The sequence below is a fragment of the Mytilus galloprovincialis genome, chromosome 7 (assembly GCF_965363235.1).
Source record: "Mytilus galloprovincialis chromosome 7, xbMytGall1.hap1.1, whole genome shotgun sequence".
NCBI classification, from domain to species: domain Eukaryota; kingdom Metazoa; phylum Mollusca; class Bivalvia; order Mytilida; family Mytilidae; genus Mytilus; species Mytilus galloprovincialis.
This window is the reverse complement of record NC_134844.1, coordinates 45,195,987-45,268,075: the sequence shown is the minus strand read 5'-3', so window position 1 is coordinate 45,268,075 and position 72,089 is coordinate 45,195,987. Positions and strand designations below refer to the sequence as shown.

At 32.3% G+C, this 72,089-nt stretch overlaps 1 protein-coding gene across 3 annotated transcripts; it reads right to left on the bottom strand.

Annotated features, from left to right (window-relative positions):
- Nucleotides 1–16,227: 16,227 nt before the first annotated feature.
- On the bottom strand, nt 16,228–45,530 carry LOC143083099 (transcription intermediary factor 1-alpha-like). Of its 3 annotated transcripts, none has more exons than XM_076259317.1 (8): nt 45,192–45,530; nt 39,516–41,108; nt 34,698–34,833; nt 30,102–30,419; nt 23,022–23,187; nt 21,759–21,833; nt 20,877–21,029; nt 16,228–19,347 (listed from the first exon to the last, which is right to left on the bottom strand). In XM_076259317.1, the coding sequence occupies exons 1-8, from the start codon at nt 45,403–45,405 to the stop codon at nt 19,144–19,146; spliced, it is 2,859 nt and encodes a 952-aa protein (XP_076115432.1). In that variant the 5' UTR covers nt 45,406–45,530; the 3' UTR covers nt 16,228–19,143. The 3 variants fall into 3 exon arrangements, with proteins under 3 accessions (XP_076115432.1, XP_076115435.1, XP_076115434.1); XM_076259320.1 differs by having other exon boundaries at nt 39,672–41,108; XM_076259319.1 differs by having other exon boundaries at nt 23,022–23,154; nt 45,192–45,529.
- Between the last annotated feature and the right edge of the window lie 26,559 nt (nt 45,531–72,089).

Below are 72,089 nucleotides of genomic sequence, written 5' to 3'. Positions count from 1 at the left end.
TTATACGACCGCAGAGGTCGATCCCTGAACAGTTGAGGCAGGTATGGACAAAACATTTAAGCGTGATACAGCTCTGAATTTGGATTGTGATCAAATTTTTGACATTATATGGGTTTTTTACACAAAACAAATGTCAAGATTTTACAAATCAATTAAAGATTTCTTCTTCAAACTTATTTAAATCTAAAATTAAATAGTTGACACAGCATAGGTTTCTGACACAGAATGAATGTGGTCTAATGAACTTAAATTTTTTTTGCCTTTGAGTAATTCACTATGCTGTTGAATATTAATCCTGTCAAAAAAATGTTTGAAGAAATTTTCTTTTTATTTATGAAATCTGAAATGAGAACAAGTATGGACACAACTTTTAAGCTAAAACTATTTTAGATAAGATAAGGAAAAAAAAACTTCATCAGCAACATTTTATATTGGCAAATTTCCAATGAAGTTATTTACATAAAGTTATTGGCAAATAAAAATAGAAAATGACATCATAGTCATGTCTGGCAAATGTCCAACATACATTATCTAAAAACATTTTAGATAAGATAAGGAAAAAAAGCTTCATCAGCAACATTTTATATTGGCAAATTTCCAATGAAGTTATTTACATAAAGTTATTGGCAAATAAAAATAGAAAATGACATCATAGTCATGTCTGGCAAATTTCCAACATATATTATCAACTACTATTCTATACAAAGAAAGATAACTCCAATTGAAAATTAATTGCTATTGCACAATATTGTGCAATTAGATATTTCTTGCTATTGTGCAATACTGTGCAATTGAAAATTTCTTGCTATTGCACAATACTTGATATGGAATCCTGATTTGGACCAACTTGAAAACTGGGCCCATAATAAAAAATCAAAGTACATGTTTAGATAAAGCATATCAAATAAGCCCAATAATTTAATTTTTGTTAAAATCAAACTTAGTTTAATTTTGGACCCTTTGGACCTTAATGTAGACCAATTTGAAAACTGGACCAAAAATTAAGAATCTACATACACAGTTAGATTTGGCATATCAAAGAACCCATTTATTCAATTTTTGATGAAATCAAACAAAGTTTAGTTTTGGACCCCCATTTGGACCAACTTGAAAACTAGGCCAATAATCAAAAATCGAAGTACATTTTTAAATTCAGCATATCAAAGAACCCCAAGGATTCAATTTTTGTTAAAATCAAACTAAGTTTAATTTTGAACCCTTTGGACCTTAATGTAGACCAATTTGAAAACGGGACCAAAAATTAAGAAACTACATACATAGTTAGATTCGGCATATCAAAGAACCCCAATTATTCAATTTTTGATGAAATCACACAAAGTTCAATTTTGGACCCTTTGGGCCCCTTATTCCTAAACTGTTGGGACCAAAACTCCCAAAATCAAACCCAACCTTTCTTTTATGGTCATAAACCTTGTGTTTAAATTTCATAGATTTCTATTTACTTATACTAAAGTTATGGTGCAAAAACCAAAAATAATGCTTATTTGGGCCCCTTTTTGGCCCCTAATTCATAAACTGTTGTGACCTCAACTCAAAAAATCAATCCCAACCTTCCTTTTGTGGTCATAAACCTTGTGTCAAAATTTCATAGATTTCTATTCACTTAAACTAAAGTTATAGTGCGAAAACCAAGAAAATGCTTATTTGGGCCCTTTTTGGCCCTTAATTCCTAAACTGTTGGGACCAAAACTCCCAAAGTCAATCCCAACCTTCCTTTTGTGGTCATAAACCTTGTGTTAAAATTTCATTGATTTCTATTCACTTTTACTAAAGTTAGAGTGCGAAAACTAAAAGTATTCGGACGACGACGCAAGACGACGCAGGCCAACGTGATAGCAATATACGACCAAAAAATTAAAATGTTTGCGGTCGTATAAAAAGCATATGGCGTGGGAGTACGATCGGAACAGCCAAGGCTATATATTCATATTTTACCACGGGTGTGTACTCAAAGCGTTTGAAGGAGTTTGAAGTTTTTATTGAGCAACCGAACCAGTAATTACAGGTATCGTTATCATACATATATTGATCATCAAATGATTAGTTTTATTTACCGCAGATCCTTATAAACTATTCCATTCACTGACCGAAGCTACCATTATAGTCGTCTAAACTCCCGACTTGTCTCTTTATGTTTGACCTTCATCGAAAAAAGCTCTACTGTTCCGAACAATTACTTTATTTTTGTTCTGACAATGCATAGTATTTGTTATGTGTTTGGACATTCTAGTTTAAATTGCGAAATCTTTTTAAACTTATTGTTGGTGAGGACGTTGATGGGATTTTTATTTTTTAAAGAACTATTCATAAAGATTATTATTAAATAAGACACCAAATTGAATTAATTTGTGTTTAAAATTATTCTGCGATTTTTGATTTTTATTTAACTGCATCTTATCTATGAAGTGTAAGAGAAGGCATATTTCTAAATTCGCAGATTGGAAAATGTTCTGAGTTTGCTTTCAGTAGCTGTGAGCATTTTATGGTGCATCATTATCTAGTTAAAACAAAACATGTGTCTATCGTAACAAATTTGACAATTTATTATCGCAATAACTATAATGAATAGTCTCCGTAACTGAAGAAATGTTTGCAATAATTCATATGTAAAAACTGAAAATGGTAGAGTTCAGGTAGACGGGGTATCAAAGAGAGGCGAATGATACCAAAGGGACATTCAGTCATAAGACAAAAATAAACTCAAAACGCTACGCTATGGCTAAAAAAGAAGAAAAGACAAACAGACAAACAATAACAATGGTACACAATTTTGGATTTCAATTTGGGGTTTCGACGACATTAAAATATGTAAATACTTTGCCAATTTGTTTATAGCATGCTGTTTTCAAAAATTAAAGGCCTTTTCAAGCTGCAGGATCAGGATTTACATGGTCAAATAACACCAATGTTATAATTAACTTTAAACAAGAAGGACTGCTTCATATTTTGATTTTTTACTCAATATTGTCACAGATGGACGACTTCACACTAAAATATATGGCAAACGGGGTTATTTCGACTCCCAATTATCACATTCCCATTTCTGAGCAGTAACATTCCCTCTGCTCCATTATATGTGTGCATATTTAAATCGATACAGTATGCTCGTGCATGTTCACACTATACTGACTTCAGATACAGGAGTGCGCTCTTTACGGAGAAACTGCTCCAACAGAGTTATGAGGAAAGATTAAAAATTACACTCTAAATTTTATGGACACCATCACGAATTGGTTGAAATATACGATGTGTCTGTGTCTAAACTAACTGATGACATTTTATCATCGTCTTAGATTGTGGTTTAACATCTATGTCGTATGTCTTCCAAGTACCGAACGTGACCTATTCCCAAACCAATAGTGAATTTACATTGCTATACGACGTGTCTCTGTATTTTGTACATCCAGCATTCGTGCATTTATTTTTTTGTATCTGTTGAATAATGTATTATGTTGTTTCGTTTGTTCTCCAAATAATTGTAAAATTGTCTTTCAATATATAAACAATCATTACCATATTTCCGAATATGACTGTTAAACATATTATGAATTTGCATTGTTGTGTGGCGTGTCGCACTGATTTATACATCCAACATTCTCGTATTGCATTTTTTATGGTTCTATTCTATTGGATAATGTTAATATGTCTTATCGTTTGTAGTTCAAAAAATTGTAAAAATTGCCTTTCAATACCATCATTGTAATATTCCCGAATATGACTTAAACTGAGAATGAATTTGCATTGCTGTGCTGTGTATCTCGATGGATTTGTATAACCAACATTCGGGTATTTATTTTTGATGTTTCCATTATGGTTTCGTTTGCATAATCTGTTGTCTAATCGTTTGTAGTCCAATATATATAAAATTGCCTTTCAATACCGTCATTGTCATGAAAATTTTGCACTAATATAGCAAAAATAATTCTGTAAAGTTTGAAATTGTGTGCAAGTTACGTAAAAGAGGGACGAAAGATACCAAAGGGACAGTCAAACTCATAAATCTAAAACAAACTGACAACGCCATGGCTAAAAACGAAAAACACAAACAAACAACAGTACACATGACACAACATAGAAAACTAAAGAATACACATCACGAATTCCCAAAAAAACTAGAGGTGATCTCAGGTGCTCCGGAAGGGTAAGCAGATCTTGCTCAACATGTGGCACCCGTCGTGTTGCTTATGTGATAACAAATCCGGTAAATAGTCCAATTCGGTAGGTCACATTCATGAAAGGGAAGGGAATTGTAGTTACGACGTAAGGAACATATCCGATATCATTTGTAAAACGGTTATTCCATAACGGTCAACCAACTCGTGATGGCGTCCGTAAAATTTACGAAGGGATGATTTCAACTTCACCATTTGGAACTCTTGGTTTAATAGCTTCCTTGTGAGCAGCACCCCTCTATCAAGAAAATCATGATAGGAAATGCAAGCACGGGAATATCGTATCAATTGGGAGATATATACCCCGTATGCAGGTGCTGCTGGAATGTTGCTACTTAGAAATAGAAAGTTCACAATTGGAAAGCTGAAATCATCTCTTTTGTCGTAAAGTTTTTTTTTAACCGACCTTCATTGTCAATTTCTAGATGTAAGTCAAGATATGAGGCCGACTTAACTGTATCTGTGGTATCCTTTATCTCTAGCTCGATGGGATAGATGCGTTCCACATAGTCACCAAGTCGGCAAGTAGAGGGGCACAGTTGGTTCCCCATATGTAAGTGTGTCACTGTTTTTCACATCCTGTGGCGTTGTCGTTGATTGAATATGTTTATTTTTGTTCTGTGGATTATTATTTTATTTGTTTGTGCGTTTCTCTGTTATGATTTTTTTTTTTTGTGTGTGTTTGTGCTGTTTTTCTGGCACGTAGTGTTCTAGCGCTATTTTTTATATTGTCATTAAGCAGGTTTGGTAAGCCATTAAACCAGATTAAACCAACAACTTTTTCTTAAAATGTCCTGAACCAAGTCAGAAATATGGCAATTGTTATTAAATAGTTTGTGCTGGCCTTTGTTTTAGTTGCATTTCAGAGTTCCTGTTTGTTCATTTGTTTTCAGTTTTCTTTTCACTCGGTTTTGGTTTGTAACCAGACTTGTTTTCCCTCAATTAATTTATGACTTTTGAAACTGATATACTACTTTTGCCTTTATTGATACCAAATATCCCTATCTTTTCAAAGTAGTTCACTTAAACCTGACTTTATCATATACTATAATGTGTAAACTATTCAAAGTTCCAAAGTCATTGAACCATGATTGAGGTGATGATTCCATATAATCTTCATGAAAATGGGATGTCCTAATACTGTTACAACTATATACCAAATACGATTGTATAACGATAAGTGGTTCATTACAATCTTACCTTATAATAAATTTTGACATGTTAAAAAAGCAAAATTTCCAACATCATTTTGATTTTAGAGGAAAAGGAGACTTGCATGACGGATTGTTTTTAAAAGGTCTACATGCTGAGGGCTTTCCCTTGAAATTGAAGTAGAAGGCTCAATTAAAATTATAGGCGGCTGTAACATGCGTTCGTCGAAGCCGGACACCCACCAAGCTGTAAGCTTGGTGCCTTACGGCAGGGGGTCTGGGGCTCAAGGCCCCCTGAAGCTCTTATGTTATAGTTTATTATTTTTATTACCTTTTCTCTCTAAAGACTGTTACGCGTATTTAAATCATATAATTATTTGTCAAGCATTGACAGAAAATTGATATATCCTCTGATTTTCTCTTTTTTGTAAACTATTCAATAAGTCAGATACATAAATCATTTGGAAATGTTATTTATTTGAGGTCGAGTCGACAATATTCTACTTTCGTTTTTTACCTTGATTCTCTGAACACCACGTGGGTTTTGAAAATTAACTTCAAAAGATACTGTTTTCAAGATTCTGAACAATATGATCTACTACACTTTCTTTAATTTGACTGATATTATTCCATAACATTAGATTGTCATCCTATCTGATTGTCTTCACGTTTTAAAAGCCAAAAAAAAAGCCAACGAGTTAATGACCATTGGAACGTTTCTATTGTTATCGTTCAATGACCACCGGAACGTCTCTCTTGTTATCTTTGAAAAGAAACGATGCATTCTGACTTTAAATAGACAACCAATCAGTACCCTGAATTCATGTGAACTATATTTAGCACAAGGTAAACACTGACTTTTCATCCTTGTTTATCTTGACTGCGACTTTGCGACAATACGTCTCTCGTCTGCCTGTAAACATTTGAAAAAGATATTTTTTTCTTTTTGAATTTATATTTTTTTCAGTGAAGTAGCCGGCACTTGAAGCCACCGTAAACGGCGGACAACATAAGCTATCTATTTCAGTTTTCAAGCTTTGATCTATAATGGTTCACGGTTTCTCGTATGGAGATTTGTCTCATTGGCACTCATACCACATCTTCTTATATCTAATGATTAAGAAAGGAATAAATGTTTCACCATATAGACTAAAATTTCAAGATTGGACAATTGGTACCAAAAACAAATTCAAATAATCAACGTTAATATACAGCTAAATATTAATGTTGACAAATTCATTTATCCTTTAATACTTTATAATAATAATAAAATAAAGAAACAGTTGTAAAAATACTTTTATTGGTTGTCATTATGTACGTACAAATTCATGGTTTCCATTCACACAAATAAAAAGTGGAGTATATTAAGTGGTTAACCTATAGCACTTAATCTGGTTTAGCAACAACAACGAGTGTCCCTTAAATCTATGCCCTGTTCTCACTATCATATATCCATGTTAGGTCAACCATGAAATGTAGGTTAAAACCCTATTTTGGCATATCTTTATAAAAGTTCATATGAGAAGAATATGTGCACCAAGTTTGATTTAATGTGACCACAACATCAAGTTTAACAATCTTTAACCAAAACTTTTACCTATCATAAATAAATCTCACCTGATACAGGACAGAACTGCAAACACACATATCAAAATACATTATGTCCCCTCTACTATCGTAGATAAGGCATTCGAATGTGAACTTTTAGAATGAATGAATGAACTCGTATACATGTATAGAAAATCTTATGAAAATAATATACCAATGGCAAATAAATAATATACTGTACAATAATTGCTTCTTCATTAACCAATCAACTTTCTCCTTGGGTCTTCAACCATTCCTGAAGATATTTCACGAACCAATCACAAACCAACACGTATATACACTTTCTTTCCAGCGCGATGTTAGCGTACTCTTTAGTGCTTTGCAAATTTCAGAGAAAAACGATTATTTCTTATAGACATCATCTCTGAGAGAAGGTTTTTCAAAAGAGAAAAAAACTTCTAAAAAAACAGATCGATGTGGAAATTTTTAAAGAAACAAGATTATCTTTTATAGACATCATCTCTGAGAAGATTTTTTTCGAAATAGAAAAAAAACTTCTAAAAAACGAGATCAATGGATACAATTTAAAGATACAAAATATATACACTTATAGATATCATCTCTGAGAAGATTTTTTCGCAATCAGGGAAAACAATTCAAAAAAAGGAGATTGATTATTTACTATATTTCACCATAGAAATTCACTACAGCTTATATCTCGCAATTAGAGATTATAAGCTAACCTATCTCAATTCAAACTCATAGACGTAAATGATTATATATATATATATATATATAAGAATAAGCACATAAGGAAAACTTATCATCCAATCATGTCGAATAGAAAGAATAGATCGTTCAAAGCTAGGGATAAGAAACGCAAAATTGCTAAAAATAAAGAAAAAAGAAAAATATACAATATAAACCGACAACACAAGAGAAGACAATATAACACATGGAAAAAGTACAGAGAGCTGCAAAATATGTTAATATATTCACAAAAAAAAAGCTATGTAATGCTGAAATTCTAGTTTTAGCGAAAGGACTAAAATTCATTCCTAGTCCAAATCTTCGACACGCTAAGAAAACTCTCATAAATGACTTCAATGAACTAGCCCGTAAAATGACATGCAAATATCATTTTGATAATGGATCTCACCAATACAATCGTCATCCATTTCTTTCCAAAAGTGGTTATAAGCCAAACTGGGCTAATAATGCAATTGAAAATTACTTATTTTCAACTAGAATTGAATTGGAAAAAATACAAATTAAATCATTTAAGGACAACCTGCCTAAAAATGAAAGAAAAGCGTTACAATCACTACGTTCAAACGATCGTATTATTATCAAAAAGGCATATAAAAACTCCTCAACAGTTGTTCTTGATAAAGAGTTATATATTAAAATGGCAAATGACCAATTAAATGACAATGTACACTATGACAGAATTAACGAATCTCATACAACAGAAGTACTAGACAGTATCAACACTATTATTCATCGTCTACACAATGAATCCTACATTGATGAAGTTACATTTAAGTTTCTGAAAAATGACCAGGAAAAAAGATTAGGGAGACTATACCTCCTACCAAAACTTCATAAAATCAATCAATCGGATAGAGAAAAGATTTAAACTGATATCAATCATTTACAGAATGTAAACGTCCCAGGAAGACCAATCGTATCCTTATGTAATAGCCCATTGGAAAAAATTGCACAATATATCGATTATTTTATCAAACCAGTTGTCAATAAATTTTGGACATACACACAAGATACAACTTCCTTCATAAACAAATTGGAAAAAATAAGAGCACCAGCGGACATATTAATGAGCTCATTTGATATTTCAAGCATGTACACCAATCTACATCATACTGAAATTATTAATGCAATCGACAGAGCGTGGCCACTAATAATGCAGTGTAAATTTGACATCCCAGTGCCACCAAAAAAGGCTTTACTGGAATTACTAAGAATTTCCCTTGCAAATAATGAATTTGAATTCAATGGGCAAATTTTCAAACAGAAAGTTGGGGTTCCAATGGGATCCCCAATGTCACCAAGTTTAACAGATATAAGAATATATGAAATCGTTCTGAAATATTGAAACGGTTACCATACTCGTCTGACATTTCTCTTCTTTCTGTCTACAGAGATGATGGATTTTTATTATTCAAAGGAAGCGAACAGTCTCGTAAGGAATTTTACCAAATTGCAAATAGTATTGACCCACTATTAAAATTTACACATGAAATCTCTAATAATCAAATACAATTTTTGGATGTAACAATATTTAAAGGAACCCGATTTGAAACAGAAAAGATATTAAATGTCAAATTATATCGCAAACCTACAGATAATTACCAATATTTAGAAAAAACGTCTGCTCACCCAGCATCTGTATTCAAAGGATTTATAATTGGGGAAATTACAAGGTTTTTTAGATTTTGTTGTAACAGAGATGACCTCGACAAACAGATAGAAATATTCAAACAAAAACTTACACTAAGAGGATACTCGGGAAATGAAATTAATCCACAAATAGATAAAGCATTGAGAAAAAACAGATTGAATACATTATGTTATAAAAAAAGAAATAAACAAAACTGTCCACCACTAGTTCTAGCAACTAAATTTAATCCACTCTTTAAACAAATAGGAAGACGAATAAGAAAACATTGGCAGTTAATAGAAAATGATATAACTGCTAAGAATTTATTTCCCAGACCACCTATGATTGCTTATCGTAAACATAAGAACGTGAAGGAGTATTTGACCTCGGCAAAATTATAATCACTGTAAACAATTAAATAATAATTAGATAAGAAAGGACATAAGAATTAAAAACCAATTGTTCAGAGAACAATTGAAGGTCTTTCCACTAGCTAGTAAAGATCAATTTTGATATTAAAATATGAAAAATCAGTTTAAAATGTTAGTTCTTATGGCTCTATGATGTTACAGTATTAATATGAATTTGAAGCAAATGTCAAAATCTAGAACGTCCACTTACCCTATAACCTTGACCTAAATTTCAAGGTCACAAACAAAGGACCTTAAATCAAAAGACCCTAGGTCGTTAATATGTATGGTTAATGAGTAATATTACTTTACGCATAATTCTAAATAAAGGATGGGTGAAAATTCCCATTAATTGTCTACGTACCCGTTCAACCAAAATATATAAGTAACGACATGTCGCAACTCACAATTTAGTAAAAAATAATTAGTCGATATGTTTCACGGTTGTTGAAAATAAGAGAAAATAAGCTAAAATCAAAATTTAGAATATGACCTTGACCTTTGACCTTGACCTTATTTTCATTTTTTTGGACTGAGGAACTTAAATCCAAAGACCCTAGGCCTATATCACTGATGGTTTACCAGTTAGAAACGTATATCACGTATATCAAATGCATAAGGGGAAATAACTCTCATTTGGAGTCACAGGATAGCTTCGGTCCAAATGAATATCCTAATCCTGAAGAAGTAACGAGCAATTTGGTAAAATAAATTTGTCGTAATCTTTTACGGTTGCGAAGGAGTAGTGGCCACAAGAAAAAACAGTGTTTGGGGAGATAACTCTTACAACGTAAAGTATTTTGTTACGCAGTTGTAAATTTTTAAAGCGTATAAACAATACGACATCATATTCCAAATATCTAAGCGACATCTTTTGAAACATCAATACTACGCAAGAAAAACATTTAGGATGAAGAAAAAAAAATAATAATCAGAACAAATACAATAGGTCTTTCCACGGAAAGGTGGAAAGACCAAATAATAATGATATTGCAGATTCACCAGGTGTTGTGCCCTAAAAATAAGACTACATTTGATATGTTACCAGAGCAAGAACTAATCAAATTGTAATTAAATAGTATTTATAATGATACAAGGCTAGGGTACCTGATGAGGATTTACGGCCTTGGTCAAAAATGACCTAAATGATATCCGAAACACCAGGTGCAGCTTAATCATTTATACATCACTGGACATCGAATACTTCTACTTGATTACCACACATCATTATAATCTTATAACCTCAGCTTATAACAGACATACACCTTTCTAACAGTAATTATTTTACATAAGAAATGTCAAATCATGTGACGATGAAAATAACTACAAAATAAATGTATAATTTACGCAATATATTTGTTTTAAAAAAAGTCTATACCAGAAGCAATATATATATAAGTCACTTATTGACAAAGGTATTAATATGTTTTGCTGGGATAGGTAATGAACACGACTATTAATAAATGGTATGTTCGAAGCCTCTGCTTCATACGTTGTTCAACCTTCGTATTACCTTGATTTTATTAGTCTTGGTAATCTCCTAGTAGACTTATTGATGCATTGTCTCTATTATACTAATAATCTGATTTATTGAACAATGAGAAGTATTGAAATAATATCATAACAAACTACATTACAGATGGAAGTTGGATTTTTACTTTAAAAACCTTCTATAAGTAAGGTTGTTTTCTTAAAATATAACGTCAATTCGCATATTGAATGCAGACGTCGGAGACTAACAGAATACAAGTAATTATTGAATTGAAATCACACATTATTAATGGTCAATTTATAATTTGAGCCATAAATAAATACTTGCAAAGTTATGTATACCTACCGCAAAAACGTATCAGATGTAGATTTATGGATGGGTACAACATTAATGTGAATCTGTGAAACCATTTAGGAAATGTCCTTTGAAATAAAACAATGCAGCGGAAACCTTTGATGCAATACAAATACGTTTAGACAGCGGTTATTCCTGACACAATATTCTGCCGAATTCACATGGATAGAAGCAAACTGACTCTAAGGAAAAAACCTAGTAACAAGAACAACATGTCAAATACAGAGTCCGACCTAGAATTAGGGAACATGAATGACGAGATACCATCAGGACAAAGAATAACTATACCCCAGATAATACCAATCAGTTTCAATATTGGGAACCTAGATGAAGTATTTGAAAACGACACTGACTGTCAAGAAATTAATAACTGTGTAAGGAAAATAAACGAAATGCTATCAAGAAGACACAACACCGCCACATTGACAAGGGACCTCAGACGCTTCAAGGGAGATGAACTGCCAGACTATGCAAGACTACCAAAAGCATCATTCAATCCCCAACTAGGATCTAGTGAAACTGAACTTTATTTTCGAAGCAAAATTCAAGAATTTAATAAAACCATCAGAACCAACTTCCGTGAAACTATGTTTCAAGCAGCCACGGAGCATTTCGAAAAGATGCAAACTAATAGTGAGCAAATATGGAGGGAAGCATGCACAAAGATTAAAAACGGGAAAAACTTTACTAAGCTAAATAACCAAGTACAAGAAATCAAAGAAAAGTGGGCTGAAAAATATAGAGAGGCAGCGCTGAAAGCAATCACTAAAGAAGAATTGAAAAACGATAGAGGAGATGTACAGAAGTTAAAACATGAAATAGACCAGATAAAAAGGAAACCTCAGAGGGAAAAAGAAACTGAACTAGTAAAACTCCGAAGGGAAATGGACGAATTAAAGAACAGTATGAGAGACAATAGAAACAGCAGAAACAATAGAGTATCATTCAGAGGAAGACGTCGCCACTATGAATACTGATTACACTGTACGTAAAAATGCTCAATACTCAAAGTGCTCAATATTAACATTCAGGGAACATTATAACAGGAATTATATATAAGTTATGATAGCGATATATTTACAAAAACTGGATTAATTTACGGACACAGCTAGTGATAACATAATTTGTTTAACTCAGCAGGTAATAAAACTAGTGTTACATTCTATTTTATTTTTATGAAGACTATAAATTTTCAAGATTAAATCCGTCTCGGACAATTTGTTAATTTTTACCAACTAGTACAAATGCTGATGTGAGATTCTATAACAGCTGATAAATTTATATTCACATGTAATATTACTGTTACTAATTCATATTATTGCATTAAACTATATAAAATACTGCTATACTTGTGTCTTTATTAGATATTATTTAAGATGTTTCGAAATTACATTATATGACGAATAATTTCAGTATTTGAGAGGTTGGTCATACACTGTGTGACGTAGTTCAGTTCAACATATGATGCTTTTCATTAACCAATCAACTTTACATTTGGGTCTTCAACAATTCCTGAAGATATTTCACGAACCAATCACAAACCAACACGTATATACACTTTCTTTCCCGCGCGATGTTAGCGTACTCTTTAGTGCTTTGCAAATTTCAGAGAAACACGATTATTTCTTATAGACATCATCTCTGAGAGAAGGTTTTTCAAAAGAGAAAAAAACTTCTAAAAAACCAGATCGATGTGGAAAATTTTAAAGAAACAAGATTATCTTTTATAGACATCATCTCTGAGAAGTTTTTTTCGAAATAGAAAAAAACTTCTAAAAAACGAGATCAATGTATACAATTTAAAGACACAAAATATATACACTTATAGATATTATCTCTGAGAAGATTTTTTCGCAATCAGGGACAAAAATTCAAAAAAAGGAGATTGATTATTTACTATATTTCACCATAGAAATTCACTACAGCTTATATCTCGCAATTAGAGATTATAAGCTAACCTATCTCAATTCAAACTGTCTCATAGAAGTAAATGGTTATATATATATAAGAATAAGCACATAAGGAAAACTTATCATCCAATCATGTCGAAATTCTAGTTTTAGCGAAAGGACTAAAATTCATTCCTAGTCCAAATCTTCGACACGCTAAGAAAACTCTCATAAATGACTTCAATGAACTAGCCCGTAAAATGACATGCAAATATCATTTTGATAATGGATCTCACCAATACAATCGTCATCCATTTCTTTCCAAAAGTGGTTATAAGCCAAACTGGGCTAATTATGCAATTGAAAATTACTTATTTTCAACTAGAATTGAATTGGAAAAAATACAAATTAAATCATTTAAGGACAACCTGCCTAAAAATGAAAGAAAAGCGTTACAATCACTACGTTCAAACGATCGTATAATTATCAAAAAGGCAGATAAAAACTCCTCAACAGTTGTTCTTGATAAAGAGCTATATATTAAAATGGCAAATGACCAATTAAATGACAATGTACACTATGACAGAATTAACGAATCTCATACAACAGAAGTACTAGACAGTATCAACACTATTATTCATCGTCTACACAATGAATCCTACATTGATGAAGTTACATTTAAGTTTCTAATAAATGACCAGGGAAAAAGATTAGGGAGACTATACTTCCTACCAAAACTTCATAAAATCAATCAATCGGATAGAGAAAAGATTAAAACCGATATCAATCATTTACAGAATGTAAACGTCCCAGGAAGACCAATCGTATCCTTATGTAATAGCCCATTGGAAAAAATTGCACAATATATCGATTATTTTATCAAACCAGTTGTCAATAAATTTTGGACATACACACAAGATACAACTTCCTTCATACACAAATTGGAAAAAATAAGAGCACCAGCGGACATATTAATGAGCTCATTTGATATTTCAAGCATGTACACCAATCTACATCATACTGAAATTATTAATGCAATCGACAGAGCGTGGCCACTAATAATGCAGTGTAAATTTGACATCCCAGTGCCACCAAAAAAGGCTTTACTGGAATTACTAAGAATTTCCCTTGCAAGTAATGAATTTGAATTCAATGGGATCCCCAATGTCGCCAAGTTTAACAGATATAAGAATATATGAAATCGTTTCTGAAATATTGAAACGGTTCCCATACTCGTCTGACATTTCTCTTCTTTCTGTCTACAGAGATGATGGATTTTTATTATTCAAAGGAAGAGAACAGTCTCTTAAGGAATTTTACCAAATTGCAAATAGTAATCACCCACTATTAAAATTTACACATGAAATCTCTAATTATATAATAATCAAATACAATTTTTGGATGTAACAATATTTAAAGGAACCCGATTTGAAACAGAAAAGATATTAGATGTCAAATTATATCGCAAACCTACAGATAATTACCAATATTTAGAAAAAACGTCTGCTCACCCAGCATCTGTATTCAAAGGATTTATAATTGGGGAAATTACAAGGTTCATTAGATCGTGTTGTAACAGAGATGACCTCGACAAACAGATAGAAATATTCAAAAAAAACTTACACTAAGAGGATACTCGGAAAATGAAATTAATCCACAAATAGATAAAGCATTGAGAAAAAACAGATTGAATACATTATGTTATAAAAAAAGAAATAAACAAAACTGTCCACCACTAGTTCTAGCAACTAAATTTAATCCACTCTTTAAACAATTGGAAAGACGAATAAGAAAACATTGGCAGTTAATAGAAAATGATATAACTGCTAAGAATTTATTTCCCAGACCACCTTGCTTATCGTAAACATAAGAACGTGAAGGAGTATTTGACCTCGGCAAAATTATAATCACTGTAAACAATTAAATAATAATTAGATAAGAAAGGACATAAGAATAATAATGATATTGCAGATTCACCAGGTGTCGTGCCCTAAAAATAACACTACATTTGATATGTTACCAGAGCAAGAACTAATCAAATTGTAATTAAATAGTATTTATAATGATACAAGGCTAGGGTACCTGATGAGGATTTACGGCCTTGGTCAAAAATGACCTAAATGATATCCGAAACAGCAGGTGCAACTTAATCATTTTTACATCACTGGACATCGAATACTTCTACTTGATAACAACACATCATTATAATCTTATAACCTCAGCTTATAACAGACATACACCTTTCTAACAGTAATTATTTTACATAAGAAAGGTCAAATCAGGTGACGATGAAAATAACTACAAAATAAATGTATAATTTACGCAATATATTTGTTTTAAAAAAAGTCTATACCAGAAGCAATATATATATAAGTCACTTATTGACAAAGGTATTAATATGTTTTGCTGGGATTGGTAATGAACTCGACTCTTAATAAACGGCACTTGAAGCCACCATAAACGGCGGATTTCCGCCGGCTACCGGCTTCAATGGAAAGCCCTGCGGCGATGCTACAACATAAGCTATCTATGTCAGTTTTCAAGCTTTGATCTATAATGGTTCACGGTTTCTTGTATGGAGATTTGTCTCATTGGCACTCATACCACATCTTCTTATATCTAATGATTAAGAAAGGAATAAATGTTTCACCATATAGACTAAAATTTCAAGATTGGACAATTGATACCAAAAACAAATTCAAATAATCAACGTTAATATACAGCTAAATATTAATGTTGACAAATTTATTTATCCTTTAATACTTTATAATAATAATAAAATAAAGAAACAGTTGTAAAAATACTTTTATTGGTTGTCATTATGTATGTACAAATTCATGGTTTCCATTCACACAAATAAAAAGTGGAGTATATTAAGTGGTTAACCTGTAGCACTGAATCTGGTTTAGAAACAACAATGAGTGTCCCTTAAACCTATGCCCTGTTCTCACTATCATATATCCATGTTAGGTCAACCATGAAATGTAGTTTAAAACCCTATTTTGGCATATCTTTATAAAAGTTCATATGAGAAGAATATGTGCACCAAGTTTGATTTAATGTGACCACAACATCAAGTTTAACAATCTTTAACCAAAACTTTTACCTATCATAAATAAATCTAACCTGATACAGGACAGAACTGCAAACACACATATCAAAATACATTATGTCCCCTCTACTATCGTAGATGAGGCATTCAAATGTGAACTTTTAGAATGAATGAATGAACTCGTATACATGTATAGAAAATCTTATGAAAATAATATACCAATGGCAAATAAATAATATATTGTATAATAATTCATTAATCTGTACATTTATAGATTTCTAAAATCATTGGAATATTTTTAAAAGAAGAGCTGCTATCAGTATGTTCTTTTTTAATCACAAATATTTTAGATATATTTATGTTCATAACTTATTGTTTACCTTCTTGTGATTTAAAAATAAAATCATATTAAAAACTCACCTTTTTTTTAATTGGTTTGATGTAATATTATAAAATTTAAGCTTAAGTCTATTGTATATTTTTTAAAATCTTGAATGCAAATTTGACAATGTAATCAATGTCTTTCTCAATTGCTGTTCTGAACATCAGGGAAAGTTCTACTTTAAATACTATTGCAGGAATAATTGCCCAATCCCTTTAAGAAAAATGTAAAAATTACTATAAACTGTAAATTATACTTTAAGTGTAGCATAAATGCCATTGTTGCTTCAGTTTAATTGAATGCCAAAGAAAGTATTTTGATTATATAGTTTGTCATTATGGTAAATATTTGTGTGTTAATGATCATGATGATATGAAATTATCATGTATACCTTAATGCTGTTTAAATCATATAAGTTTGAATTAAGTATGAAAATACATGAAAAAATATGATGTTGCAGTATTGCTGAGTCATAACCTTACAATTATGTTGCTGTTTCAGTCCAGTTTTCAGACTACATATTAAGACTCACTGATTTCTAAAATTGTAATTCTAACATTTTCAAATAATGAAAACAAAAATGTTTACAGCAATAACATATCATGTTTATCAAGTCTGAAGAAAAAATTTCAGCAAAAGACTATTTAAAATGATATGATGTATTTTTTTCGCCACTTTATACAAACAATATATACATTTAATTAGATGGACCTTTTTTCCAATTTTTAAATTTACTCTATCTATGGCAGTATAGATGCCACATATATCATTTCTTTTTAGATATTCGGCTGTAGTTTCAAACACTCATTAAATTATAAATTTTCATCAAAATCCCAAATATCACCCCATTAAGTATACATTGCCTTGAATAATGAACATTTGTTTATTTTTGAGGTTTGATCAGAATTGGCTTCTTCTCTACTTTCCAAATTATTGTGTGTTTCTTAAATGTCTGAATTTAAGGAACTTTGTATTTATAGATAAAAATAATAATACCCAATGAATAAGGAAATAATCAATTAACATTTCATTCCTGTCATCACTGATTACACACAAATTTTTAGAGGGAATAAGTTATCTTTTTAAATGATTAACCTGTCAGAGAAAATTCACAATTTTTCTTTTCAAATTTAAGTATCAATCAACTTTGATAAATCATTAAATCTATGACATACCTTTGTACCCAGGCTCTATAAATACATTCACACACCTTTTGACGTTTTAAACATGGAAATGACCTGTGTACCATTCATTCATAAAATTTGTGGACATTTATAACAGTGGTGTCAGCCACATTTAACGTGTTAAATACACATTGAAAACTTACATTTGTAAAAAAGAAGGAAGACAAAATGTTTTGTGACTTCAGCACAGCATCAAAAGAAAAATAAAGAATTTCAAATTTATACATTCACTTTAATGAATGTTATTCTCAATTTACAATATTAAAGTTAATATAAAATATAAAAATTTCTCTATATCTTATCCTTCGAGTAGGTTCAATACTCCATTTTAATATAAAATACTTTTCAAAAGTCTGTCAGAAATTTAGAAGTAAATAAAAAAAAAAAAACTTAAAAGCAGAAAAAAATGGAAGATCTGTGTCCTTGTTTTGGGGATATATGCCTTAAAAATATTGGCTGGAATGTTGCTCTCCAAATTTTCATACATTTAACAAAGACACCTTATTCTTTCAAAAATTGGAAAAATAACAAGGATTTTAAACAATTAAAAAAAAATGGCTATTTAAAATAGTATGTTATAAAATAATGAAAAGAAAATAAGGGATAAGTCGTCAAATTTTTGTATGGCCCTACATGGATAAAACCTACAAATTCCAAAAATAAAATGTGAAAAAAAGTACCAAACATCCTTTAATATTGAATTTGTTCTTGTTCATTACAATCCACCTTTATTTTTGAATTTATTGCTCACTATACATAACCTATTAACATTGTTTAAATTTCAAGAAAAAATAAAACAAACCATTATACAAGTTATAGAGCAATAAAAATGAAATGAAGTTTTGATCAAGTCCTAATCATTCTACTTGATCTTCTGACAAAGGCTGAAAGCACACATTTACAAAATTTAGGATTGAAGGAGCAATATCATAAAATTCCTGTATCCTAACTTTTTTTACAGAACATAAATAAATACATAAATAGAAGTGAAAATGAAATCATTCTATAACTATGTGTAACAAGACTGCAGTATCAAAAACCACCTTTACACACTTTACAGATCAGAAATACAATAACATACAACAAATCAGTGAACATTCATAGAGAGAGAAGGATCGTGTTCGTATCCTTTTGATTTTTTGGCTTTGGAAGCTTCAGATTCAGGACAAGGACTGGTTTGACGATGGCGGATTTCATCATAAGAGTCCATATAGCATGGTAGATATTTTTGAACCAGTCTTTCAAATTCTTCTTCTACTATCTTACCAGCTATGCCAATCTCTGATGTGGCCTGAAAAGGAAATAAAATATCAAACATTAAAACTTACTTCTTTCTTTTAACTTTATAAAAATAAATATACTTAAATGAATTACCATCACATGGGTCTTGTTGAAAACCAAATATTCAATTTTTTCCTGTGGTTAGTATTTCAGAAATTAGCTAATGGAATACAATACTATGTTGGCCATTTGTGTTTAAAAGAAAAACATTCTAAGACTGAAAAAAAGTCCTTAAATAACTATAAATTGTAGAAAATCTAACATTTCGAAATATTAGCACTAATGAAAGATGAATTACAACAACTCAAAATTATATGCACAATTCTGTAAAATGTAATGATTGTATGAAGTATGAAATTATATAAACACATATATACAAGAACAGTTTGTTTTAGCTCAAGTTGAAATATGAACAGATCACATCCCTAATTATTCATTAATTTAATTCTTATTTAGTCTATGTATAAAAAAAAATCAATATCTTAAGTACCAGAAGAAATCCCACATTCATGTCTCAAATACCAGTTCAATATACAACATGCAGGAAGTATAAGTTTAAAAGCAGATAATTCATCTTTTACTACGTATATGATAAACTGTGTTTTATGGAATTCAATATACTAGATACATTTGAAAATAAAACAAGTCCCAATTTATGTTATAGATTTCAATAAATTGAATGTATTCCCTTAAACCATAGTAAAATATAATATATTTCGATGCAAGGATCTTTTTTATGGTCCCATTGTTTTTTTAAGTAAAAATCTTTACAAATTACTACTTATTTTGCAGAGTTAATGTTGAAAGCTCAATTTTGCTTTTAAAAAGTTTATTCCAAAATAACTTTTAAAAAATATATATAATTTTTCATGACTTTTTAATAATTCATTGAAAAATTTAAATTATCTGCTTTAACAATCAAATATTTAAAACATGTATAATATTATTTTAAACTGTTATTTGAGAGGGAAGACAAAACTTATAAGCCACATTAAAACAATTAAAGACCCACATGTGTGTTTTCCATTATGCTGAAACTCACCTACAAGAAATATAGTTGTATTACAACAATGCTTTTAAGATATGTGATGTATTGATCAATTAATTCATTTCAATTTACGAAGCTTTGTACAATTACATTTACAACTTTTTGAGATATTTTGATAAGAAATATGGATTTTTCTCGTTTTTAATCTACTGGACTAATAGTCAATCTTAACCTGTTCCATGTGCAGATAGATTTAGACGTTAAATTTAACAATATATATTATGGTCAAATGATGGTAGTGGTCTATAAAAATGTTTTGACATCTTGTTGTGTCATGTCAATAAATATAACTAGAGGACTTATTACTAGCTTGCAATTACACCATGTACACTAGAGTATATTTAGATGGTAAAATTACTTAAATTAATTTTCAAATTTAATCATGATATTCACAAAAGGAAAAGATGCCAATCGAGTTGCTATGAATAAGTTGACATGAAAATAAACATGTTTAGATCAGGACAAGAGAAGTAACTCCGTCATGAACTTACAGCATTGTATGTAGCACAATTCTGGAACACAAGTTTAACATCTGCAATGAACTCTTCTACACTATCATAATGATTAAAATTCTGTCTTTGGACCTTGACTTTGATCTTTGAAAAATCTATAGGATTGGTGATTATCTTGTAATAGTTAGGAACCTGTAAAAAAAGTATATGATATTAAATATAAAACAGAATATGGTTACATACATATGGAATATTATATCAATTTTCTGTTTGTACACACTAAAAATGGCTAAACAAAAATAATATGTTCACAAGAGACTCAATGACACAGAAATTAACTACTACAGCTTTCAGCAATGAGTAAAACCCATACCACAATGTATATCGTATATGGAAATTTCATCACATTTGTATTGTGATTGTATGTATACCACAGCCACTCTGTGATTATGTTATATGTATTTCTATTTGTATCCATCTGATGAGTAAGCCTATTTCAACTGATTTTTATAGTTTGTTCTTTTAAAGTTGTACTGTTACACCACTGTCTCAGGTAAAGAGGAGCGTTGGGATCCCGCTAACAGTTTTAACCCTCCAACATTCAGTACGTATGTGCCTGTCCCAAGTCACGAGCCTGTAATTCAGTGGTTGTTGTTTGTTGATGTGTTACATATTTGTTTTTTATTCATTTTTTGTACATAAATTAGGCTGTTGGTTTTCTCATTGAATTGTTTTACTATCGTCATTTCAGGGCCTTTTCTAGCAGTATATGCATTTCTCATTGTTAAAGGCTGTACCGTGACCTGTAGTTGTTAATTTCTGTGTCATTTGTTCTCTTGTGAAGAGTTGTCTCATTGGCCTTCTTTTTTACATGTGGTATATACTGTAGATCGCTTCCTACTTTGTTTTAGGTTTACTTACTGCTTTACTAACAGGTTCATGGAATACTGTACTCTTCTCGTGGATAAATAACTCTAGCAGAATTCTCTCACATGTCTGTAATATCAAATTGTCTTTGTTAGGAATACTTGAATATGGAAAGACAATACATGTATGAGAATACTCCTGCTATTTTTTTTACATATCTGCCATTCAAAATCATCTCAGCTGTAATTGAATTCTCATTAATACATGGCATGAAAAGCATTGATATAACCATATGTTTATAAAACACAATCAGTTGTGTAAAAACAAAAAGTGTCCATGGATAACTTACAACCAAACATATCCCTAAAATATTATTAAATTTCTGCATGCTACACCCCTTTAGTCCACTTAGGCCATAAAAAGAATAGGTTTGTTTGCCCAAACGCTACCTACCCAGAAAAAAGCTGCCTACTCAAATTCTTTTATTGTCCTGATTTGAAGAAGTTTTTTTTTAATCAGATAGGCATGAAGACTAATAAACACCAGATACTTCAATTTCTCTTTTTGAAAAAAAAATGCCTACCTACCTACCCACTGTCTCAACCTTTGGGTAGGGTTTGGGCAAACCAAAATATTTTTAATTGTGGCCTAATATGTTAAACCTTTCTACTCTCAGGTTATTAGTTTAACTCAGGATTTCAAGTCCTCAGTATCAACTAGGATGACACAAAAAGGCTTTACTGCAGCTAGTGCTTTTTCAAATATTTTAACAAGAGCTTCTTTATTAAGTAAAACCATTGAAAAGATTTGCTAAAGACAATAAGGACTGGATTTTTCTTTTTCATGTGTTTATTGATTGTGCTTCACATCCAGTGGCAAACATTTCATGCATGTTTCATCAATTCATGTGTTGAAAGATTTTTTTTCTTAAAAACATGAACTTATCCTAGATAATGCATTTTCTAGATCATTACTACACAGTTCATTTTCTAGATCATAATAACTACACAGTTCATTTTCTAGATCATTACTTCACAGTTCATTGATTCTTTAGGCACTACAATCCATACTATGTTTTCTCCCTATTGTACGTAAATCAGGCCCTTAGTTTTTTGTTTCAAATGTTTTACTTTTAGTCATTTCAGTGCCTTTTGAGATATTACACTACAATCATGATATGTACAGATTTGCTCATTGATGAAGGTCATACAGTGACTTATAGTTATTTTGTTTTTGTTCGATAGTAGTATCATTGGCAGTTACACTACATCTTGTTAATTTAATTTATGTCTTAACATGCTTAAATAAATAACAAACCTTCCTCTCATGTTCCGACAATCCTGTAGGAGCTTTTCTTTTTGTTCCAGGAATATATGAGAATTCTTTATTTTCTTTCTCTTTCAGAACAACTTGTTCGTCCGTCTTACACAGAGTACACTGCCATTCTCCACTAGAATACAAATCGTGGTTCATTTTTATCTTGCTAAAAATTATTAATGATGCATTATTGACAACTAAGGAAAGCGCAAGCAAACATTCTCAAATGCAGGCAACCAATGATTAGTGTTGAACATGTTAAATGATCATATAATACCACACGGCCTAGCCAAGATCAGATGTGCATTTTGTGTTTCACATGAAGTCAAAAATGAGTATCACCTCAGGGAAAAACTCTTTTGATATTTTGGTTCGAAAATGGTTTAAATTATGAAAAATTGCTATCGTTAGGCTAACACTGGAAGCATTTATATAATTACATGCAGTTTTTGGAAGAAATATTTAATATTTTTATTAAATAAATGGTGTTTAAAAACTGTATAGTTTTCTTTAATGGTTGGCTTCAAGACATGGTCACCAGTGTCAGATTTTTGGTCAATGACAAAGACAACAAAATATGTTTAGAATTATTGAATATCAAACATTTTAATTGAAAAAAAAATGACAAGAACATGTTTAACTCACAGTTATTTCAAACAACAGTAGCTTTCTTTGATCATTAATCTTATCTGATAAAACTGTATCTAAAATTATCTATAAATAACAAAACTTCCAAAAAAAACCTTTCTTTTGGTGTATAGAACATTAAAATAACTTGATGCATATTCTTACAATAAACAATCAAACTTAGCAATACAATTTATATGTTTTGTCTACGGACAAGACATTGTATTCATATTTAATGAAATTCATTATTAAAACCTAATTTTGATATAGCTGAAAGTGTTCTCTTGAAAAAAAAAACATACATTTTATCAGGTTTATCTATCAAATGATGCTTAACTTCGAGGAAAATGGAAACAAATACATTTTGATAATGTCTACGGACAAGACATTTTATTGATATTCAATTAAATGCTTTCAAAGATGATTGTTAAAGTTAAGATTAAAAGTTACTAATTAAATTTTAAGCTGTGTTTTTTAAATTTTGGAAAATATAAAAATGTACCCATAATTCTTTACATATCTCAATAATTTATTGATTAAGCCAAACTGAAGACACATTCTTCTAACTGAAATCCATATATCTGACTGCTTAAAACAATCAAACTATTATTAAAACTCAATTTTGACATAGTTGAATGTGTTCTCTTAAAAAAATAACATGCATTTTACCTATCAAATTAGGTTGAAATCAAGGAAATTGGATACAAATATAGTGTGGTAATGTCTACGGACAAGACAATTTCAGTTAAAATCAAAGCGCTGTAAGCGCTGAAGGCAGTTAACCAAAAACCAAGGCAACCGTAATTATGAAAATTGTGGCAATGTTGCCTCAACAGTAAATTCATGTTTATCTAATGATTTATTTATTAAGGCAAATAATTTATATGTTATCAAGGTTTCAAAAGCAATGCATATATCAATGTATATTTTTTATGGTGAGTCTGCAGTGGTACAAGTTCCCAATGATTGCAGTTGTTCTACTTGGTAGTTAACCTTGATTTTTATTTGACTGCTAGAAGTTCAATTTGACGTAGTATGAACATGTAATAGTATGAATGGACTGGTTTCCCTGGAAAGAAAACTGAGTTTGTGTTCTATAATACAAAAGTTATGAGACACGAATCAGACAAATGTTCACTACAACAGGGATCAAAGATGAGGTCTGACTGACTTGCCCATAGTAAATGTAAAATTAAAATGATTTGTTATTTTGTCCCATACATATGAATATATATAATTTAGGGGTGGGGATCTCAACGGTTTTCAAGTTCTCAAACAGGTAGGGGTAGGCAGAGGATTTAGGGGGCAGGGGGCCTGGCCCCCCCCTTTTTGGGAAAAAATTTGGTTGCTTATATAGGGAATCACTGAAGCGTGACTGGAGCGGGCCCCTCTTAGGTCAGTCAGTGGGCCCAACTTATGAAAATTTCTGGATCCGCCACTGGGGGTAGGGTGACCCTAGGGACTTCCCCTACATTTCATTTTATTTATTATATTGTCCCATACATGAATATATATGGTTTAGGGGTGGGGATCTCATTGGTTTCCAAGTTCTCAAACAGGAAGGGTAGGCTGACCCAAGGGACTCCCCCTATATTTCATTTACTTAGTTATATTGATCCATACATGAATATATATTGTTTTGGTGTGGGGATCTCGACCATTTCCAAGTTCTCAAACAGGAGGGTTGGGATGACCACAGGGACTTCCCTTATATTTCATTTGATTTGTTATATTGTCCCATACATGAGTATATATGGTTTAGGGGTAAGGATCTTGACCATTTCCAAGTTCTCAAACAGGAGGGTGAACAGTGACCTCAGGGACTCCCCCTATCTTTCATCTGATTTGTTATATTGTCCCATACATGAATATATATGGTTTAGGGATGGGGATCTCGACCATTTTTAAATTCTAAAACAGGAGGGGTGGGGTGACCCCTAGCGACTCTTCCTATATTTCTTTTGATTTTTCATATTGTCACAAACATGAATATATATGGTTAAGGGGTGTGGATCTCGACCGTTTCCAAGTTCTCAAACAGGAGGGGGTGGGGTAACTCCAGTGACTCCCCCTATATTTCATTTTTTATTTATTATATTGTCCTATACTTGAATATATGCAGGGGCGGATTCAGACGGGGGAGAGTTGCGGGCTTGCACCCCCCTTAAATTTGAAAAGCATGGGTTGTTCTCAGCTTAATAAAGAAAATTCCGATAATTTTACCTCAATTTTTTTTAGCCTCGCTCTGCTCGGCGAAAATTTAAGTTTGCGCCCCTCCTAACCTAAAATCCCGGATCTGCCCCTCATATGGTTTAGGGGTGGGGAGCTCGACCGTTTCCAAGTTATCAAACAGGAGGGGGTAGAGTGGTCCAAAGAATGCCACCTATATATCATATGATTTACTTACATTAAGGTATATATAATATAGTTGCATTATTTGTGAAAATAAAGAATGAAACTTTCAGCTACTTTAATCGACCCTTCAAAATTGAGAAAAAACTAATAACCCCTCGAAATTGCAGTAATATGTTTACACTTTAAAAGCATCTCACATGCATTATCATCATTTATCATTTATAAAGAAAATTTAGACTGTGACCATGAACATGTATATCGTTAGATATACTGTTCCCAGCTGTCACGTTGTATTGGATTTTTAAATTAAAATTTATCAAAAAGTAATTTTTAGTTTCTGAATAAAATATTTTTCTGCTTTTTCTTTCTTTAACATATATCTTTTGGTTTACAATACTAGTGTTTATATTCATTTACCATGCATAGATGTATTTTTTCACCTGCTTGGATTTATTTTGTAAATGATCGTCAAACCCGGAATTACCCTTATCCGCTTCCGGAATCGGATCCGATTTTGTAAAATTTTGTCTTCACGGCCGCCATTGTTATGTGTTTACAATGTTGTTTTTGTCAATCAGATACGATTTTACGGGATTTTACTCGAATTTATACAATATTTGTCGGCGATTTTCTGTATAAAGCTATCGGTTGAACAAATTGAACATCGCCGTCATGAATAATAATGATAAAAATAAGTTTTTAGCTCGTTTAATTGGAGACTTTGGTGAACATGGTGAAAAGGTTTGCAAAGTAATTTCTTATTTTCTTTCAAATGTAAGGCGACTACGTCGGGCGTAGCTAGAAACCAACTATCCTAGTCGAAATTCCGCTTGCAAAAGTGGAAGGTCGCGGACCACCGCTAATTTGAACACCTGCCTCCAAATTGAAAAGCTACGAAAATTTCTTTTTCTAATTTGAAATTGCCGCCAACAGCATGAACAGTTGAATTATATAATAGACTACTGACGTAGTTGTACTACGTATTGATGACAAACAATATTCCTACGACTTTGGTCATTTGGGAAATCTAAACTGCTTGTCTTAAGAGATTTTCGGCGATTAAATATTTCATACAATTGTTCTTTGACATCTTAGCTAAAAGCTCAAGTCATAATGAACTACACAAGGATTTTTAATAAGCACTACTTCCTATGTGTAACTTTAAAACTTTTGGATAAATCGACGATCATTTAAGGTTTTTCTGGTCATTTTTTTTGTAATCCAGAATAAAAAGTATTAAAAAAGTGTTCAATTAGTTATATATAACATAGTAACAAGCTAGATAATAACAATGGCAAGTATTTCAGGATTTATTGGATAGAACACAAATCTAGGGTGCTCGCATAATGCAGCTTAACTGCATAAAAAAAATCTGTTAGAATTAATTGTGACTATATTCATGTTGAAAATACTGAGTTTTAATTTGAATAGATAACTTTCATCACCTATAAATAAGATTTAAGTTCCATAGCAGACAAATAATTGAATTTAATACTTGTTATGTACAAGTGTCTTGTCCGTAGACACTTCCTCATCTGCTGTTAATACTGAAATGCAAAAGATAAAGTTAGAGAGAGAGAAATACTTTTTCTTCATTTGATTTAGTTAATCTTTTAAGGTATGCATCAACTTGAATAAACAATATTGAAGTAAAATAAGGTATGCTTTTTATGACTGATAATCTGACACTTTTTAAAATCCACTCCTGTAAAGTAATTTTACAAAAATTGAGAACACTTAAATTACCATTTATTTATTAAAAATAAGATATTTCTAAGTTTAAACAACACATAGGACTAATTAAGACCCATAAAGCCAAGCAATATTGATAAAAAGACATGTCTACGGACAAGACATGTGTCTACGGACAAGACATTCTGACATATTTTTGAATTTTTTCCTCTATTAATAGATGGTAGAAAAAATTGTTAGTAGTGTTTTCATATCTACAAAAGAACAGGAACTTAGCAATGCAACATTAATGTAATTATGCTTCCAGTTTACTAGGGAATGCATGTCTACGGACAAGACATTTTTTCACTTTATTTGTATATCCAACTTTGATAGCATTTATCTCCAGCTAGGGTACTGCAATTTTGATAAATGAGGTAGTTTTTGATAATGTATATACTAGAAGAGAAAACAAAACACATAATAGCATAAATTTGATTTATTTTTCTCTTTTATGACTACACTGAGCAAGCTAAAAACGAAAGTACAAAATTTCATAACAAGCGCATAGTATTCAACTTTTTATCATAACTTTGTAACCACTGAAGATTTTTTGTTGCAACAACCAGTAAAAGAAAGAAGAATAAATTGTCTATAACAGTGAACCAATAATGTAGTTCAAATTAAATTCACTTATTAAATATCAATTGATAAAAACAGGTAAATTTTAAATGAAACAACATAACGTGTAATTTTGCCCATTTTCAGCATGTATTTTAGTGTTTTTTTTCAAAACGGTAACACCTATACATGACATTTGATATTCATTGTGAAACCCTACATTCTCTTCTTCAGTTCAAAGATGTATTAATTATGTAAAGTTTATCTTCTTGTCTTTACAAGCCTATAACATAGACCCAATATGAAATGCACATCTGATCTTGGCTAGGCCGACAGCTCTTCCTTATAATTAAGTTATCATAGCTGGTTCATAACTTGTATTTTTGTTAAAAAAACAGAGATGGAAGGTTCAAAGTTGTATACTATAAAATATATTGTGTGAATTATATATCATGTGTATCATTGTATATTACCTCTTTTTATCTAGCAAGTTTAGGTAAGAGTGATCTTATTGTAGGGTTATTTTTTAATATTATCAATGCACATGATGCATGCTATGCATGCTATGTATCTAAAAGTTTTAAAAAAAAACATTTAATTATCTTTTTTATTAAATTTATCCTAAAATGGAAACAATTACAGAACCAAGTGCATCAATTTATATTTTGCTTAAATTTTCTATTTAAAATGGTACTGAATTAAGAAAAAAATTATATTTTATTTATTTTATTTTCTCTTAACATGCTAAACATGCTAAATTAACAAATACTTTTTTGTACTAAAAATATTTTTATTTGAAGTCATATAAATGTATGTAAAATCAATACATGTCAATGTTAATGTCTGTTATTTCAAAGCGAATATTTATAATCTTATAGCTCTATTATCAAGATTTATCATGTTTATGAAAAGATGACCACAAATTTGAAATTTGTTTTTTTTTATGTTTGACAATAAACATATATACATGTTTAATGTGAAGAGGGGATAAGCATGCGTACAGGCTACAAGGCTTTAAAATCTAACAGGTTAAGCATTCTATATATTTGACCTTATAAAATAAATTTTCTAATTATCAAACTTAATTTCATCCCGAAGATTGACCTACATGACCTAATAACATGAATAATTTATAATAAATGAGAGAGAAAACTAAATATAGAACAATTACTGAATCAAAAGTATGCTTCATATTAAACTTGGGAGACTATGTCTATCAGTTGTTAAATTAAACACATGCTTTAATCATATGTGACATTTTTTATTAATCCCTTACAAGAGGATGGTTATGACTGATGGCCGCTTAATGTCAAGTGGCAGGTAAAATGCATATATTAAGGATGAGAAATATGACAATAAGATATGAATAATGTGAAGCAGCAAAAACATATTGCCAAGTGTTTGGTTTGACCCAGCCTGGTCAAACACATCAAAACAACAGACAAGGCCAACTGTCATTCTTGCCTCAGGAGTTCCTACATTTTATGTACAGATTAAAGAGTCATGCATCATGTTATCATAGTTATATTATGTGCAAGCTACAAATGGTCCTGTTTCTAATAATTTTCAAGTTTTAATTAATAAGGAATTAAAATTTTATCACACATCTGTCCCTTATCCAGAACTAAGATAGGTACACAATTACATGTAGTAAGTCACTAGCTAATTTATCATGCAACAGTGCAACAGTGTTAAATCAATAGTAATCATTTTCTTGTAAAAATGTCTAAGTTGTTGCATATACATGTACATTTATAATATTAGAAAAACAAAAGAATGTTATAGTAGACTCATTTCAAATCTTACCATGGGAACTGACTAAGTTCAGGAACATGACATTTCAAATGGTAGACTTTTGGACATTTGTCACAACACAGTAAATCTCCTCCGTTCTGACAAACAGCACACCAATCTTCATTTGGATCCTCTTCTTTGGTTTGTGGCATAGATTTTCCCGTGGAGGGAGGGTATATGGGTGTTGGTGGGTTACTTGTTTGAGTGGTTTCAGCAGACGCTGGCGCTGAAGCTGGTTTTAATGCTGGGGGAGTAGGTAACCTTTTCTCCTGTGATGAAGTACTGAAGGCACAGGATGATCTTTCTTCCCTTTTAAATTTCTGATGATCACTAAAATTATAAAATGAATTACATAAAAACTCAACAAGAGTGCACACACTGAAATGTCTCGCCTTCTTTACTAATCATTGATATTATGTTGATACTCCTAAATATAAAGCTTTATTATGACTGTCACATAAACTTAACATGAACCATGAAAATGAGGTCAAGGTCAGTTGAACCATATGCCAGGCAGACATGTACAGCTAACAATGCTTCCATACACCAAATATAGTTGACCTATTGCTTACAGTTTAAGAAAATAGACCAAAAATCAAAAACTTAACACTGAGCAATGAACCGTGAAAACCAGGTCAAGGTCAAATAAAACCTGCACGACTGACATATATAGATCATAAAATATTTCCATACACCAAATATAGCTGACCTATGACATATAGTATTAAATAAAAAGACCAAAACTCAAAAACTTAACTTTGACCACTGAACCATGAAAATGAGGTCAAGGTCAGATGACATCTGCCCGCTAGACATGTACACCTTACAATCATTCCATACAACAAATATAGTAAACCTATTGCATAAAGTATGAGAAAAACAGACCAAAACACAAAAACTTAATTTTAACCACTGAACCATGAAAATTAGGTCAAGGTCAGATGACATCTGCCCGCTAGACATGTACACCTTACAATCATTCCATACAACAAATATAGTAAACCTATTGCATAAAGTATGAGAAAAACAGACCAAAACACAAAAAATTAACTATAACCACTGAACCATGAAAATGAGGTCAAGGTCAGATGACACCTGCCAGTTGGACATGTACACCTTACAGTCCTTCCATACACCGAATATACTAGACCTATTGCTTATAGTATCTGAGATATGGACTTGACCACCAAAACTTAACCTTGTTCACTGATCCATGAAATGAGGTCGAGGTCAAGTGAAAACTGTCTGATGGGCATGAGGACCTTGCAAGGTACGCACATACTAAATATAGTTATCCTATTACTTACAGTAAGAGAGAATTTAACATTACAAAAAATCTGAACTTTTTTTTCAAGTGGTCACTGAACCATGAAAATGAGGTCAAGGACAATGGACATGTGACTGACGGAAACTTCGTAACATGAGGCATCTATATACAAAATATGAAGCATCCAGGTCTTCCACCTTCTAAAATATATAGCTTTTAAGAAGTGAGCTAACACTTCCGCCGCCGCCGTAGCCGCCGCCAGATCACTATCCCTATGTCGAGCTTTCAGCAACAAAAGTTGCAGGCTCGACAAAAAACCATATAGGATTTAAATTGAATTTTATTGGTCAAACTTGAACAGCTTTTGTTTAATTATGAGCATGATGAGATTTTTTGCATTCTTAATTAGTAACTTTTGTTTTTTATTCACTTTTTGAAAAACACTTTCATTTGCTTTTTCTTTACTCTAAATAACTTCATATATATGTATATGATACTATGAAACAATGCATACACATGAAATGAATAAACAGTTTTTTTTAAAACAACTAGCATTTGAGCATTTGGCTTGAAGCTTTCTTTGTGCTCATAAGTCCACAAAAGTCGCAATGTTAATGCCCGCGTCACACTGTCCCGATTTTTACGCCGATGGCAACACGATTATAGAAATTTTCAAAATCGGGACTGATCGTATCCAGATCGGTCTATTCATAGTGCCATCTTTAACCATCGTAGAACCATCGGCCACTTTTTCTAGCCTTCGGGGACAACTTCGGGAAGGGTTCTAAATTTTTTAACATGTTAAAAAATCCCCGAAGGTGCATCCGATGTTGAGGGTTCGTATTGAGTTCATATCACCATCCTCACCATCGTAATGTCACCGGGAATGCATCTTTGAACATCGTATTGCATTCGTGTTTCCATCGTTTCCATCGGGCAGTTTTGACATTACGATGTCTACACGAATGAATCACGAAGCTACCCGAAGGTCGAACGATGGCAACACGACTTCGTGAAGACCTCGTAATTCCGTCGTGTTGCCATCGAATAAAAGTACGAAGGCGACAAGATGGAACTACGACGGCAATAAATCCAGCTAAATGTAAGTTAATTTTCGCGCTAAAATACATTTAAAGTGCCATGCGCGATATGCACTGGTCAGTCTAATACGACAGTTAAGAAAGACGTTCACAAAACATGGAGCTCATATCATATGATTCTATGAGAACAAGAAAGGCGACAGCGTTGTTTCTAATAATTCAAATGGAACAAGAAGAGTAGCTATTACAGTCTCAGGATTTACTTTTACAAGCAGAATATTATTTTTTGTCAATTTTTCATATCAAGTAACATAAGGAAAATCATAAACGCGCCTCGTACACCAACACTGCAGGTACACGTATATAGGGAAACCAACTTTTTCTTCATTATTCTGATTTTTTATGTATCGTCTGAGTTGTTGTCACACGAATGTTTACTCCATCACCATTTTGTTTTCTATATGTCATATTTTGCCGCATTTGTTGCTTTCCCCACATCATATGCAGTGTTCTCCCCAGGCCGTTTTAGCGTTGCGGTACCGCGACGCTATAATTTTTCACCGTGATGCTATAATAATTCCCGCGACGCTATAATTATTTTGAAGATGCTATTTTACTTGTCCTCAATTTTGAACTTTCATCTATCTATTATCGATTATGATCATAAAAATTATATCACCTGTAATTGTAATCCCTTTAAGTCGGACATTAAAGGCAATTAAGAGATTAAATAGCCAGGTGTTAATTGCCCTCAGGGTGATAACTGTTTTGATGCGAATATCCCAAGCTGACACTTGTGACATGACTAATACCACGTGTCTGCAATCACCAATTTCAACATCGAAAAATGCAATCACAAAAACAATTTGAAATCTATGTTTTGTATTACGAAATTTCAAAAATTAAAACGATTTTTTTTTTTGTTAAAAGGTCGTTTATTTGTGCAAATCTCCAAAAAATACTTTCTTTCTCTTCCGGTAAATTACGAGAGCGAGAATTTTGGTTTTGAGCTAAAATAAGTTATACATACTTCTTTAAAAAGTGATCATAATTGGCTTAAGTTTATGTTTAATTCATTTAATGCATTAAAGGCGTCTTATTCATTCACAATCTCTTGTCAAACAATGTTTATTCTCGGACTCATTTTTGTATACTTTTCTACGGCCGCCATTGCACATTTTTGTGTAAACTACGGATCGGAACCGCACCAGATACGACAAAAATCCGCATTTTCACGATAATGACAACAGATGGACGGTAGACACAAAAAATATACCAATAGAGAAAACTACGCATTAAAAGACTATCTGTTAGATAACTTTGTTAAAAATACGTATCATTTTGATGTAAAGATAAGAAACAACAGGGACTAATTCATTCAGTGCCATGAAACAATGAATTTCATAAACATGATAAAAAAAAGTTTTTAAATTGATATTTTTTTTGCTACTTTATCTTTACTTAATATAATATAAAAAAATAGTTAATTTTGTGTACTAGATATTCAGTTTTGTATATATACAGGTTGCACTATAATGAACCATTCATTCATTTGACTTATTGTTGGGTAACTGAAAGCATATATTTATTTTTATTTGGCACAAGAGGAAAAAAATAATTCTGTAACTATAAATGAATAAAGAAAACATAAACTGAAACAACTGTTTTTGTTGTTATAGTTTAATTGTATTCTCAGTTATGAATTGAACAATATAAACTAAAACATATAAAGGAAATAGAGCATCAACGCGACGCGACAAATGACATTAAAAAAAAAATGCAGTTATTTTTTTACGCAAAATGTGATGCTATCCAAAATTTCTGGGGAGAACACTGTCGTATGGCCATTGCGCCATCATCGTAATCCATCGTATAGCCTTCGTAATCCATTGTGTCGCCTTCATGATCCATCATGTAGCCTTCGGCTGAGATATGAAGCTTAAATACCCGTCTTCAGTTAACCTTCGTATGTCCATCTTTTGCTATCGTATATAATTTCGGCACCATCGTATAGACTTCGTTATTCATCGTACATGCTTCGGTCACTTTTTGGTATTTTAACGAGATCGGGACCTACTTCGTACGAACTTACAATTTTCGCATTCGGGTGTCCATCGTATTTAAAAATCGGGACAGTGTGACGCGGGCATAAGGAAATTACTAGAATTAATAAACATACTACCAGTTAGATAATCAAGATTTTCACTAGCGTTCAGGGCACTTCCAGGCTTGGAATAAAATATATCAATGCAGTTTATGGCAAATAGACAAAACTACTATTTTTTTAGTTGTTTGAAGTACCTTTGGACTGTCTGTGAGGCCCAGGCCTGTAACTGGTCTATTGGTGCTGACTGACTTGCTGCTGCACCAGACTGATGGTCAAATCCTGCTCCTGCTGGACTTGGTGTCTTGTTGGCATAGGCTGCAGCCTGGGCACCTATATAATGAAAAATAATAATATATGAGTGTTTATCAATGTGTGTATGTAGCTATAGCTATGACCAGTCAGAGCTCAGACATAAACAGGTCGATTTCTGTATTTGACTTAAAGAAGTCAAAACATGTATTTATTATAAAAATGTGTTTTCAATTTTAGACTTATCTAAGTCAGAAAATGACAGACTTGTTTAGGTCTATTTCTGTTGATGAAAAAACTTAATTTTAATTTGTGGCCAAAGTACACCACCTATGACAGCAAAAACATGTCTGAGAGTTCACAAGGACCTGAGCTATCTATATTTAATTATCTAATTGAACATCCTTAATAAACACAGTTGTTTTACCTCATTAAGTGTGGTTCCAGGTGGTTGTATTGTAAGGTTAATTAACATTATCTCCGATTTTTTAGACTCTCATTCATATTTTTCTTTAGAAGACAAAGCATTGTCTTTCAATGTAGTCATTATTTGATTTAGATGCATGACCTTTTTATAAATATGCGTGGGTCTTGAAGTTAACCTATTTTGGTAACTTATCGACTTGTAGGAGTCGACATTTGTAACTTTTTGATTCTGGTCAATTATTTCTTGCTTAACAATATTTGACTTATTAAAGTCGTATTTTGTCTTGCATTAAAGGGAGACAAATCCTAAAACTTACAAATTTAGACCTCTATGAGTCAAAAGCAGATTCAGACTTATTTATGTCTGAGCTCTGACTGATGACTGCGCAACATGTACATGATGTATATTAATACACTACTAACATGTACAAATGATGCAATTTTTCTAAGAAAGGTTGCACCAATTAACACAAAATTGAAATAAGGAATATAACATCTACATAACATGCATAATCAGTGAACATATATAAATGCATATATCTACATGCATGCATTAACACATGTACATGTATACATATGAAAATAGTACTTTTTTTTAAAGAAAGGTTGCACCAGTTAACATGGTTAACACCAAAATGAATAAATAAAAAGTTACATGACATATTCAAACAAATTGTACCAGTAAAGTATGTGTATACTAAGTTGTGACATGGGAATATAATATGCAATGTACAGTTGAGTGTGTGTATGCCCAGTGATGTCGTTAGAAGCCGGCAGCCGGCGATTTTCGCCGGTTATTGTCCTTTTCCCGCCGGCTATTTTTGCATGAGTAAAAAAAATTAATAAGATAAAAAAGATAATCAGGTTAATATTAAAAAATAATTGTTCAATGCATCAGCTTCAACGATTAAAGTCGCGATAAACAAGGATGTAAATCAGTGTTTACCTTTGACTAAATATAGTTCACGTAAATGCAGTCCGCTGATTGGTCGTCTATTTAAAGTCGGTGAGTATTGTAATGTTTGCAAGGATAAAAAGAGAGACGTTCCGATGGACATTATGACCCTGTTTGGTTTTTGCTTCAAGAGAAGGAATAAGCCAAAGATGACAATAGCATGTTATGGAAATTAATATATCAGTCAAATAAAAGAAAGTATAATATATATAATGTTGTCAAGAATCTGGAAAACAGCACCTTTTGAAGTTCACATTTCAAAGCCCACGACCACGTGGTGTCCAGAGAATGAAGGTCAATAACGAAAGTAGAATATTGTCGACCACAAATAATTTTTAAAAATATCTTTTATAGTTCAAAAGGATTTTAGTTTACTGATTACTGAACAGTTAACAAATAAGAGAAAATAAAACAACATAGCTTGACAACATGTTTGAAATACGTGTACAAGTCTTATATGAGAAAAAAGGGGGTCATTTGTCACTAAGTACGTACGCAAATAAATCGATCAAGATATTTAATAAATTCGATTATTTTTGAAATAAAATTATAATATTTCACCTATTATTTCACAGGCACTTGCCTGTGTAGTGTATTATTTACATATATTCAAGAACAGACTTCCTTAGCTGTCTTTACAAAAGACACCTTCCCAGAAAAAAATATAATATAGATTAGCCTTGCCAGGACTACGGATTCTCATTTAAAAAAAAAATCAATGTGATTGAAGTCAACAACAAAAATAAGACAAAATTAACATTTTCCCAAGCATCTAAATCACTCTCAGGTATGCTCAGAATGCAGGAATTTTAGTCTAAATTTTCAAATCTTTTTGGGGATAGCCAAGGACGTATATTATGTTAGTTATACGTCCTTGGGATAGCATACGATTTTATAAAATATAGCACCTCTGTAACAGTTTTAACTTTGAAATCGAAGCTCCAGCTGACTACTAGTCAGTGAATATTGTTTTTAATTTTGTAAAAACAAAACCAACACTTTTTTAATATAAAATTAAAACATAATGTTCTCAATGTCACAATTACAATTTTCATTTAAAACTAAATTATTCAAGTGATAATTCAAACCAGAGACAATATGTTTCTATTCAAACTAAGATTTTTGGATTCTTTCAGTTCAAAAATATTTACTAGCAGTCAACCTGCAGGAAAATGCACAAAAATGTATATTGGTCCATCAAGATGATCAATGATGTGATCACATGTGCAGAAAATTTACCCATCATGTTGCTAATTTTAGTTAATCATTTACATTATCTTCAGTAAAAAATGATGTTTTCAGAGGTCTGAAAAAGGGTCTAGGACACCCCCAGAATGCAGGATTTTGCACCATTTTAAAAAAAAATCCTGGGGCCCTTAAGCGGGCCCCAGACCCCCCGCCGCAGTAGCGACGAGCAAGCTCGTCGACGCGAACGGCTTCGCCGTCCGCATGTACTTGCCGCCTATTTTAGAAATTCAGCCTGCTTAGTGACATCACTGATGCCATGTATGTATTTCATAGTTCACTGGTAGTCTTAATACATGTAGCTTGAGGAAAAAATACATAATACGTACTACAAGTGATCTCACATGTCAAATAGAATTGTACATCTTGATTCTCCTCAAACATATCCAAAGATGAATATATATATGTACTTAAAATACATGTATGTAGCAAGATATGATTCTTATCATGTTTATTTACATTATATATAAGTCATGTAAGTATGAGAAGAATATTCAGATGTAATACATGTATCATGAATATATTTAAGAGACATGCTTCAAATGTGTTTTTTTTTACCAGTACCTTACATTGCCTTATAAGCTGACTGATTACCTGCTGATTACTGGACATACATGTACTGACTCACAAGGTACACTTTGTAGATAATGATTTGGAATATGTTTAAGTTGCAACTATCTGAAGATTCTTAAGTTGTGCAAGCAATATACCCATGCAAGGTTAAAATCCATCCCATATTGCTTGATATATATAGGCTCCAGCACTTGCAACATGTACAATGTATCTGGTGTTTTAGCAGTAAAAGCTAAGGAAAGTCATGATAAAATACATGACCATCATGACCATGGCCAGTATAAATCAATACAGTATCATTAACATGGTAAAAGATCACAAGTATGAAGTGACTTTTCTTTTTGAAATCTAACTTCAGTCATTCAGATGCTTTTTGTTCCATGCACACAATCCTTAAATTAGGCAATCCAACAACCAGAAAACCATATCATGACATTAGCTTTGTTTCGATTTTGTTTGATAACAGCAAATTTATAAGTGAATTAGACTAATGCACTCAAACACTGGCAAAGGTGACTTATGATAAAATGATGTAGGACATCATGGACATGGGCACCTCAACATGCTCAAAATATTATTAGACTGTAAACATGGTGAACATACTTCATGTACTTATATATTTGGTTGTATGGTCTGGCTTTGATGAAATCACTTTTTTAAATAAAGGTAGGTGTATTAATGAAAAATGGCAACATGTGGACGTCTGAACATGGGATATAACAATAGAATTTTCTCAAGTAAAAACCTGTTCAAAAAATTAGAATTTTCTGTCTATCTTAAAAGTACATTTGTATAGATTTACATAAATCAACAACAGATGCAGGCTCAATTATAAATTGATATTTCCTGTTATGTAATTTATGCTTTTTTCTAAACATTTGTTAAATGACTATAAACATGAAAGAATGAACAATAAAAAGTACATATCATGCTATGTGTATTATTTTAGCATTAGCATGACTAAATCAGTTGATTAAATGATTTTTCACATCAAAGTTGGCTTTTATTTTATTTAAGAACTTAATTTAATTTCCACTTTATCCTTTCATCATGTTCATTTTAATTAATTAAACTTGTTCAACCGTGAATTTTTTTTTAATTTGATTGAACTTTTATCATGTTTTTGATGTTTATATTTGCTTAAACACTTTTACCTCCTGATTGGCATGATTGGGCTGTGCCTGTATCAAAAATGTTCTACATGTATATCTTGATCATGCCATCTGACATCATTTTTTTTCTTTTTTTATCATGTTTATACATGTACATGCAGTTTAACATGTCTAAATTTGAAAAATCAAAGTTTAAAAAAATAAAGATAAACAAAAATTTCAAGAAAATGCCAAAAAATATGGATTTTGTTCAAATGATAAAAGAGCATGTACACAGATGCACAAGAATGTAGCTATAGGTGTAGGGTCAAACAAAATGGAGAAATTAAGGTTACAAGTGGCAATTAGTTTACACAGACAACAAAGGTTAGCATGCAGGATGAAACTGAAACTGAGTGGATGATACGAAACAAGACAAGTGATGGGGAAAATCCACAAAGCTTCGTATTTACCTGGAGAGGTTTCAGCTGAGGCCATGCGACAATTACTCCATGATTTTTCTCTGTTTACAACTGGATTGGGCATATTAGAATTGCCATTCTGAGCCCCTCCCACTAAAGTAATGTTATTATAATGTTGGAATGTATTCTGTGGATTAGGTCTCATACCTGGTACAGCTGGAGCAATGTTGCGATAATGAGGTGGCTGTGGGGAATGCCTCTGATGTGAAAGAGCAGCTAAATGTCCAGCAGCAGTCATAGCAAGCTGACTATTCTGTTGAGGTAGTGATCTGTTTGGAACCCCATGTTGATTTGGACGGTTCATAACATGGTTATTTAACTGGTTTTGGATGATAGAAGTATTCTGGTTTCTGTTCATCTGTGCTTGCTGAGCTTGCTGTTGTGCTTTTATTTGAGCTTGCTGTTGTTGCATGCGAAACTTTTCACGTAACTTGGCCTCGTAAAGGGACTGCTGTTCAGGTGGTAAATGCCGAATTTTTTCTCGTATCTGTGCATTAAATGCAGCTTGTGATATATGGTTTGAAGGAAACCTAGGTTGCCTGTTTTGTTGTTGCTGTGGAATAGCTGGATGATTTCCCTGAGATTGAGGAGCAGCAACAGTAACTGTTTTCTGGGGGAACCAGTTCCCATCAATTTGTAGAAAACCTAACTTCTGTTGGTTCTTTATTAAAATGTCTATTTCATTTTCATAAACAATGCTGTAATTAAGAAAGCTAGGCTGAAAAGGAATGCCACTTTCTGAAAGTTGCTTCAAGTTTTTAACCATTAATCCTTTTGTATATAAAATTGACACATCATCTCCAATAGTTAAAGCATTTTCAACAAAGTCTACAGAATGCTGCATTTTTAAAAGTGCTTCAGCAACCAGACGTTGCTTGTCGGCAATTATAGTCGTCTTATTACTAACATATTGTTCTAAATGATTAATCAAACTTTCAGAATATTTCTTAAACTTTTCTATGACTGTATCACGAGCTTTCACAATTTTTTCCGATTCTTCTGTCATTCGTTTTCTTAGCTCATGATGTTTACCTTTAAGAATTTCATTCGCTTGTTTATAATTTCCTAACTTTGTTTTTAAGTTCACAACAGCGTTTTGTAAATTCTCACGTTGATGCGTAATTGCTTCTTGCAAGAATTGATATTTATGGTCTTTATGTTCAAGTAACTGACAATCGCGACAGGTCAGTTTTTCACATGTTTCACAAAATAGTTTAAGTTGTTCATGTTTATGTGTTTGACAATTTATCATTTTTTGTGTGGAATTATCGGGCGAATCATCATCCTTTTTACCTTCATCTTTCGGAACTATGGTGTGATCTTTAGTAATTCGGACACGTTTATGAGCAAAAACACACTCATTACACAAATATTCTTGACACTCATTACAAAAGGATGTAGCTTTCACATTCTGACTTTCTTCACATCCTGTACAAATAGGTCCTTCATCATCTTTTTCTTCTTCATCTTCTTCTTCTTCGATTACAGCAGGTGCTTCAATAGATAGGAATCTGTTATCCACGACAGCTGACTTCTCTACAGTGCAGTTACAAGCAGGACATAATATTGTGCTTGGCTTTGGTTCTAAAAATAAAAATTGAAATAAAAACTGAATAAACAAAAAATGAGTCTTTCATTTGTATGCTTTGATAGTGCCTTTTATGAAAATGACAATCTTTCAAGACCTTCGGTTAACCTTTTTTTTGACTGTTTGAATTTGGATTGTGATTAAATTTTTGACATTATATAGGTTTCTGAAACAAAAAAATAAATGTTGTAAAAGATCTGAAAAATTCATCATGGTTTATTTATTTGTCCAGAGTGGGGCAAGTTGGCAAACCTTATTTCAGTGGGATTCCAACCCTTTTCATAAGTGGGCTATGTTGTTCAACCTTTTTTGAAACATCACTGAACATACAGAGATGCAACTAATCGTCGGACCCGTCGGACCTAAGGGGCAGAATTTATGCAGGTCCGGCAAAACTCGTAGCTGTGCAGGACCTGATGGCCGGCAATATTTAAGTCCGCTTGGGTCCGCCAAAACTGAAATCCCCGTCGGCCCCGGCAGAGTATTTTGTTTATAAAATTGCGATCATCTTTAATAAAAGTAAATGTCCTGTTCCCCCGCATTTTCTAACTCCGGGAACCAGTATTTCCGCCCAGTAATAGTCTTTCGTACCTTGTCCATCTCGCCCCGAACAATTCTCCGTATTTCCGTCATGTTTTTTGTTTTAGAAATTCGCTCTCTAGGAAGGAGGTCTATTAAGCATAGTTGATAAGTTCAGGAAATATGTCATGGCCGATAAAATTTGTAAGTGGGTCGAAACCCGGTAAAAGACCAAACCAGTCACCTATTCAAGTTGATAAAGCTGTAAAGCGGTCTTTGTACGACTATGAGTCAGATTTTGAATTTGAACAGAATGAAACTACCAATGACTATCTTGTTTCCAAGTACTCTTGTGAAGAATAACTTTTAATCAGATCAATATTATGTAATGTATTATTCAATAAACTACAATTGTTATGAATCACAGGTTATTTTAAAATAATAATAATATCAACAAAATCAAAATTAACGTTTGTTCAATAGCATAATTCCATTTGATTTTTGAGTGAAAATATGGGTCTGGCAGAAATTTGATGGGTCTGGCAAAACTTGGTACCCTGTAGGCCCCATTGTCTGACAGGAAAAAAAAACTGTTTGCATCTCTGAACATAGGGATTTTACCCTTTTTCATAAGTGGGCCGAGTTGGTAAACAAGAGTGGGGCAATTTTTTAGAAAATGGGGCGAGTTTGTGAAAAAAGTGGGACAATAAGGTGTGGGGCGATTTGCCAGTGGGGCGATTTATCATGAATTCATTTTGCTTTTTGTGCATTTTGGAGAGGAGTAGGGCACAAGTCATAACTTTGTTGTATTTTGTTGGATAATATACATGAACGATGTACAACATGTACAATTAGACATTGTTAGATGCACAACAAGTCATAAGTTTGTAGTATTTTGTTAGATAATATATTAAATGAACAATTACATGAAGATGTAAAAAAAAAAAAAAAAATTGGTTTGTTAAAATTTCATTCAGTCTGGTAAAGCTAGTAGACCAAATGTCCTGTAAAAATAAAATTCATTTGTGTAGTCTGCATACTGGAATAATCCTGTATTCTTCTGCAACAATCACTGAATGAAAAATCATTTGTTGATAAAATGTTATACATGTTATGATATATGATGTAGATTACTAATATTATATTTATATTAAAAACACATGCATACAAGCCATTGCAAGCCTTGGTTAAGACTTTAGTAAACTGTATGTCTGTATGTTTGTGTTAGTTCAATAATTTTCATCACAATTTTTAAGAAACTTGAGTCGTTCATTTACATGAAAACTGCTGCATTTTAATGCACCTGACGTCTTAAATCAGGAGAGTATAGCTATTCTTCAGTGGTTATTGTTTGTTGACATTGTTGTGGTTCATTTTGAAGCCTTATACAGTGATCTGGAAGGATTTTTTCTCAATGGGCCTAGGGTCCCCAAAAATAAATTCAATGGGCCATTTTAAAAAATTATGGTCCATGTCAAATGAGTGGGCCATTTGAATTGACTACTGCAACTAAAAAAAAGAGTGCATATTTCAGCTAGAGGTGGTGGTACTTACTTTTATGATTCTAACTAATATCTTGGATATTGTTCCTATGATTTTGTAATTTCAATTAATATACAAAAACTTCTTCCAAACCGGGCAATATTTAAGATAACCTTTATTTACAATGTTAAAACTGGTACTGAACATTGCCTTGTTCCTCACCTTGTTCATGTTTTTTTTACATTAAATTTGGGTCTTTGTCGATACCATACTTATTCCAGACGCTTTGTATTTAGAGGACGTTTCTGGAATTTCCTCTGCACTTCTTGTATTATTATTACTTCATCACGATGACAAGAATAACAGTTAAAGAGTATCATGAGTATCATTAATTGATAGAACAAAACAATAATTCGCTGAAGGTATGTTTACAAAATGTCAAAACGAGCCAAAGACCATAAAATTACAAGAACAGTTAAGTGCCTTTTATGGAGACAAAAACTATATTGATGAAATGGCTTTGGGGTTTTCAATTGAAATAATAGTAAGCTAAGCTAACTTAAAAGATTATGATTAGAGAAAAAATCTCGTCTGTACTAGCCAAATTTCAATTTAAAGTTGTTTATAAAAAAATATATCATGAATGATTGTTAAGGTAGTACCTAACACTACAGGGAAATAACTCTGTAAAATCAGCTAAACGTTTTGATTACGTTGTGTTGTTAAGGGAATATTAAGCTTCTTAATGATCAAAATAAGTGTTCATCAAACTGCTATATAACCAGTGTATTTTTTCTGATAAAACGGTTGGTTCAAATTTTTTGAAATTTTTATATTTTTGTCAAAGGGTCACAGTAAAATTGAGAAAGGAAATGGTGAATATGTCAAAGCGACAACCACCCGACCATAGAGCAAACAACAGCCGAAGGCAACCAATGGGTCTTCAATGTAGCGAGAATTCCCGCACCCGTAGGTGTCCTTCAGCTGGCCCCTAAAATATGCATAATAGTACAGTGATAATGGACGTCATACTTTTTTTGTCAAAATTTTAAGAAAATTAAACGAGCCAAATTATTTTAGTCAAAGTGTTGGGTACCACCTTAATTACATTTTTTGGGTAATCAGTTATACCGCATGGTTCTATATTATTACCATAGAAAACACCCAAGACGTCCCAAAAATATGTAGGTGCTCCTATCATTCATTTCATTGGAGGAACATTACACTGTTGTGTACACACACATGGCGGCACAGAACACAATATAGGACGATCGGAAATCCATTTGACGATATCTAAACGTTTCGAAATATAGTGAAAAATATCGTGTGCCCTTACATTGGTCACTCTATGCGCCATTTCTGGTCAATATGAGCTAAAGGAGCAGGGCTCACGTCCTTCCCGATCACTGCTTATATGATATAGTTTGTCAGGGCTCTGTGTTGAACTAGAAGGCTGTAGTTCACCTATTTATGAATTTATTGTTAATTATTTTATACATTGTGACTTGAGAAATTGAGTCTCATTGTCACTGATACCACATCATGGCACACCAATATGTATAAATCTTTATGTTTTATGCTTATGGTTGATATTTCAGTCCATACTCAAACAACTTTGTTTACCATCGCGTTTGTGTGGCAACAGGTAAATGTACATTTCATTGTGTTGTATCTTTTACCGCTGGCATGATATATCAGTATATATATGAAGCCTTTTTAAAGCGGTTTTCCCCCAATATTTAAATCAAAAAAATAACCTTAACACATTAAACAACAATTGAAAATGTTTTTTTAGAATGCAGTATACATGGTATAACAGTGTATAAAGATATTAATAGTGCATTGACTTGACATATCAACGATATTAGGATTCGGCTAGAAACGGGGAAATAGCTCAGCACAGCCTGGCATTTCTCTGTTTCTAAGCCTCATCCTTATATCGTTGATATGACAAGTCAATGCACTTTTATTGTCTATTTGTCTATTCAGCATGTCAGGCAAGTTTGAAATCAAATAATTTGGAATAATTTGTTCGGTCGAATTACAAAAAGAAGGGTAAACATTATTTGGTATCTTACCAGTTTTTTCATTGTTATTTGTTGTGCTTGAACCTTCAGTTTGTTGCTGCACTTGTAACTGGAATAAACTATTTAGACAGTTTTCGCACAAAGAATGTAAACACGGCAGGAGTTTGGGGGACTTGTCCTTCAGATCTGTAGCACATAACACGCATATCTTTAACTGGCTTAGCTCTTCTTCTTCTCCGTTTAATGACACTGTCTCTTCTGCCATTTTATTTTTGAATGCAGCCTATAAAACACAAATCCTAGCAAAATTAAACATGTCGTTTGAAAGCTTTACACCAGTGCCGCCATTCTAGTTGTAACCTCGATGTCAATGCATTGGCTTACTTCCGGGTTAAAGGGCAGATGTATTTTAGAATTAAAATCATTAGGACTGTGAGGTCAATAAGACACACAAATATTAGCTGAGAGCCCGTATATGATAAAGATAAATATAAACGAGCAATTCACACTTTGAAGTATAAGTAACTGGTGGAAAAAAGGGGGAGGGTCCGAATTTGATATCGTTTATTTCTCACCTTTTTTTTTTTACAACATTTAGAGTATAAATGTTGAATTGGTGATATATAGGAACATGCCATTTTGGTCACTTTGAACCATTCAGGAATCAATATCTTATTACCCCCCCTGAAAATAGTATGTTTCTTTGCTTAGAAACGTTAAATATAATTAAATGTATAGTGACTGCAACAAAAAAATCTCATCTTTATTGAAAAACGCCCATAAAAGGTATATATATATATATATATATATTCTTGAATTTTTTTAAAACACATAGAAATATTTTAAAGTTCTAGATGGCTTGTTATGGGAGCATTGACATAATCATTCTCACTGATTGTTGTATAATTAATACTTTTCTTTGTCCATACCCTGTAAAGACGTATATCGTCCATACTGCTTTAAAAGTTTTAATTCCATTGAACATTTTGAGGTTATAACACAAAAAATAATAATACAACACTACCCAATGTATCCTCAATCTTTAATTGCACAATATTGGGCAATAGCAAGAAATATTCAATTGCACAGTATTGTGCAATACTACAGATACTATTGCGCAAGAGCACTGCGGTATTGCGCAATATACATGATATATCACAGTATTGCACAATAACACCAGACAGTTGTATTGCGCAATATAGCAATTACGTAATCTCCAATTGCATGTAGTATTGCGCAATAGCATAATATTGCCGCCGGCAATAACACAGCATTATAAATATTGTGAGATTGTAACTATACTGAATGTACTTACTGAAGCCGGTAAAACAATAATCAAATGACATTGGTTTCTCTTGAATGAGCACTTGATTTACTTTAAATTTAAAAACACGTACTATACTCATCATAGGTATATGTTTTTGATCGATTATGGAAGGCCTGAATATGGTTTAAAGAATAGATACATTCCCCATTTCCATTCTCAATATTAATGATTAAACAAGACAAAGGATTGAAAAATAAAGAATAAAAATAAAGAACCAATACATGAAAAATATAATAGGGGCGGGGGCTTAGATATATATAAAGAATATGGATAAAGCATAGAGATATAAAGGACCTGGATTGGGGGATTAAAAATATTGAAGAAAGAACACGAATAAGTAATAATAGAGAAAACGTGTTCTTTTAAAGATTAGTCCATTTTCTTATCTATAATTCTCTAAAAGTTTGGCCATTTCTATTCTCTATATATTCTTAATATCTTCATTAATTTCTATATTCTTCATTTATTCGGTCCGTTTCGTTATTTTTTTATTTTCTGTCCTTTATTTTATTTTACTTTTTTATCATTTTCTATTCTATAAACCACACTCTGGTACGAAAGCCTAAAGCCTATAAGGGTCACATTTTTTTTTATTTATCTCGTAATTACGAGAAAATAATCGCATAATTACGAGATAATTATCGCGTAATTACGAGAAAAAAAACGTTATTACGATAAAAACTTCTTATCTCGAAATTACGCGATGAATATCTCGTAATTACAAGATAAAATTTTATCTCGTAATAACGTGATAATTTTCTCGTAATAACGCGATAATTTTCTCGTAATTACGAGATACATAAATTTTTTTTGAGATCTTATAGACTTTCGTACTCTGTTCCTCCTTTATTGATGAAAAAAATATTGCTATGATGCGTAGTATGATGAGCATAATATTTATTTTCGAATTTACAGTTAATCAAGTGCTTATCTAAAAGAAATCAATGTCATTATATTATTATTTTACCGGCTTCAGTACGTACAGTACAATCTCAAATTATTTAAAAAAAAAAACAGGAAAAAAACAGAATATTTTCAAAATATTCCACAATGCATTTATATTAGTTTTCGAGAAAATTTATGAAAGTAAAACACGACACACCCCTTTTTTCAGCCCAAAAATTTCATTTAGAACAATAACTTTTTCTGATATATATATATATATATATATATATATGTCGTCAGTTAGTTTTTGGTGGAAAATGGCTATATATATATATATATATATATATATATATATAAACGCCTAAAAAAGTGTACACAACAACTCCAAATACAAAAAAGGTAACTATAAATGTAATTATTTATAAATATTTCGGATAACAGATATCCTTCGTCAGTCAGATTCTGATGTGAAATGAATCATCTTTGAGTCTCGTTAGATTAAACTTTTACTAAATCTTGAATTTTATACAATAAAAAAAGTCAAACCGAACATCAGTAAAGACGCTTGCACCATTCTAAAAAAATGTTAACATGACATAGGTTATATGGTTTATTACAACAGAGAGCTCATATATATGCTTTAAATACAAATAATAATGTGCGATGTGAACTAGCACAATTCTAAAACTGTATCGGGAACGACAATTATGATGATATAACATGTATACGCATGATAACGTCTGTAAAATTACCAAATAGACAGCACTGAACGATCTAAATATTTGAAATTGAGAGTAAAGTAGTTACAACAGAGTCTGAATATTTAAACATCGTGAACAAACGGCCGTAAAAATGTAATAATATTTTTTTACTAAGTATAACTAGAAGAATGTGGCTAGGTACTTATACATCCCTCAAAAAATTAAGCAATTTAAATTGGTATCTTCAACAAATGTATTTAACAAATGAAAAAGGTTGAGAAAAAGAAACAGAGACTGTAATAATAAGTAATATAACCTGAATGTGAAGCACTACACGGAGTCGAACTACATCTTTTCATTTATCCCATTTGGTGCCAAAGTTGTTAATTTTCGTATCCAAAATCTTTCCCGAGCGAGTCTATCCTCCTTAGACCAAGCAGAGTTGTGGTCAATGATTTTAATGGTCAGTCGATTGAGATCTGCCTTAGTGTGGCCAGGGGATCTCAAATGTCGACTGAGAGGGAGGTCTGGCTTGCATTGGTAGTCGCTACGATGGCCGTTCATTCGTTTGTGAAACGGCTGTTCTGACTCGCCAACATACTGTTTACCACATTTACACTGTAAGAGATACACAACATTTGAAGTCTTGCAATTAACATTGCAAAATATGGTGTATTCTGTGCCAGTGGAGTGACTGTTAAAAGTCTGGGTATCCAGTATTTGTTTGCAAGTCAGACATCGTTTGTTTCCGCAACCCTTGCAAGATCCCATAGATGATAAGCCTGCTTGAGAGGATAAATCAGCTCTCATATATATATATATAAGTCTTAATTGACCTGATTCTAAGTATTTTAGCAGATGTAAGATTTTCTCTCGGTGTGGCGGGTGATCTAGTCGTTGAAGAGGAGAAGGTAAAAACAATTGTACAACGACGGCATTACAAATAAAGAGAAAGAAAATGAGTAATTTATTGTTTTCTTGATGTTGTATTTGAAAGAGGAAGAAGAAAAGCTTCCTTGCTATTTAACATTCACTTTGATCACGGTATTTGACGATTTAAATACCATGCAAAAAGTATTAGTTCCTTGTTTGACATTTTATAATTCCTTATGAAAAAAACCCACTTCCTAATCTGTACACCTCTTTTGGTGAGGGTTCGACAGTTTTGTGTCAACGGTTAACGCTTTCCTGTTTGCATGACATCACGAACATGAAAGGCTAGGTTGCACCATTAATTTCCTGTCAGGAAAGGTTGTATAAGCAGTGTCCTTAAACAAGATAAATTAAGGACCTCCCTTTAAAATTTAAAGATATCGATAACACAGATGATGCAGTCGGAGTGAGTGCACCCGCTTGCATATAACGTTATAAAGGGACATAACTCAAGAATAGTAAAAAAACGTTCGTACTTGATCTGTGTTTTGTAGTACTATATCATATATAAGCATTGTGTATAATATCATATTATACGACTATCATACAAATGAGAGGTTTAATTAGCTTTATAACCAGGTATAAACCACCATTTTCTACAATAGAAAATTCTGTAAATTACTATAAGTTACTTATATATAACGTTTCAAAATTGAAGAAGTAAGATTTTGTGATATTATATATTAATGATCATTACTTCAATTATATCGTGTTACATAATCCGGTTGTCTCTGACGTCAGTCCTCTGTAAAAAGTGGATATTAATGTTCAAGAATCCACGACCGACTGAAATTGGCGAAAACTCTAACTAACAAACTGCTAAGAAATAAGATGTTGTGGGATTGCCAATGAGAAAAGTTTCCACCAGAGAACAAGTAACATAAAAGTATCAGTCAACGTAATAACTTTATACTTAATTAAAAAAAAATCCGTTAACGCCCTTAAGTTAGTTTGTCAAATATTTTTAGAAAAAGGACGAGACGTTCTTTGACATACACCTGGTTCATCAACTTTCTACTCAGATACTGATGACGTTTTACAAAGTTTATATATATCCCATATGCAGGTGAAGTTGGTATATTGCTACTAAGGTGGGGGAAATTTATAATTTCAAATTAAAATCGTCTGATTTGTCATAGATTCTGGTACTGAGATGACTGTGTAAGTCAAATTCGAGATATAAGTCTAAAAATGAGGCGGAGGAAGCCGTGTCTGTTGTTTCTTTAATCTCTAGTTCTGGAGGATATATTAATGGAACCCAATCAGAAAAGTTCGGATTGTTTATGGAAAGAACATCATCAATATATCTGAAAGTGAAATTAAATAATCTGGCTTCTTTGATCCTCTTGTTTTTGACAAGTGTCTGGAGGAACTCCGATTCATAAGAAAATAAGAAGAGGTCGGCAAGAAGAGGCATACAGTTTGTTCCCATAGGAATGCCGACAATTTGTTGGAAAAGTCTACCTCCAAACTCAACAAATATGTTGTCGATAAGAAACTCCAGCATACTGACCACTTGTTCTTCTGTGTAGCATGTTTTACCTTTTTGTTTGTCACTATTAACGAAATATGCCTTATGAAATCCCAAAGTAATAAATTTATAGCGTATGCTACTATTTTTATGTTGAAAGGCATTGTGGATTATTTCTTTAAGGCGATTTTTCAATTTCACATGGGGAATGGTGGTATACAGGATTGAAAAATCAAAAGTTTTGATAGAACTAATTTCAGAAAAAGACCGAGATTTGAAATTGTCTAGAAGTTCTTTAGAATTTTTAAGAATCCACATATGGTTAATACCACTACGAGAGTAAACAGTTTCACAGTATTTCTGAAGACCCTCTTTCGAGCGTCACTGATGAGTCTTTTGAAGACAAAACGCGCGTCTGGCGTATATACAAAATTTAGTCCTGGTATCTATAATGAGTTTATTTACAACCACTGGGTCGATGCCACTGCTGGTGGAGATTTATTTCCCCGATGGTATCACCAGCCCAGTAGTCAGAACTTTTGTGCTGACACGAATTATCATTGATATGGTTAAATTCATAAATTAACTGTTTACAAAATATTGAATTTTTGAAATACTAAGGCTTTTCTACCTCAGGCATAGATTACCTTAGCAGAATTTGGCAAAACTTTTAGGAATTTTGGTCCTCAATGCTCTTCAACTTCGTACTTTATTTGGCCTTTTTAACTTTTTTGGATTTGAGCGTCATTGATGAGTCTTTTGAAGACGAAACGCGCGTCTGGCGTATATACAAGATTTAGTCCTGGTATCAATGATGAGTGTATTTACAACCACTGGGTCGATGCCACTGCTGGTGGAGATTTATTTCCCCGAGGGTATCACCAGCCCAGTAGTCCGAACTTATGTGCTGACATGAACTATCATTGATATGGTTACATTTATAAATTAACTGTTTACAAAATATTGAATTTTTGAAATACTAAGGCTTTTCTACCTCAGGCATGGATTACCTTAGCTGAATTTGGCAAAACTTTTAGGAATTTTGGTCCTCAATGCTCTTCAACTTCGTACTTTATTTGACCTTTTTAACTTTTTTGGATTCGAGCGTCACTGATGAGTCTTTTGAAGACGAAACGCGCGTCTGGTATCTTTGATGAGTTTATTTTACTGCTGACAGAATTTTAGTCAATCTTATGGACAATTCTTTAGTGGAACTTGAAAATGAGCCAGCAATATACCGTTTTTATACGGAATTTTATGAAGCTTTGGTATCCAATACAAACAAGGTAAGTCCTCCGATTTGGTGATCAATGTAATGTTTATTGAAGTCATGAAGGACTTATGATTTGCTAAAATCTCATCCTTGTCAAATGATATGTCTTTGTATGTGGGATTACCTGATTGCTCCTTTATACCCAGTTCTTTTACAAGACATTCGTAGTAATACGATTTACATACAAAGATAATATTATTTGAAGCTTTGTCCGCAGGAACAACAACATACTTATCATGAAGAGATGATAGACATTTTCATGGCCTCTTTTTTTCTGAAAACAGACTTTGGTCGATCATTCACAAAGTTTTCAACTTGGGAATGCGACGTTTTATCAGAGACCTGATAGTTTTAACCCATTCTGACAAAGTGTCCAGTTCAACTTCTTCTCGCTTAGCCCATGCTCTGGCGTAGTCCTCAATGGAATCCATAATTATTTCGAAGTTATGGTTCCAATTGATGTGTTGGGGTTCTCTAAACTTAGGACCATGAGAAATCACCTTTTGGAGATTTTCATGTTGAAATATGTTTTGATCCCCGGTTAAAACATAACCAGAGGGGCTGTAATTATAAGGCGAGTGGGAACAGTCACATGTCGGAGGGTTTTTTATGTATTGTTCTAAGTCAAGGTCCTGCAATGCTTTTTTATAGTTAAATATTTTAGGTGCAATGGTTTTGGTGTAATTGTAGGATACAATAGGAACAGACTGATTTTGAAAATAAATAGGAATTTTAGATGTTACCTCCTTGTGATGTAGAACGTTGCAGATATTGATTGCATCAATTTCTCTATTGGCAAAATCAACAGGAAGTTTCATAACATTTGGTCGAGGCAAATTAAAGTATATGAACGGAAACAAAAAAATCAGCAATGTTTATGTTTAGAAAGGGCATAACTAAATAAAAAGACCATTGTGACGCCATCCTATTTCGAACTTAATTCGTATTATTTTATAATAAGTATCTTGTATAAGTTCATAACTTTTGGCTCAGGCTATATATAACTAAAGTAAGAAAACGGAATCGAAAAATTCAGCAATTTTTATTTGATAAGGAGCATAACTCAAAAACGGTTATAATGACGCAACCAAAATTCAAACTTGATCTATCTTTTGTTGTAATAAGCATTGTGTATAAGTTAAATGCCATTTGGCAACTAAAGTTAGAGAATGGAAATCAACTTGGAGACAACAGACGAACAGACGGACGGACAATGATAAAACTTAATGCCCCCTCCGATAGTTCTTTAATTAAGAATTGAATGCTTCTTTTTGTAAATTTATTGGGGTGTAAAAGCGTTGACCGAAGTACATTTTGTATGAAGCGCGGAAGCGCTTCATTCTAAAAATGTGCGAACGGTCAACGCTTTTACAACCCTATAAAATTACAAAAAGAAGCATTCAATACTTATAATTACATTTTTTAGCTATGATCATAAAAACACGAATTTTATATATTTTTTTATTTAATTCACCTGTGCACTTTATTGTTGGACCACGGGTAATCATGAAGGAAAAGTTGTATTGAGCAATGCAACTGCTTACGGAATAACACGTGATGTGCAGATAGCCAATCAGAATAAAGTATTATAATGAAACATACATCTAATGTAATTATTTATAACGCATATGAATGTCGGGTGCGGATTGAATAGATAATAATAGGGAACACAACAAGGAATAAGACAATACCGACGCACACCTGAGACAGATATATGCAAATATAACGATTTAAAACTAGATTTCAGCCTATCACTGTATTTTAATTTAGAAAACACTATTATAATGAAAACTGTATTAGTGGTTTATTTCATTGTTTATTTTCATTCAATTTTCAATAAAATTTTGTCTTTTATCACCGGGTGCAGTACATACTAAAATGGAATGGCATGCCCTACGATGATTAAGTTTCTATCTACAAATAATCTTGCAGAAAGCTTTTAGTACAACTCGTTTAACTGTTTCCAGTTTATAATCATTTTGAACTTATATACCGTTTTGAACTGTTCGAAACACTTTAAAAGATTTTCTACCTCAGACATATTCCTTAGTCGCATTTAGGACATCTTTTCGAAATTTTACGTTTTACGACTCTCCAACGTATTCGATTACCACAGTTTTAATTCAAGTGTCATTGCTAAATAAAGGCAACTATATTATATACCGCTGTTCAATAGACAAAAATCAATTGAGGGAAAATAAATCCGGGTTACAAACTAAAACCGAGGGAAAACATCAACTGTAAGAGTAAAACATCGGAACAACAGAAACATTGAAGTGCCAAAACAAACGCCATTATACATAGAAACAAACTATTTGATAACAACTGCCATATTCCGAACTTGGCACAGTACATTTTATGGCTGGCCAAAATCTCCAATTTATATTACAGTGTTGAAAATATGGCTAAAATGACAACACTATGTGACAGGAATACTGTACAAGTCTTATGTAGACGAAACTCGCGTCTGGCGTACTAAAATAGGAGTCTGGTATATTTACCGAACTTGTTTCTACCTGTCTTTTATAGTAGCTTTCGATGATAAACAAAAACTTGATTTTTAGTCAAAATCGTCATAAGAACAATATATAACTCCTGTTTTGAGTCTTTCGGTGGTTTCGGTCATTGTAGCATTGTTATAGATATTGTTTTGCTGATAATGTTTGCTGTTCAAAGTGTTTACCTATCTATTAAATTTTCGAGATAATAGACAAAAGTTTTAGAAAGAGCATTAAAAATTCATTTAAGGCTATAAACAGTATAACCATGGAAATATTATATTGACAGGAACTACTACCACCCGACTTCAAACGTTTCATCTGCGATGCCGCGCGCAATTTAATGACATGTTTTAAAATTAGCTTGAAACATGGCACGTTATTTACACACCAGCGTGTGGTGCCCTACGATATTGTCATTCTCGGTTGCTGTCGGGATTACGGAAATAAACGAAGAAATCGAAAGTTGTGATAACTTCTTAGGAAACAGCAGTCGGCAAACCTCGGCAGATTCCGTTACCTTACATCTGCATATGTGTGCCGATTGAGTGATTGATGGATTAATGCGAGTCATCATTACTTCTATAGTAAAACACATTGACGATGGAAATGTGTACCAAATTTATTGAATAAATGCCCCATTTTTATTGATTTATTTTTCGGTAGAAATTGGACTATATGTAACATATATCGCAAGTTGTGATTATATAATAACTACTGTTTACTCCACTGAGTGGCACACATTTCCTGCATTTTTAAGACGATTGTAAATGATCGTTCTGATAAAATCAAAAGATCAAAGAGATTTTAGACAAATGTAGGAATTATTAAGCTTCGCTCTAAATCCAGGGTAAGATCATTGGTTGGTATATACTAATGTTCAGCTGAACCCCGATGTGTTGTCATTTTTTTTAGTACTGCGACTCAAGGATTTGTATAGTGAGATTATACAAATTCTTGTGCGACTGTTCAATAATATTAACCAGTATCATTTGGACGGTTTCATTTGGTCGGATACTGATAACATATTTTAGATGACAAAAATATATTACATAATTAGCTATATAACGTAGTTAGATCTCCGTTTTCTTCTGCTGTATTTTGTTGATTGGTACTTGCTCGATTAATTTTCGTATTATAAACTGGAAATTTCTACTTTCCAGGATTATCCAGTAACTTAACCATATATATCACTCTAAACTTCATAGTTTTAATATTTATCAAATATATTTATTGTTTACCGGCGGTAACCGGAACACACCTTAATCGCGATTTAAACTTCACCCACAAACTAATAAAATAATGTCACTCACTATTTCAAATCGTTGTAGAATAATTAATTCTGGGCCGATTTTCATTTTTTATGCATCAGTCGATTTGTTTAAATAAGTTAATCACGAATAAAGGTCTACCGACGCGATTGAAATAAGTAAAGGTGTTTTCCGACAGGTAATATTGTTAAGTTTTCTCGATTAAAACCACGTGATTGATAAGAAGTATCTCTGGTCAATTTATGACCGCGGCATCGCAGATAGTCACAAAAGAAATTAACGACAGCGTACTAATTAGACAGATTCCATATCTTTTCTACAGGGCTACCCGGGTTATAAATAAATGCTAATTAATCGTTGTAGTTCCTGTCAATATAATACTTCCATGGTATAACTAATCAACAATAGAATGAACACAAATAAGCCTTTCGATGGAAAACATCAATCAACTTCTTTTGTGGGTTATTTTCCCTAAATTAATATTCGTTTCCATGATTATCTTAGTTAATTATGGGCTAATTATGTACACATATTTATTCATTAAATTTAAAGAATATGACTTTTGTTATCAACTGCTTCCGGTTATTATCGCATGCTTTGCTGTAACGTTATCGGAATACATTTCGACGTCATTCGGCAAATTCCGGGGGAAAAAACCTCACTAGTACGTTTCTTTGTGTAAAACATAACAAAGCTGGTTACAAAAAATATTAGGAATCAGGAAAATATTTTATTAAAAATTGCAGAACAAATATTACAAAAAAACATGTTTTCAAAGTTTTAAAAATAGTTTTTGTCTGTATGTCTTCTGTTGAAGTAAATGAAAAAAAGAACATAACATGTAATTTTTCACATTAGACTTCTTATCAGCCCATGATCAAAATCATCCCTCGAGTCTGTCAGTTCTCGGACCGATATCATTAACTAGAGCTGACAAGGGGTCTGATATGCAAAATGCCATGTTATAATCTATATATATATATATATATCATACGACTGAATAATTATTTGACTCCTAAATAAAGTAATTGACATTGAATGACTATTTTTACCCATTTTTGTTTTTTCCTATTAGCTTTAAAACTATATTATATAGATATTTGAAAACTGTAAGAGCAAAATGATCTTCACAATCAGATCTTGATAATCAGGATGTTATCATTGATTAATGAACTCCTTTTTTGAAGTTACTCCCCTTAATGCATACCTTTTTTAAACATTATTAACATTGTATTATCTTGAAAATTATAACAGAAACTGCATGAACACCAAAATAATGTTCAACAAAACACACTTTACATTCTACGTTTGCTATTAGATCATAAATCGCAAAACATAAAAAAATAGAGAATAATATTGAAAAAAAAAACAGAAACATCAATTAACTTCTTTAATGGAGTTAATGACTTCTTACTTGTATAAAGTGAAGTGGACAGAGGTAAATGTCAACAATAAAAAAAAAACAACAACACGAGATGTTCAAAGTTAACCATTACGAGGCAAACGTAGTTTATCAATGTTCAAATATCTCACTAAATTACAGTGAGAAATCTAGAGGTAGTTATCAAAGGTACCAGTATTATAATTTGCTACGCTAGACGCGTGTCGTCTACATAAGAATCTTCAGTAACGCTCAGATCAAAGCCAAACAAGTTTAACGTTGGAGAGCATTGTAAACCCAATAATCCGAAAAAGCTGTGGCAATTATGAATAAGGTAATCTATGCCTGAGATAAGAAAATTCTTAGTATTTCGAATAATTCATACTTTTGCAAACAGTGAATTTATGAACATGACCATATAATTGACATTAATGTCAACACCGAAGTGCTGAATACATTACTGGGCTGGTAATACCCTCGAGGACGTACCGTCCACTAGAAATGGCATTGACCGCGAGGTGTAGATAGTTATAAAAAGTACCAGGCTTATAATTTGATAAGCAAAACGCGCGTTTCGTCAACATAAGACTCATCAGTGACGCTCAAATCATAAAAGTTAGAAAGCAAAACAATTATAAAGTTGAAGAGCATTGAGGACCCAAAATTCCAAAAAACTGTGCTAAATACGGTTAAGGTAATCTATGCCTGTGAGTACGAGAACAAAACAAAATTCACACTTCTCTGGATAGAGCCGATGACTATTTCAATCAAAATTATTTCTAATTAATAATTGTACATTTTAAAAGAGCACTAGCTGTTAAGTTCATGTTCAACAATTTGACTAAAATTCTGATATCTAATTTATAACATACTAAAACGTATACTGAGTATTTAAATTATGAAAATATATATCACCATTTCGTATGTGTATAATCTTAGATTCCATCTAATTAACTATCGAGTGACCACCGAAGACAGCCGATTGTCATATAACCCGCTATGAATATAAATAACGATATTAGATAGATAGCCAACTCGTGCAATTGAATTTGTCAAGGTCTGTTTGATTTCATATTATATGTTAATCATCGTTTTTATCTGTAGAAGATTCCTTACAATGGTCCACGTGACCATGAACTGTGTAATTTTAATCAGTAGACTGGATAAGTAAATAGCCCCTTTTTAAAAAGCATACCATAAAATATCAATTAGTTAGCACACTAGAAGAATTACAAAGCGCTATAACATCCCTCTTGTTTCTGGCTCCACATCAAGCAACCGTTATGGATTTTGTCATGGTTACAGATGGTAAGGATACAAGCATAGATGACTTACTTTTGTATCTGTTTTTATAAATTCTCTTTCAAAAACAGCTCCCATACTATATCAGTTTAATATATAAAATTTTTAATACTTAGCAAAATAGATTGTTTGCATATTTTACTAAATAACCCAACCGAAAAAAAAACCTTAAACTTAAACTTTAAAAAACACCAGCTGTGACAAATTGCAAGTCAGTTAGTACATACACTTAAATATGCAATGTACAACTGAATTAAACTTATAGATTGAACTGTACTATTGTCCCTCCAAACAAGCTTCAGTAAGTACGTAAAGTACAATATAATGCTTCTCCTTGTAAACCGAGGAACCTTTCGATTAACTAAATGTAATTTATATTTCTATCGAGTATCATATATACTTGAAGTAAATGGGTAATGTGTACATAGGACACAGATGATGCCCCCGCTTGAATATACAGTTATAAAGGGACACAACTCAATAACTGTAAAAGTGACACTGTACCCAAAATTGTGTTTGATCTGAGTTTTGTGGTATTAAGCATTGTGAATGATTTTCATTAAATTTAGTTGAGGCAAACTTAGCGAAAGAAAACAAAATTCACAATTTTTTTCAATTTGTAAAGGGGCATTACACTTAAGCGACATCACCAAAATTCGACTTAATCTGTGTTTTGTGGTAATGGGCATTGTGCTTTGTAAAAGTTCCATTAAATTTAGTTGTGGTAAAGTAAAGGTAGAGAACAGGAACGAAAATTCAGCAAATTTCAGCAATTTTTCCATTTGTAAGAAGGCATAACTACAGAACGGTAAAAGTGACGCCACCAAAATTCAATTGCCATTTGACTTAATTTTAGATCTTTTCTTTTGAACGTTGTTGTTTTTACAATTAATTTAAGCTTTGTTTTAAAGAGCATAAGAATTGGTTAATTTTAACATATAACCAGGTGCTCCACAGTGCGCAGCTTTATACGACCGCAGAAGTCGAACACTGAACAGTTGGGGCAAGTATGGGCACAACATTTAAGCTTGTACAGCTCTGAATTTGGATTGTGATAAATTTTTTGACATAATATAAGTTTCTGACACAAAACAAATGTCAAGATCTTACAAATCTATTGCACAATATTAAAAGATATCGCAATTAAAGATATCTTCTTCAAACTTTTCAAAACTTTGGAATTTGAGAAATTTGAAAAACAAAAATGAAAACTGCTACCACCACCACCCCCTCCTTCCCCCTTTTTATGCAATAAGTCCAAAACCTGACATATCTTTGTACAAGCAGTGGAAGGAAGGTAAATCCAAACATACCCAACATTGTATGTCAAATGTTTTTGAGTTACCTCCCTTACACTGCTTTTAAATTGTCTTAATTGTCCATTGCCCATAAAACCCTAGTTTTTCCCCTTTTTTATAATCCTGGTACTTTTGATAACTATTTACACCACTGGGTCGATGCCACTGCTGGTGGACGTTTCGTCCCCGAGGGTATCACCACCCCAGAAGTCAACACTTCGGTGTTGACATGAATATCAATAATGAAGTCATTTTTATAAATTTCCTGTTTACAAAACTTTTATTTATTTGAAAAACTAAGGATTTTCTTATCCCACGCATAGATTACCTTAACCGTATTTGGCACAACTTTCTGGAATTTTGAATACTCAATGCTCTTCAACTTTTTACTTGTTTGGCTTTATAAAGATTTTGATATGAGTGTCACTGATGAGTCTTATGTAGACGAAACGCGCGTCTGGCGTACTAAATTATAATCCTGGTACTTTTGATAACTATTTGCCCCTAATTCTAAAATAGTTTGAGCCATTATCCCCCAAAGTCAATACTAACCATTCCTTCATGGTATGGAAACTTGTGGTATAATTTCAGAGAGATTCATACACTTAGACAAAAGTTTTTTGCCCATCTCTTATTGAAACCCCCCTCCAATGGAGCAAAACCCCAAAACTCAATTTCAGCCTTTCCTTTGTAGTACGAAATCTTGTAGTATAATTTCAGAGAGATCCATACACTTGAACAAAAGTTATTGTCTGTAAACTAGAAAAATGCTTCTTTTTGGCCCTTTTTGGCCCCTTATTCCTATATGATCAGGGATTTTAACCCCAAACTGAATCCAAGCCATCCTTTTGTTATATGGAACCTTGTGGTACAATGTCAGAGAGATCCATATAGTTATCCATAAGTTATTGTCCCCAAACTACAAAAATGCTTGTTTTGGTCCCTTTTTGGCCCTTAATTCCTAGACTGTTTGCCCGATAACCCTTAAAATAAATCCAAACCTTCTACTTAATGATATAAAAATTGTGGTATAGTTTCAGAGCAATTGAAATACTTATTCACAACTTTTTGTCCTGAAACTAGATAAATAGATATAGGAAGATGTGGTGTGAGTGCCAATGAGACAACTCTCCATCTAAATAACAATTTATAAAATTAAACCATTATAGGTCAATGTACAACCTTCAACACGGAGCCGTGGCTCACACCGAACAAAAAGCTATAAAGGGCCCCAAAATTACTAGTGTAAAACCATTCAAACGGGAAAACCAACGGTCTAATGCTTGTTTTAGGCCCCTTTGGACCCCTAATTTCTAAACTGTTGAGATCATAACCTTCAAAATTAATCCCAACATTCTTTTTGTGGTTATAAACATTGTGTTAAAATTTTAATGATTTCTATTTACTTATACTAAAGTTATTATCCGGAAACCATCCGTCTTCGGACGACGCTGACGACGACGACGACAATGTGATACCAATATACGACCAAACTTTTTTTATTTGTTGCGGTCGTATAAAAACAAATGATATGTTTGTTTTGAAGACAGAATGCTTTGAAATATTTAGCACATATTTCTACAGCGAATATTCTACAAAATTCAACAAAAAAGGTTTGTGTAAAAGGCAAGGGGGTCAATCTCTCTGGTGACGTTCAATCAGTATCTGTTGCAACCACCAAGTCGGCTAACACTATTCTGCATCTTCTCATAATCACATATTGTATTCCGACGTGTGTTATCCTTAGTCATTCATGTTGCAACGTTTAATCAAGGTAATGCAATACTCGAGTTAGGGTTATTATTAGGGGACATGTCTATCAAGTTCACATGGCAGTGGTAGCATAAGGTTTGCATCCGGCGATTGTTAGGGCAATGACAAAGCATTTATGTAGCGAGTTAAGAAACCCATGTTTGTCCTTGCTTGATCTCTGTACTGTCGTGTGTGAACCTCTTACTATGTAGATTAAAACCCTTGAACATATGTGGCTGCACATATCATCTCTATAACATTAGCTGTTTAATTTCATTTGATAGCACTTGTTATGCGGTTGTAGGATACTGTATCACATCACCACATCTTCATGTACAGAGCCAGGGATGAAATGTGCATTTTGATATTTGCACATCCGGATTAGTCTTTGTAAGAGAAAACATGACATGTGGCTTAACAAATTAACCGCCAATTCCTCAAATTCCAGATCCTCTACCAATATGCGTAACGTTTGTATTTCTGAATAAAAACTTGTCCAACAAAAAGTCGTCCTCGTCGAGGTTGAGGTAAAGCCTGTTCCGGCCTGTATGGGTGGAAATTCTCGGTAAACCAGAGATAAAAACATCAATAGTGATCTGTAGTAGTGATGGGTGTAAACAATTCTAGGGAGCACATTAGCTGTTCCGTTTTGATTTGATTTCTGCTAACAGCGTCAAGGTGTGATGTGGTGAATGCTGAATTATAGATCGACTTAAGTTTTAGATTATCCAGTCTGAAGACGGCCGATGGCGTTAATATGGATACATAATCCAATCTAAGCATTGTTTTATTACACAGAAGCAATGTCAATCACATGTTTGATTAAGGAAACAGAAGTAACCAATGTTCAAATCTTGTAAACCGATTGGACAAGAGACACATTAAGATAACAACAAAACCTGAAGGAATCGCATGATGTGGTTAACAGTGATGCATGATAGTTTTACGGGTTGTTTGTAAAAGTAAATACTTGGCGAGATGCCAACTCTTTGTCTAAATATCTTTTCATTTAATAGTTTTATATTTTTGTCTCTTTTCATTTAAAAATGAAAAGTAGCACTTTTTCGCTTGTGTCCTGTTGTCGTGAGTTTTTGTTTTTTATTATGGCATTTTTATCTTCTTCAAACCTCTTTTATGCCCGGTTTCAAGGGTGAAATAAATAACGAACGTTTTGAAAATCAAATACAGGACGTTGTTTTTTCGAGCTCTTCAAATATAAAACCCGGAAGAAATTTGGAAATCTAATAAGGAACATTAATCTGAAAAACTAATCAAGACCGGACGACTTGGAAGTCAAAGTGTATAAATGGGTTTTCCTCTGTTAATTCCGTGTAAATTGGGGATCTTTCCTCTACCTTACGGCAATGTCCTTATTGTTCACAATACTCTATTTCTTGTAACCGTGATGGTTAACCTTGTAGGAAATAAGATAATAACCAATACTTGTCTCATTCCGTTGGATGTTACAATTATATTCTATGGGTTTAGTTCTGATTTTTCTCTTATCACACGCACCTTTCTTGAATAATCAAACCGGTAGACTTGAAAATCAAATAATTGGGTGGGACATTAACTGGGTTTTCCTCTTTTAATAACTTGTAAATTAGAGATCCTTCCATTACTGTAATGGCAATGTCCTGAATATGCACAGACTATACTTCATTTTAGTAACTAATACTTTAAACTTGAACGTGATAAGATACAACAATAATTGGGAAACTTTAATCAGGAAAACTTTGAAGACAAATTGTTGTGTAGTTTATTGTCCTTCCCTTTCTCTTGCAATGTCGTGAAGATATTTCCGTTACTGTATGATAATGTTCTTGTTGTTCTTAAATCCTTTTCTAGTAACTGTAGTATTTACCACGAACGGTATAAGATTTTTCTTCTTATTATAGTACATTAAGGCAATATTCGTTGAAATCACATTTTGAAATAAGAAGTTGTTTTCCGGTAACCACTTTCCGGTATCTTCCTAGTAACTATGATCTTGTCTTTGGAGTAATCTTAAGTAGAAAATAAATCTATATTTCCCAGTCATGTTGCAATCCTAAATAAAGTGAATTATTTCACTGTGCATATTTATAGCTTAATCAATATTTGTTTGGTTGAGACTGTCCCACGTGCCATTGAACAAAACATCATATTCCCCTTTAAGCATACTATAACGAATAAGCATTATATTACTTGTTTGACTGTCAAAGTCAGTTTTTCTATCCATTTGTCTTTGTGAAAAGTATGGAATATGTTGATTTTTTTTGTTTTTTTTTTGTTTTTTGTTTTTTTGTTTTTTAAGTAATTTGTTCATTAAAAACAAAGCTTAATGCACCGATAAATCATGTACAACGATATTTACCCGTCTAAGGACATAATTGCTAAAACGAACAATTTTCGACAATTTCATCTCTGAAACAGTTAAATTACAGAAAGAATGTAATCTGATAAGTGTATCAAATAAACTAACTTATCGGACCTAAGCGGGACACTCCATAGTTTAGTCCTGTTAGACTATCACCTTACAAAAATGGAATGATCATCATGAGAAAATTGACGTCATAACCTTTGTCGGGAAGTTTGGTTCCCAACGACCTTCACTGTTAATGTCAACGAGAACGTCATTATCGAGTAGAATTATTTCTAGTTAAATGTCATAGATTCGGTTCACTGATTCTCATTCAGAGATGCAGTGATTTTACATTATCTACATAGCGGAAGATGAAGTATAAGGTTAATTGCAGCTTTGATTAATTCTTGTTAGTACAGGAAGATGAACAAAAAAAGGTTCGCATAAACATATCAATTTTATGAATAAAAAAAAAACAAGTAAAATTCAGTTTTAATTTTGACCTTTCACAATAAAATAAAATTTTTGCTGGATATGTTGCGAAGGTCTTAATGTTTATTTCTAATAAGATATCAAGTAAAAGTTTACACCACATTTACTCCCAAGAAGGATCACAGTATTTGACGAGTTTATTCAATCAAATCACTCTACTTGCTGATTGGAATACATAGGTTAACCTTGCTTCATAAAACAAATTACGAAAATAGATAAACTTGTTTTAGAAAGAAGCAAATCACAGTTGTAAAAAGACATTCTGATTTAAAGAGTAAAGGCAACAGTAGTATACCGCTGTTCGAAAGTCATTAATCGATTGAGAGAAAACTAAAATCTAAAACCGATGGAAACACATCAACTATAAGAGGAAAACTACGGAACAACAGAAACACTCGAGTGCAACAAAAAACTAAACGACATTACAACACACACACAGAACCGAACTATAAGATAACAACTGTCATTTTCCTGACTTAATACAGGACATTTAAACAACAATAGTGGGTTGAACCTGATTGTGTAGTTAGCCCAACATCGCATTTTTTATGGCAATGTTAAATATAACACTAAAAGGACAAAATTAAATGACCGGACTGCAGTACAAATAAATGTAAGAACATTCAGGACAGAGATATACACAAATAAACAATACAATAATACATTTCGAAATGCTTATAGTTATCAAAGGTACCGGGCCTATCATTTAATACGCCAGTTGCGCATTTACTCTACAAGACGTAAGAAGACATTCATTGACACAGACATTATTAATATGCTTGCTTATTTATAACACATGTCCTACACTGCCACACTTTAATTATTACTCCCCAGCCAAGCAAAGTTTTCAGCACTTCTATGATAACATAAATCATTGTTATGGTTATAATTATGAATTAACATTTTACAAATTACAAGGATTTTATACTAAGGAATGGATATCTTAGTTCAATTAGACAGACCTTTCTAAATTTTGGTTTCTAAACGCTCTACAAGTTTGTTCTTAATTTGGCCTTTTTATAATTTTTATTCGAGAATCACTGCTGAGTTTCGACGACGAACCGCTCAACTGACGTAAAAATGTTATAATGGAACCATGCAGCTACAAAAGTGGTACATAATTTATTTCGTCATACAACTCCTAAGTGGCTTTCGATTCAAACCAAACTAGAGGCGAAATACAACATTGAAGAGCATATAAGTAAACCTTAATTTTATATAGGTTTTGCCCAATATAATGTACTGCTAAGGCTTTCTTCGCTGGATTAGAAAAAAATGCGTGTTACAAATTATTCCACATTTCATAAACATTAAATGTACAGAAAGTGAATGCATCAATAATATGTTGTTTCAACACAAACATTTATCTACCAGACTGATAAAACCCTCGGTGACAAAACGTCATTCACCGGTGGCACCGACTCGGTGGTTGTTAAAACTTATCAAAAGTACCTTGCTTATAATTCGGTACGTTCTACGTCCATGTCGTCTAGACAAGACGCATCAGTGATGTCTTAACAAAAGCAGATTATGCAAAATTTAACTTAAAAAGCGTAAACAAAACTTGTTTAGTCAACATTTCGGCTGAAGCGTAGAAAATTGGTCATAGGCAAAGCATGGCTATACACAAAATGCAAATAGAGTTGCTTAAATTTATTTTGTCTGATTCTTTTAAAGGATTTCTGTAAGGTTCTCTCAGTTTTAATAGTCTTGATGCTTTTTCGTACCCTTGATATCTTTTGTCTCTGGCCTCTTGTTTATTTTCATTTTCTTTCATGGATAATATGTTTATTTTCATTTTCTTTCATGGATAATAAATCATATCTACGACAATCGGAAAATAAATAATATAATGTCTAACCTCAGGTTGCGTTTTGCTAGACTGATTGATGTCGTTGAATCTTGTGGTACAATATTAAAGAAATCCATCAACTGTTACTCAAGTTATTGTCTGGAAACCAAATATCAACGGACGAGAAGGCATTATACGAAGGCAAACATTTTGCAATCGTTTAATAATTCATGGCTTCTAACTATCTCTCCTAATTTTTCGCAACGATTTTCTCATAACTAATTTTGGGTTTTATTTTAACTTTAAAATATCATTTCGCTTTTCATTCCTGTTTCACAACAAACTACAGCTGGCTACTGTCTAACATAGAACAACAACAAAAACTTTGGTAGTTTGAAGGTTCAAAACTACAAAACTGAACGTAAGATCAAATGACATATGTTAGAGAAACCGGTGCTGTCTTAGTTAAATGAAAGATTGATTTAATACTTGGATATTTCGTTCATATGACCCTGGTATGTTTCAAGAATAACGATATGTAAGACATTTGAATAATGAAATTTCGAAATCTAAATAGATAAAAAAAGAAGTTTATTGATAAGGTAGAAGAATGTCACGACCACGGCGTTTTCAATGTGAACTTTCCCAAAGAATTTCAGAAGACGTCGTCAATCGCAATGTCTTATGTATGATCTTTCATTATGACATTACACTATTTTCTGATCCTAAAAAAGACGCGATAATTCATATCAAAGTAGTGCTACTTTAGGTTGTTAAAGGTGAAATCTTGACGAATATAAAAAACGTTTGATTATCGTTATTATCACTGTCAACGCCAATGCAGTACTGTTAATGACGTCAATTTATCGCTATTCAAACCCAATAACTCTAGTAGCGTTTACATGTTTTTAACGTATCTTGTATATAATTTTTATATAATTTTATTTAGATATGCACCGTCTGAGAGAGGAGCATTTACCCCCAGAAACAATAATTTATAGACTAGAAAAAGAGTCAGCGCCCCCTTTTCGCATATTCTGATATATGGCACCCCAAAAGATCATTGAAAGGTTTAAAATATTGCAGGCTAAAAAAACAACGTGTCTAAATAAAAACTAATGTTGTGCTCGATTTAAAACAATTCGAAGGCCAAATTAGATAAACCTTGGCCAGCAGCTGACTTTGCAGCAGTAAATTAGTCCAATCAATGATGTTGCTTGAAGACATTTTTAACGTTATAACTGACAACACTATGGACGGTAATTTATCCATCCCTTTTGTCATACCATTATTATAAGGGCAACTGCTACTCTGAATTTGTATAGTTACTTAACGTTGGCTTTCATCTGACAGCAAAATTCATACGGCTTAAAAATATGATTGTTTTGCTTTGGCAATATGAATTCCCCCCGCAATACATTACTGAATTGTGTCAGAGTATGAATTCCAAAATATTTTCACTCTAAAATGCATGGGTTTCAAATAATAAATAAAAATAATCTTGCGCCAAGATATTCGTGTCATGTAATCACATGGTATATCCAATCATCTCAGGTAAGTAAGTCTTTTTAAACCAGAAAAAGTATAGGGTTAGCAGGCATAACAATAATATGGGAATGAGTCATGGTTAGAAACCAACTTACTACAAAATGTTTCCATCCGTATATGTAGTACATGCATTTGATTTAGCTTTATTGGTATGGTAAAAAAAAGTAAGAGAGACAAGTAATACTATTATATAAGGTAAAAACTCATGAACAATACTTGGCATTTGATTTGGTACATGGTACGACAGACCCACGTTACATCTACACACATTCATCAGTGATGCTCAAATAAACACTGTTGCAAAACAAATCAGATTACGAAGCTGAAGAGCATTAATAACCGAGAATTAGAGGGTAGGGGCGTTAAGGCCCGGTTTTTGGCCCAATAATATGAAATGTTTGACAACTATTTCAAATTGACAATATTTAGAAATGCATAAGATTAAGAAAAATAAATTAAAAACATAAAGTTCGTTATCTGATGACGTCACAATAACGTCATAATGTATACCGTTTTCATGAAAATTATAAAAAAAAATATACAGAATTTATGCAGTTTTCAATGGTTATTTCTATTGTGGAAACATCTTGCGCAGCCAAGAAACAACAAAATAATTTAAGAGAATCTATACAATATATATTGGCATAATCCTACCAAATATAAAGCGGTTTCTTGTGTGCGCCCGTACATTGCCAATCTAAAATATACTTAGAATTTGACAAAAAAAAACAAGGAAAATCAGGATATTTGACAAAATTGTCATGCTTTGTTGCCATGGTAACTCTTTAAATGTGACAATTGTTTTTATTTCCTGAGTACCTTATAGATTAGTCTTGTTGGGGAACATTTGAGTATATGTATGATAACATTTAAATTTGCAGTAATAGTTGGGCCATCTTATGAATGTAGCTAGCTTTTGTCACTTAAGCATCAAATGAAGTACTTTAGGGAATGACTTTTTTTAAATTCTACTCAGCCTCGATAATCACCTCACCGATATCGATATGTTGCCCATATTAAAACAAACAATCATAGTCTTCAACATTTGAAGTTCTAATAACATTCAAATGATAAGATTAAACAAAATATATACCATTTCCTCTCTTCGTTGAAGATTGTATTCAAGAAAATATATTAACTTCTAATTGTAGAAGACTTATATGGCGTAATCTATTATCGTTTATTATTTAAAAATTACTAAATTACGTAACCAACGAAGAAAAGGCCGATGAGATGGGCTTGCTTGATTGGTGGCTATATTTTGTGTTTCCGATATCGAATATGCTATATGATGACTGTTAAACTATGTGATTGCCAAAGATACAACCAACCATCATAAACCCAAAAATATGTTGATATACAAAAAAAACCTCATTAAAAACATCAGGTATATTTTGTACTACGGACGTGTTTCGTCCACCAAAAACTCACTAGTGACGCTCCAATTTAAAAGGTTTAAAAGGACAAAAAAAGCACGAAGGTGTAGACTATTGAGGAACTTTAGTTCCGAAAATTTTGCCACATACAGATAAGGCAATCTATTCCTGGTAAAAAATTACCGACCGACCGTCGACATTGAATGTTTAACCAATTGACCATAGAGAGTAATCAGATCCTCAGGCCTACTCCATATTAGACACACCAGAGTGAGTAAGAAAACGTTCCGTGTAAATAAGTTGTATTTTATGCTTCAATGACCTAACTGTGGAACTGAATTTCAGTAAACAAATACATTATACAATACCTGTGAAATGTTATAGACTCATACACAAAAGACTTTTAAAACTAAACTATTGCGAAACAATACGGCACTCATTGGTAGAATTTAGGTCGCAGTGAAACGTAACTAAAAACCATCAATAAGTGATATATTGCAGTAATATATCAATCAACTATTTAAAAACGAGTTTTATTTTAAAAGTGGACGATGGGCTTTGCTCATTGTTGAATGCCATATGGTGACCTATAGTTGTTAATTTCTGTGTCACTTATTTGGTCTCTTCTGAAGAGTTGCCTCATTGCCAATTATACCACATCTTCTTTTTTATATAACACATCAAAATGATCGAATTACGACATTCGTATATTAAATTTCCGTACTGTCAAAAACAATTGTTCATGCGGCACTGATTAACGATTGAATAGCGGTATACTTCTGTTACCTTTAGTAAGATGACTCATCGAAACAGATTTAACAAGAAATAAATTTCGGTTTACTTCAATATATAACACTTAACAATCAACTAGACGAAATTAACCTTCCCTTAACCTTGTTAACGTTTTATAAATATTTAAATTGAACCTTTAAATATACGACGACAAGCAAGATAATTACCTTAAGTTTAACGTTAACAGTGATAAACAACTTAATCAATACATTACTTCAACACTCAACAATCTATTTTCAATTATGATGTCATTAACGTAACGTGAAATAGACAACTCGAATGGTTTCTTTTTAACTCATAAATAAGTCATTAGACGTTTTAACATTTCCTTAAATTTCATATTATACGGAAATGTGTCTAAAATTGATACATAATATGTATGATCAATACAACAAATTATATAACATAAAAAGATTACATGATCAATGTTAATGACGTCATTAATATTATAGATTACACTAGTATATATTTTATAATATTTGTGAGATTTGTCTAAATCAACCACATTTAAACAAATAATAACATACCTTCAGCAGTAATCTTCATATACAACATAGTCGAGTATTACAACAGTCTGTGGACATGCGCAAACATCCTGTATTTTCTGGTTGAAACCGGTTGGAACTAGTTTTTCTATTTTTAGAATTGACGTACTTGTTGTGACAAGTGTGCTTATAAAAAAAGGTAATGGCGCGTCTATCTCATCGAACTAATTGTTTACCAATACATCAAAGGTTATTAATTATTGTACCTAAATAATTAATAAACAACCAGGAATATACAAATATTTTATTTCAACAACCAAGTCACTTACAAACACAATCACTTCTCAATTAAATAGAAAACGTAGGCCGGATGATTGCTGACTCATATGTTATTTATCAGAATGTTATCGGAGATTTAATACTTGGCACGATAAACACTCCACGCTTTGCACGGATCGATGCGTCATCATGTCGGCCAACTAGTTATGTAGTATCTAGGTTTAACGCTGAAGGTCGAATGAGTCATTCCCGACCAAAAGGAAATATTAACTTAAAATGTGGTAAACCAGTCGTTTGATAAGGAAATTTATTTCTAAATTATAATGAGAAGGATTTCCTGTAAAACAGGAATTAAACATATAACGAATGGGATATCAGTAATCCTACCTAAATCACAATCTAATAGTCATTATATTTGAATCTCTGATTGATTAGTTTGGGTTATTTAACGCCTTCTTTTATCACATACTATTATATTCGATATGAATTAAGCTGGAAATCATTTCAAACAGAACCCAAAACACATAACAATTACCAAATTATCAATCATGAATCAGTATTATTTTGATTGATTGATTGGTATGTGGAAATTAACGCCTCCTTTGTACAAAAAAAAGTTCAATAGCCATTCAAATTTCTTTTCGGTTTATTTGTTTTGATATTCTTGCTAACTCATTAAAAAATTAGATATTTTTGTTCTTCAACAACATTTAACATAACAACCATTTTGACGTTACAAAAATTATCAGCCCCTCAAACTGACGTTAAATGGTTTAAAATTTAGTCTTTCTTTATAATACATATTTTCATTTTTAAAAATTTGCAGGAAATATTTTCATGTGTTGAACACTGCTATTCGTTATATTTATTATTCTTACGGTGACGTAATTAATTTAACGTCACTGAAAAAACGTCGTGACAATAATGGTTTTTATTTCAAACCAATGTCGACAATCTTTTATGTATATATAATATTGTCATGCATGTCACTGAAGCAGCCATATGTCGCCAGTTGTGAAGAGAATGTGTGATATTGATTAGGCTGACGAATAAATCCACTGATTGTACAACAGGAGCAAAACATCCTGTCTCGAATTAACACAAGTAAACGCCTACGAACACGTGTTATTGTAATTATGTACCATGTGTCACGTAGCCATTTCATGCAGTTTACAGTAAAATCGTTATTATTGTTAACCTTTTATTTATCGGATTTTGTTTGTAATAAATGATACTTATTGGATATATGTGATAAAATATATAATCATAATTACAAAATAGTATAGACATTTTCTTTTCTCGTGTATCGTAAATTTTACACACACTAATTTGGTGTAATGATAGCGTTTATCTACAGTACAACCGTTATTAATTGTACCAATTACACGTGACAATCACTTATACATATGTACATGTTCCACGGTCTCCGATAATACAATACAAATAAAACATTAATATAAGAATGAAATATGTCTTTTTAGAATTTTCCCTGGTCATCTTAAATTATATAGATATATATGATATTAAAGTTAATCGAATTTATAGAAAAAAAAACAATCGTTGTTATTTCAACATTTAAATTGTGCTTTCTCAAGAAAGTTATATACCCGCAATTCAATATTTAAGAAAATGATTTCTTTTTAATGTTTTTAACTATATTATGATAAAGTTTAAGCATGTGTTTTAACCAAACCTATCCCATCAAGGCTATCTGTGTAAGCTGGTGAATGACTTCAAAATTAATGTTTA

Coding starts and splice junctions, on each gene's coding strand:
- LOC143083099 (XM_076259317.1), bottom strand. CDS start 45,405: ATGGCAGAAGAGACAGTGTCATTAAACGGAGAAGAAGAAGAGCTAAGC. Junction 23,188..30,101: donor GAACTTAGTCAGTTCCCATG/GTAAGATTTGAA, acceptor AATAATTTTTAG/CAAGATAAAAATGAACCACG. Junction 19,348..20,876: donor ATTGTGCTACATACAATGCT/GTAAGTTCATGA, acceptor TTTCCTTTTCAG/GCCACATCAGAGATTGGCAT.